The sequence below is a fragment of the Populus alba genome, chromosome 1 (genome assembly GCF_005239225.2).
Source record: "Populus alba chromosome 1, ASM523922v2, whole genome shotgun sequence".
Classification (NCBI taxonomy): Eukaryota; Viridiplantae; Streptophyta; class Magnoliopsida; order Malpighiales; family Salicaceae; genus Populus; species Populus alba.
In genome coordinates, this window is record NC_133284.1 from 25,787,172 (window position 1) to 25,852,779 (window position 65,608).

At 34.7% G+C, this 65,608-nt stretch overlaps 3 protein-coding genes across 6 annotated transcripts in view; 1 reads left to right on the forward strand and 2 right to left on the reverse strand.

The window, feature by feature from the left end:
- The window catches only part of LOC118046985 (early nodulin-like protein 20), an 850-nt gene extending 316 nt beyond the window's left edge, over positions 1–534 (reverse strand). The window contains exons 1-2 of the mRNA XM_035056106.2: positions 405–534; positions 1–25 (exon numbers count right to left, since the gene is read on the reverse strand). The exon at positions 1–25 is cut by the window's left edge and continues 316 nt beyond it. Coding sequence (XP_034911997.2) covers positions 1–25; positions 405–534 — 155 coding nt within the window. The remainder of the gene's footprint in view (positions 26–404) is intronic.
- A 29,397-nt stretch (positions 535–29,931) lies between these two features.
- On the reverse strand, positions 29,932–40,762 carry LOC118046973 (la-related protein 1A). Of its 3 annotated transcripts, XM_035056084.2 has the most exons (15): positions 40,305–40,760; positions 39,547–39,618; positions 38,209–38,746; positions 37,827–37,989; positions 37,229–37,319; positions 36,979–37,050; positions 35,850–36,334; positions 33,857–33,926; positions 33,112–33,216; positions 32,706–32,992; positions 32,306–32,449; positions 32,157–32,220; positions 31,549–31,694; positions 31,242–31,346; positions 29,932–30,534 (listed from the first exon to the last, which is right to left on the reverse strand). In XM_035056084.2, the coding sequence occupies exons 1-15, from the start codon at positions 40,563–40,565 to the stop codon at positions 30,396–30,398; spliced, it is 2,742 nt and encodes a 913-aa protein (XP_034911975.1). In that variant the 5' UTR covers positions 40,566–40,760; the 3' UTR covers positions 29,932–30,395. The 3 variants fall into 3 exon arrangements, 2 of the variants coding, with proteins under 2 accessions (XP_034911975.1, XP_034911976.1); XM_035056085.2 differs by lacking the exon at positions 39,547–39,618 and having other exon boundaries at positions 40,305–40,758; XR_004687270.2 differs by lacking the exon at positions 31,549–31,694 and having other exon boundaries at positions 30,396–30,534; positions 40,305–40,762.
- A 12,745-nt stretch (positions 40,763–53,507) lies between these two features.
- Positions 53,508–59,790, forward strand: LOC118046976 (pentatricopeptide repeat-containing protein At3g59040). 2 transcript variants are annotated; one of them, XM_035056093.2, is made up of 8 exons: positions 53,508–53,730; positions 54,306–54,618; positions 55,205–55,495; positions 56,450–56,698; positions 57,340–57,464; positions 58,056–58,154; positions 58,589–59,285; positions 59,526–59,790. In XM_035056093.2, exons 1-7 carry the CDS (start codon positions 53,675–53,677, stop codon positions 59,247–59,249), a joined length of 1,794 nt encoding a protein of 597 aa, XP_034911984.1. In that variant the 5' UTR covers positions 53,508–53,674; the 3' UTR covers positions 59,250–59,285; positions 59,526–59,790. The 2 variants fall into 2 exon arrangements, with proteins under 2 accessions (XP_034911984.1, XP_034911982.1); XM_035056091.2 differs by lacking the exon at positions 59,526–59,790 and having other exon boundaries at positions 58,589–59,473.
- Positions 59,791–65,608: the final 5,818 nt, after the last annotated feature.

Sequence of the window (65,608 nt, forward strand, 5' to 3'; positions counted from 1 at the left end):
TAAAGTTTCTTGTCGAATCCAAAATCTTAGAAAGAAAAAGAGAAACATGTAAGAAGAAAATATACACTAACACACACAAAATATTGAAATTAAATGTGTAATCATATCATCAAAATCTTCATTAAGCACACAGTACATCATTAACATTTATACAAATGAAATTCTTAGCATAACAATGGTTATAGATTAACCTAAAAAAGGAGCAATGGTTATGGATCTTTTCAATTTAAAGAAGAACCCTACAAGTTGCATGCTAGTTTTTAATCTAAGAATTTGATTTGCATATCCCGATTGAAGGATAGGATGAAAATAAAAATAAAAATCAAGAAAGAACATCTACACGCAAATACATGGAAGGGTTTAGCAAAGCATGATAGTAGAGGAAAATAAAAAATGGAACTTACAGAGCCAGTCTCCCGCATGGATGTTTTGACGTGCAGACCATTCAGAGAAGTTAACGTTAGGTCTCCATGTTTCTTTCCCTCCTCCTACATAAACAAGTGAAGCATTCACCATACGCACTGTGACAACCATCGTCATCAGCACTACTAACATTTTCCTTAAACTTTCCATTTCCTTGCTTTGTTTTTATTTTTTTGTTTTAGGGTTTTGCAAAACTATGAAGTTGTAGATGGCCTTTTGTATCCCATGGATGTGTGTGTACGTGCATGTATCTATTTATGGAGATAATTAATTTGAAGAGGTAATCAGGGCAGAAATGTAGCGCTAAAACAAAAGGAAAGTGACAAAAACCAAGGGAATTAAATCTTTGGGATGAGCTAATTAACCATTCGGGTCAAAGGAATCGTGAAAAATATTGATGATTAATGCTATATCTTTACGAGTTTCCTAAGAAAATATTGATCACCATGACAGAGGTTTGAATAAATTAGTGGTGGTTTGATGCTAAGTTTTCTCTAAGCTACCATCTTGCTTGGTCTAACTAATATTTATGGAATATTATTTCATTAAATCACATCAATTAATTAAGTTATTTATGGAATATTATTGATCCTTGATATGAATCTAGAAGCTTTGTCATTTTCTTTTTATTACCCGAGATAGATTAATATAGGCACAGTAGAGAAGAGGGATGTTGATTATAATTGACATGGTAAAAGTACACAAGTGCAAGGACAAACAGAGAGCGGGCTACAAGGCCTCCCAAGAAAACCAGAACCATGCTTCACAAGAAGCTTTCTTGCTTGAAGGGAATGGTCTAACAAATAAGAGGCTCAAACGCGAAAGAATATTTGTGAGAGGTGAGATAAGATTTCTTAGGATTACGGCTCAAATTCTATCTCACACAGATTTGCAGATATCACCCTTTCCATCCCCAGAAGTTTTGAAGATCTTCAATTTGATTATTGAGTCTCTGAATTTTTCATAATAGTTAAGCATTTTGATCCTTCAAAAACATCACATTATATATGTTTCAACTGACATTCAAGGGGAGAAGCTTCGTGGGACATGGCACCCCAGAAGTTTTGAAGATCTTCAATTTGATTATTGAGTCTGTGGATTTTTCATAATATTTAAGCATTTTGATCCTTCAAAAACATCACATTATATATGTTTCAACTGACATTCAAGGGGAGAAGATTCGTGGGACATGGCACATCACAAGTTTTGAAGATCTTCAATTTGATTCTTGAGTCTCTGAATTTTTCATAATAGTTAAGCATTTTGATCCTTCAAAAACATCACATTCTCTTCTTGATCATTTTTAAGTATACTCATTTTAAATTTCATCCTAATAGCTGATACCCCTTTCAAGAAATCCCAGTTCCACCCTTGCTGACAGTCATGCATAAATGCCTGTACAGGGCTTATTTGATTCACATCGAAGGATGTGAATCCAAGTTCCTCATCGTAAAGAAAGAAGGAAAGAAAAACATAGAGAAACCAACTATACATGTCTATTTCAAAACAAATCAGAGATCATACAGAGCTTCATGTAATCGTGCGATTTATTTGACCTGATCAACTCCTATTTCCAACTGTACAAATGATCTACTGGAAGCAACTCAGATTAAATTGGACAACAGGTCAGAAATTGCTACATATAGCTAAGAATCCTGTCAGCCATGGTAAAACAAAGCTCGTCAATGTGAAGTTTCACTTGGTTAGAGAAGCCGAATAGCCAAGGCAGTCAGTCCAGTCCACTGAGAGTCAGAAAAACAGCTAGCTGACATCTTCACCAGGCACAATCCCACAGGCAGATTTGAAGTTCTTAGAGCAACTACTTAAAACCTGTTGCTAGGTATTCTCATCAAGCATATATATATCATGTAATCTCTTGTGGATCAACACATGTATGCGTTGTATGATTTTAAACTTGTATCTTTCAGTAGAATATGGTAGGATAGGAAAGAAAGCTACCGAATGGAATTGTTATAATAATATATTTAAACAAAGCTGGCGTGAAAAGTAACTTGATTTAATGCGAGACCTTTAGAGGCTCATAGCCGATCAGTTTCTAGCTTACATGTTACACACGATCGAAAGGGACGATTGCCTACAATAAGGTCTTGATGGGTTGGTAAGGTTAAAGGGCAAATTGCAAGAGAGCCTGGTGTTAGACGCAACAGAACAGTAAGATGAGCATCGAATTCTACTTGTACTTCATGTTTTAACTGGAATTTTGCTGCTTCAAGTAATAGACTTGCTTGTCCATGCATATATCAGGGCATCGCACCATCATTGCAGGCAAGGTGAGAACGAGCTAAAGAAACATCCAGAAATAGTGGATAGGTTGCTCGGGGAAGAATAACACAGCTTCGAGGACTTCCTAGCTGAGATGGTAGATGGAGATCCAGCAAAGCAAATCCATGGTTATACTTGCTGGATATGCATATTCTCAGTCGATGTTAGAGTTTGATATATAACTCATATATACAACCTTGTTGTGGCACATGCCTTCTCGAACAAAAACAAAAACAAAAACAAAAACAAAAACTAATCCATTCTCTCGAATAATTGGAATAAAACACTCAAATTAACAAACTCTATTCCATTCTTCCATGGAAAGGAATGTTACACTGATAATAATTATAATTAATAATATTACCATCTAGAAAACTCCATAGTCATCTCTAATAACACAACTAATTAATACTCTGTACCCATCCATAAGAGGCATTAAGTTATGTCGATCGGTTCTGTCGACAAGTCCTTTAAATCATCCGTGAGATTAATGATGCATTTGTGCACTAAGAACACAAATACGATGAATACGAGCATAGCTACTCCAGCCGCAATATAAAGCACAACGCCTCCCATCCTTCAATCTGCTCGCAAACTACAAAAAAACAAGAGACAGAGAGTTAGTTAGCTGAGCAGGTGATCGAGAGAGAGGAAATAATTCTGAATTGAAGAAAAACTTTTTTTCCAGGATGAAAATTAAATATTTAAAGAAGAACCATAGGCCATAGTGATCAAATTGGGTTTAGGCATGCAAAAGAGATACTTATCCTGGATTGCATGCATTCAAGCTTTGCTAGATATTAAAAACAGGAGAGAAGAGCTGAGCCAAAATTATTACCAATGCAGTGGAGAAATCGACTTGATCAACGTAAAAGTTTGCAAAAGAGTGTAACCCTTAATGCTATATTTATACTTAACCATAACCCACAGGACTGCCGGTACCATGTATATGAAATAGGTTAAAGAGTAATAAATGCAAGTAAACAGGAAAATTTTACTACGTATTATAAATGTATTAATTTTTTTTTCTTAAAAGACAAAACCACCTCTTCCTGTATAAAAAAGGTGGGATTTCCTGTTCTATTAATCAAATTCCAAGTAAAACTCCCTATTCTACTATATATGTATATGCATGTGCCTCCTGGAGAAATCTTTCCTATATATATATATATATATATTATATATTATAGTGGTGAGATTTCCTATATATTTATTCATTAATTCTACTATTTTTTCCTATAAAGAAGTACCGGCCCGGCCTATACATGGATTATGGTTAAGTATAGATATAGCGTTGATCGAGGGTCACAATTTTTGGTAAGCTTTTCACGTTGATCAAGTCGATTTCTCTGCTGCATTGTTTAAGGGTAGGTTTTGTCAACTGTCTGCTAATAATTTTGGCTTAGTCCTTAAGGGTAGCTTCTCTCCTATTTTTAATATTTAGCACAACATGAATGTATGCAATCCTGGATTAATCTCTCTTTTGCATGCCTATTTTTTGTTTTTGGTAGACTGCAAGCAGAAGATTGAAGGATGGGAGGCATGGTACCTTATGTTTCAGTTGGAGTGGCTGTCTTCGTGTTTATCATATTAGTTGTGTTCTTTGTGTACAAATGCATCATTAATCTCAAGGATAATTGAGGGCTTGTCGACAAAACTTGCGTGGCAACATGAGATGACTATCGTGTCAATACACTCAGCCAAAAATCCAGAATCCAAGAGAGTTTTTCTTTTTGAAAAAGAACTGTAGTACCCGACCACTGCACTCCTCACAAATCTACCTATACATTACAAGGAGTCTAACTCATTCTCTTAAAACCAGCATCTATTTATGATAAGATAGTTTTTATAGCTAATATTAAGAGTCCTAAATTGTATACATTCTTAAGATTATATATGGTAACACCTCCTCTTAAATTGATACTGGTAAGTCAACCAAAAAATAATGTCATCATCGAGTTATAGCTTTAGTGAAGACATTAGCTCAATATGTTAGGAAGAGATATCACCTGAATTTTCAAGGTATTGTCATGAATAAAATAACAATCAATCTCAATAAATTTGGTACATTCAAGAAAAATAAAATTGGTGGCAATCTGAATAGCATTAGTGTTATCAACATGAAATGGGGTAGAGGTGACCTAAGAAAACCTAAGCTCCTCGAGAAGACCGCACAACCATACAATTTTAGAACAAGCAATAAACATAGCATGACACTCGACCTCAATGGAGGATTTAGAAACATGATCTTGTTTCTTACATTTCCAAGAAATTAAAGCATCACCTAAAAACATACACTAACCTATAGTAGATTGACGTGTATCTGAACACCTAGTCCCATCAACATCACTATAGGCAACAAGTTGAAGAGAGGAGTCAGTAGGAAAGAACAACCCATGATTATGAGAACCTCGAAGATAACGGATGATGCGTTGAACTGCAACAAGATAGAGATGCAGAGGAGAAGACATAAACTAATTGACCTGAGGAACAACATATGATATATAAGGTCGAGTAGTGGTCAAGTAGATAAGACTTCCAACTAGGCTTCTATAGAGAGTAGGATCATCTAGCAGGTCCCCTTCATCTTTTTTGTATTTGACATTTAATTTCATAGGAGCATCAACAAAAAAAGTGTCCTCTAAACCAGCCAAAGTGATAAGATCTTGAATATACTTATGCTGGTTCATAAAAATACCATTGGGTCGATGATGAACTTCTAATCCTAGAAAGTATGTGAGCTGGTCAAGATCTTTCATATGGAAAGTTACATGTAATTGCTGTTGAAGTTTAGTAATCAAACCACAGTCAATGCCAGTAATGATAATGCCACCCACATAAACCAAGAGAAGGACTATGCGCAACGCAGATGTGTGGAAGAAGAGAGAAGGATTATACTGACTTTGTGTAAAACTAAAAGAAAAAAGTGTATTGGGAAACTTCTCAAACCAAGCCCGGGCCGCTTGTTTAAGCCCATACAAAGAACGTTTTATCTTACAGAAATTGTGAGGAGAAGAAGTAGTCATATTAGAGGGGAGCTTCATATAAATCTCTTTCTGGAGATTGCCATTAAGAAAGACGTTCTGCACATCTATTTGATGCAATTGTCATGATCATGAAGCGACAATAGCTAAGATGGTTCAAATTATGGTTATTTTGGTGACAAAAGAAAATGTCTCCTCATAGTCAACCATATATTCATGCTTGTTACCTAGAGCTACAAGGTGAGCTTTGTACTGTTCTAAAGATCCATCAGAACAAAGTTTTATAGAGAAGATCCTTTTACTCCCAATAGGTTTGACTGTAGGAGGACATGTGATAATATCCCAAGTGTGGCTCTTCTCAAGAGCTTGAAGTTCTGCTTACATTGCTTTTTGCCAACATTTATATTCCATGACCTGTTTGTAGCAAGAGGAAATGTAAATAGTGGATAAAGTACTGACAAGAGAAACATGAGAGAACAATCCATACCAATCAGGGGGTTGAGAAGGATGAGTAGATTGATGAAGAGTGGTGGAAGTAGGAGCAGGATCAGGCACCGAGTTAAGATCGGAAGGGGGCACAAGGGAAGTGAAATTAGTTTCATGTCGACAATGTCTTTCATACATAAAACCAGGTTTGAACCTTTTCGCAATGTTAGGGGATTAGAAAAACTAGGCAGAATAGGTAAATATGAAGATGGCAATTCAACATGAGATGAAAAGAAATAATTATTTTCAAAGAAAATCATATTCTTAGAAAACCGTATATGATAAACATGAGGATCATAACAAACATAACCCTTTTTAAGGATACCATCACCAAGAAAAACACACTCAACAGACTAAGCAGTAAGTTTATGTCGTTCATGAGCAGGGAGATGCATAAAACAAACATAACCAAATGTATAAAGATTAAAATATAAAGGAGAATAACCAAATGACTTAAAGAAAGGGGAGCATTATTTAACGTAGGAGAAGGTAAGCGATTGATTGAATGAATTGAAGTAGAAAGTGTTTCACACAAAAAACAAGGAGGAATAAATGATTCAAGTAAAAGAGTTCTTACTACATCAAGAAGGTGATGATTTTTCCTCTCAACTACACCGTTTTGCTGTGGTGTCAAAGGACAAGAACGCTGAGAGATGATCCCTTTGCTTTGAAGAAAGTCTTAAAACTCATTAGATATGTATTTGCCGCTAGAATCAAAGCATAAGACCTTGATGCTGACAGAGAATTGAGTTTCAAGAAGTGCAAAAAATCGCTTAAAAACTAAAAAAATTTCAGCCTTAGCCTAGAGGAAGTAAACCTAAATAAAGCGACTAAAGTCATAAATGAAAGTAACAAAGTATTTTTAATGAGTATGAGAAACAACAGATGCAATCCCTTAAACATCATAATGAATAATATCAAAACATCTGGAAGCACGAGATGCATGATGAGGGAAAGGTAGAACTTTACTTTTGCCAAGTTTGCATGATGTACAATTCAAAGAAAGATCAATAAAATAACATGCTTCATTTCCTAATGATTCAGAATTAATTAATGTGCAAAGTACATCTATGAATAATATCAAAACATTTGGAAGCGCAAGATGCATGATGAGGAAAAGGTAGAACTTTACTTTTGCCAAGTTTGCATGATGTATAATCAAAAGAAAGATCAAGAAAATAACATGCTTTATTTCCTAATTGTCACACCCCCACAAAAAATTTATAAAGGCACGACATCGGCTGGCGATTTTCGTTGTGTTCTAAGGATTTGGTTCTTTTGGAGTCGCCACCTAGTATTTGGTCACTAGAAACCCTAACTGGTCTTTCAGAGATTCTAAGGCAAGGGACTGGTTGCGTAAAGGGAAGGTACTAGCACCCCTAATACGCCCTACCTGAGGTAAGCTGCTTGGTGTTTGGTTTGCTCTATAGTCTATGGTGTTGGTGTTTTCTAATCCCGTCAACTCGTAAATCGCAAGGAAAAGAGAATAAAAAAAAACGAAGAAAATTTCACAATTCTTAAAAAAACAATTACTTTTCACGACTCGTAAACCGTGGAGAAAAAAAAAATAATTTTTGAAATGTTCTCGATCGCAACCAAAGCTTCTTTCAAACATGTGCGTTGATTTATTACTCCCGATAATATTTTGGATGTTCGTCCTTTTAAGGATTTCTTCATCCAACATTAGCGGTGAACAATAACCACAACTTCTCCTCCCAAAATAAGATTTTTATAGTTTTTGGAATATTGGCCAATACCCTTTGGAGTTTTACAAACAGGTTGTAAAATCCACAAATGCAAGAAAATGATTTGTGTTTAAGAAATCCATGCGAAAACACATTTTCAAAAAAACTTCCAATATATTTTTTTTTTTATATATAAAAAAGAACATTCAAAACATGTTAGTGTATTGGCCGTATGCAACACGCAAGAAAATATATTTTTTTTTTGACGAAATCGGGTATTTTTAATACTGAATTTGTATCTCCACAGCATAAAAATACAAAACTAATATTAAGTCATTTTTAAAAAGATGTACAAAAAAATCAATAATATTTTTAAGGAATTTTTAGAATTTTTTTTGAAAGCAAAAAAAAATTTTATCTTTGAAAAATTTCAGGTGTCTCGACTAAAATCAGATATTTCAAATACTGATTTTATACCTCCACAATATAAAAAAAATACAAAAACCCCCTTAAAAAATATATATATATGAAAGGAAAGTAACAACATTTTTTTTTAGATTTTTTTAGATTTTTTATAAATATTTTATATATATATATATAACATATACACATATATATTATAATTTATAATAATATATAATATATTATAGGGCTGGGCCGGCCCAAATGAATGGGCCAGGCTCAGCCTAAAAAAAGAGACGGGCCGATCTTGGCCCGAGAAACAAACGTGGGCCGATCTCGGCCCGAAAAACTCCTACGGTCTGGGCCAAGACCAGCCCAGACTTGCAAGGCTGGGCCAGCATCGGGCTGGCCCAGCAGCCCCAGGCCCAGCGGGGGAAGAATTAATTTTCTTCCTCCGCCTCCTGCATGCAGAATGCATGCAGGAGGCAAACTTGCAGAAGACACAAAAATGGGGGGAAGAAAATGTACCTGGCGTGGAGGAGGTGGTCGCTGGCGGTGGTGTGGCTCGTGCACGGTGGCTCCGGGCGGCGGCGCTGCGGCTGTTTCCAAGTGTTCGGTTCGCTCTCTCTCTCTCTCCTCTCTTTCTCCTCTCTCTCCCGATCCTCTCTCCCCCGATCCTCTCTCCCCTTTTTTTTTTTTTCGTTCTCAGTGGCTGTCGGTTCTTGGTTTGGTTTTGGGTTTTTTTTTTGGTTTCGGTTTCTTTCTTCTTGGTTTGTTTCTGCTCTTCTCTCTCTATTCGGGTCGTTCTCTCTCCTTCACTTCGGGTCCTCTTCTTTTCGGTTTTTCTTCTTTATTTATAGGGGCAGAACAGGTGGGAGACCATGGTTAGTGCGCCTTCAATCACGCAACGGCTGGTCGGCTCTTTCGGCGGTGGTGGGGGCGAGGAGAGAGACGCGGGAGAATTTTCGAAATTTTTGCCTTCGGTTCTGCTAAAACGGGGGAAAGGAAGAAGATGAACAGTGTCGTTCAAAACGACACCGTTCTGGTCTTTTTTTTTTTTTTTTTTTAATGAAACGGCGTCGTTTTGGGTAAAACGCGCCGTTTCATTTAAATGGCTAAACTTCAAATCAGTCCCTCAAATTCGGTCCCCGCCCCTCTTGTTGGCCGCCTTTTTCATTTTGGTCCTTGGCCTCTGATTTATGCAATTGAGCCCCTAATTGATCAATAAACTTCCAATTTCTTCAATTAAGCCCCTGAAACAATTCCAAACAGACCCCTCTATCTTTGCGCCTTCTCCAAATTGGTCCCTGGTTTTGAATTTTCTTAATTAAGTCCCTAATTGGCCCTTAAACTTCAATATTTATGCAATTAAGCCCCTGATTTGACTTAATAAATTCCTAAAAATCATAATTTGGCCCCAGAACTTTAATTTCTTCTAATTAAAGCCCAAATTGACTTAAAAATCAATTTTTTCTTGCAATCAAATCCTTTATAAATTCAAATAAAATCCAATTAAGTCCATAAACATCCAAATTTGGGCTTCTCCTCAAAATTCAAAATTTCCTTCTCAATAGGGCTCTCATCCTTCAAGAAAATACTGTCAAAAATCCAATCTTTGTATCTTTATACTCCTTGACCAGTTTTCTAACCATTTTCTGAGTGCTTCTGCCTTCCGTTATTTTTCTAGCCTCTTTTGGCTATTTATTTTATTTTTCATGGGGACCCAAAAATGGGTTACAACAGATGCCCCCTCTTTATAATACTTACGGAGCATGGATTTTGCGCAGTAAGTGTTATAAAGATAAACCCGAAACGGAACTCCCGAAACTGATCCGGTCAAAGCTTGATTGATCTGAAACTTTGTCCTTTATAACAATCCTCCTTAGCCCAAAAACTATGATCAAAACTTAGTCATCTCGAGATCCTTATCCAGCGATCCTCTGAATTCTTACATGGAAATCCATCCGAGATCCCATCTGGTGATCTCCTTTAACCTGGAATCCCAACCGGCGATTCCTTTACAAAAAAATGTGTGTATGGTCTCATTATGATGGGTGACCTGCCCGAGTGGAAAAGGGAAAAGAGTGGTCTCATTCTTTGGGTGACCTACCTAGGGGGAAGAATGGCCTCATTCTTATGGGTGACCTACCCATATAAAAAAATGGAGAAGGGTCTCATTGTATGGGTGACCTACCCAAGAAAAACGATGGTCTCATTGTATGGGTGACCTACCCAAGAAAAATGATGGTCTCATTGTATGGGTGACCTACCCAAGAAAAACGATGGTCTCATTGTATGGGTGACCTACCCAAGAAAAATGATGGTCTCATTGTATGGGTGACCTTCCCAGAAAAATGATGGTCTCATTGTATGGGTGACCTACCCAGAAAAATGATGGTCTCATTGTATGGGTGACGAACCCAAGAAAAGTGATGGTCTCATTGTATGGGTGACGAACCCGAGAAAAATGATGGTCTCATTGTATGGGTGACGAACCCAAGAAAAGTGATGGTCTCATTGTATGGGTGACCTACCCGAGAAAAATGATGGTCTCATTGTATGGGTGACGAACCCAAGAAAAATGATGGTCTCATTGTATGGGTGACGAACCCAAGAAAAGTGATGGTCTCATTGTATGGGTGACCTACCCGAGAAAAATGATGGTCTCATTGTATGGGTGACGAACCCAAGAAAAGTGATGGTCTCATTGTATGGGTGACCTACCCGAGAAAAATGATGGTCTCATTGTATGGGTGACGAACCCAAGAAAAATGATGGTCTCATTGTATGGGTGACGAACCCAAGAAAAATGATGGTCTCATTGTATGGGTGACCTACCCAGGGGGAAGAATTCTTAGTAAACTCCATGCTTTTTCTAAGAAATGGTTTCAATATGAGGTCCCTTCTGGCGACCTTCCTTGATGAATGTCGAAGTACGAGATCCCTTCTGGCGATCTCAAATAACTTGGAATCCCATCTGGCGATTCCTTAAATATGAGGTCCCTTCTGGCGACCTCCATCGAAATACGAGATCCCTTCTGGCGATCTCCTTTAGCCAAACAACTTGGAATCCTATCTGGCAATTCCTTTTATACCAAAGCTGAAATTTGAGGTCCCTTCTGGCGACCTCCATTGATGAATATCGAAAACGAGACCCCTTCTGGCGATCTCAAACAACTTGGAATCCCATCTGACGATTCCTTTTATACCAAAGCTGAAATTTGAGGTCCCTTCTGGCGACCTCCATTGATGAATATCGAAAACGAGACCCCTTCTGGCGATCTCAAACAACTTGGAATCCCATCTGACGATTCCTTTTATACCAAAGCTGAAATTTGAGGTCCCTTCTGGCGACCTCCATTGATGAATATCGAAAACGAGACCCCTTCTGGCGATCTCAAACAACTTGGAATCCCATCTGACAATTCCTTTTATTCAAAGCTGAAATATGAGGTCCCTTCTGGCGACCTCCATCGAAATACGAGATCCCTTCTGTCGATCTCAACAACTTGGAATCCCATTTGGTGATTCCTTTTTACCGAATGCTATCGATGTCGTTCTTCCTGCTGGCAGGGTTTGAAAACCATTATCTTCTCTTCTTGTTGTTCTAGAATCATCTCAATGATTCTTTCTTCGTCCATAATCTTGTTGGAATGCGCTAAGATCTCCTCCTGTAACGATCCAAAAAATATATATGCAATGATTTATGATTAGATGCAATGCATGCATTTATACCTGGTTTTGAAACATAGGTCCCAGCCTCTTCTTCTAGTTCATGAGACTCCCTCTTAACATGAACTTGCTTTTGAAGTCGTATGCTGGATTTATCTCTCGTGTTGCCTATCATATTCTTGGAGAAGAAGTCTTTGACTTTCTTCAAGTAGTCCTTTTCTCAAAATGTATGACTTGTATTTGCCTCTCTGTCATGCTTTTGTCAAATGCTTTAGCTTGGTTTTCGTAAAACTTTTCATAAAACATCTCGTCTTGCCCCCAGTGTAGGGGTGCGATCCTAGTCTAGGTTTTTATATAGAGAAGAAATTCATTTCGACTCAAAACAAAACCACCAACAAAAAAACTCATTAGATAGTGAAAGGACAATAAATTGTGTTTTTTTCAAAAATGCACATTGTTTAGGATTGATAAACTCTATTTTTGTCTTGAAAAAAAAAAAAATTTACAGGTGATGTATCAATTCATTATGTTATCCAGAGGTGAGGCTGTATTTCAAGGGTAGCATTTTATGATACTTTATTTGTAACCACTAAACCTTGTTTAAAAAGTGCATAATCTCATCATTTATTTAAAGAAAAGGTAGGCTTAAAGACAAACACAAAATCTGGCTGACAATATGAGCTTTGAATGCTCACTAGAGAAAATAAAAGCAAAGACAAAAGCAAATGACAAAAACATGCTAAGGCAAATAAAGTTGTTTTACATTTTGAAAACTACGAGAAGCTCCTGGGTCCACCCGTTCTGAAACTTCTTCTAGTGTGTGGAAAGTCAACCGAGGCAATGCTTCATCTTCCTTCCCCATTTGCGTTTCCTTGTCTTCTCCTTCGATCTCGCCTTCTTCATTATTGACGACTCTTGACCAAGGTTTTCCAACCTTTATCCCCTATCACTTTTGTCATGACCATGCAATGGATTTGAATTGATATTGGGTGTGTCTTCAAATGACACCCATCCTATCTTGATGAGCTTCAACAACTTGTTCTTGAAACCATAGCACGTTTCAAGGCAATGCCCGGGAATACCAGCATGGTACTCGCAAGTCAACTCGGGCTTATACCAGATGGGGAATGGTGGCTGTAGTGGTAATGTAAGGATAGGAGCTATTTGTCCAATGCTCAGTAGTTTGGCATATATGTCCTTCAAAGGCATGGGTAATGGCGGTAGTTGTTCTGAAACGTATCTTGGGTTTGGTCTTTGGTGGTTGTTTTGGGTGTTTGACTGGCCATTTGCTCGATTAGGGAAAAAAAGTTTGTTAAAGTTTATGTGGGCCACATGGGAGGTAGGTATTTGTGGGTTATATGAATCCGTTATCTTGTCATTGGACCCACCTTCGAAGTTGTTAACGGGACCCTTCAATTTTCTTCCGAAAAAACCTTTTGTCTCCAATGGCTCAATTATGCGTCCAGCTTTAATCCCTTGCTCTATTCTTTCCGTTATGCGTACAACATCATAGAAATGTTGAGAAGAGCTACCCATTAAATGCTCATAGTAGGGTGCCTTGAATGTATTGGCGAACAAAGCCACCATCTCCGTTTCTATCAAAGGGGGTTGCACATGCATGGCCTCGTCCCTCCATCTTTGCGCATAAGCCCTTACTGATTCTTGGCTTCTCTTTTCCATTGACATAAGGCTCGTTCGATCTGGAGCAATTTCCAAATTGAACTTGTATTGCTTAAGGAAAGCCTCAACTAAATCCTTCCATTTCTTGATCTTGGCATTATCCAGCCTCATGTACCAACTTAGCGCCGACCCCGATAGACTGTCTTGGAAAAAGTAGATCAGTAACTTATCGTCATGAATCACCTCAGCCATCTTATTGCAATAAGATCGAAGGTGAGTGTTTGGGCATTCCAACCCAGTGTACTTTATAAACTCCGGTATCCTAAATTTTTTTGGTACCGTGATGTTTGGTACCAAACATATTTCAGACGCTCGCATGGGGTCAAACCAGTCATTTCCCTCGACTGCTCTTAACCTTTCTTCCAAAGCTGATATCTTATCATCATTCATAAATCCGGTGGACCTATTATCGGAAGGCCCATCTGCTGTGACGTGAGCTTGAGGGGGCTGAATGGGAATGGCAGGTGCAAAGTGCTGCTCCATCATTGAATCTGCCCCCAAGTTCTGAGATACCCCCGGGACATGAACTGACTGTGCTCCTATAGGTGGTTGGGTAGACATTCCCTCCCCGTTCTTGGCTCTTAAAAGTTGCTCAAGCAGATTGGTCAATCGAGAAACTTCATTTTTCACAGATTCCAACTCGGTCTGGTAGTGCGACTCTAAGTGAGCTCTTTCTTCGTTTTCCATTCTTGATCTGGACCAGGTTTGGTGGACTCTGGATGTGGGACCTATGTTTCACGATCTGGAGATGCATGCATAGATGTATGAGAAAATGTATGATTGTGATGGATGCATGCATGTTTTATTGTGAACGAAAAAATAACCATCCCATTATAAGCATTCTCTTGTCACATTGCTTTGATAGAAGTTCTGCCTTTCGAGTCGTTTTGCTAGAATCATGTTCACCAAGAGACAGATTTTGCATAAGAAGATGGGTCAACGCCCTTTTCATTAATGCTTGGATAAAAAAAAATACAACATGCTAATCTCTTTCCTCCATAAACTCCTTAGCCAAAGGTAAGAAAGCAAAGTCGCGGTTCTCAATCTTCCCTAAAAAGGCATCGGTTTCGGCTAGGCTTCGGCGATAGCGAATGATGTCTCCTCCCACATTCCGTGCATTGATTCTAATAATTCGAGCATGTGCAGCAGCTTCATCCATTTGCTCATCGGTTTTGGTCATTTTTTCTATGAGCAACATGTTTGTTCTGTTCAAAGCAATGTTGTTGGCGTCGATTCGATCCTTGTGCTTTTCCGTTGCTACTAGCTTCTCGTCCAAATACTTCGACTTTTCGCGTTCTTTGTCGAGCTTTATCCTTGCAACTTTTATCTCACTCCTCTTGGCTGCTAACTCCGCTTTATCATCCTCGAATCCTCCCCTTTTGCTTTCCAACTCTGTATATTTCTTATTCAAATCCTTATACCTCCTAATCCTATCCATTAGTTCGAATTGCACTTGCACAAATTTTTCTTGGTAATATTTTGCACTTTCTTGGCAATCGCTAAAGTCCATCTCCATTGCTTCAAGTTCAGAACAACTTTGCATCCAATCCAAACTCAACCCTTTAAGCTCCTTCTCACTCCCTTCCCTAGCAATCTTCTCCTCAACCAACTTTAACTCAAGCTTGGTTATTTTCGCATCTCTAGACTGTATTTGCTCATCTAGAAATGTTCTTCTTTTATCCTCTTCTAGCATCATTCCTTCCAACATCGCCTTGTCCTTTCTGCTCTTGCTCAACTCTATTCTTAGTTTGTCCACTTGCCTTCTCAATTCACCGTTAACCCTCTTTCTTTTGAGGGGTTCCTCTATGGTTTGAGGAGATTTGACTTCTACTCGAGGCATGGCTGAAGCAGCTAAATCATCTTCAATATTAACCTTAATAGGCTCCTCTATAGCGCAAGGCATGGCTGAAGCAGCTGAGGCTCTCCATTTTACATATCCTTCGCTCACACTTGGATCTCTCAAACCTTCTATTTCCACCAACACTAGATGCTTCCAATCTTGTTTGATGATCTCCAAAACTTCTTTTGCTATGGGATCTTTGAACAGACCAAAGAATTGAGCAATTCCCATAGTTTTGGGAACAAACTGTATGCCCCCAAATTGTCTTACCACTAAAGTCGGAGCATAACTCACATAACCCGTAATCCCCACCAATGGTACCCAATGCCTTTGTCCACATCTCATTAGGACCTTCGTTGTTGTTACCCATGGTGCTCTCCATTTAAAATCGCTATTAGGTAATCCTTCCAATTTATCAACCCAACCCTGGTTGTCTAGATCTCCCCATTCTTCTTCTTCCACAATCTTTAGGGGTTTTTGAGTGAACCACCAAAAATTATTGAAGACAGGTTTCTTTGTTTCGATATGGCTCACCATCCAAATATACAACAATTGCGTGCAGCATCTCATTGCTCCTTTTCCAGCTTTTCTACAATGGTTAAGTGTCAAAAATGTTTCGGCTAAGATAGCAACCACTGGATTGATCTGTGTGTTCTCATACTCCACATAAGCAGCGGCGGCCTCCAAGCTTACTAAACCAGTCTGACTTGGGAACAACACAAGGCCAAATATACCTAAGGCAATCAATCTCTCTTTTTCTACTTCTGACTCCTTTTCCAACTCTAGCGTCCTCCATTTCAAACCGGTGCCATTCTTTTCCAGAAACTTTTCCAAGTTGGAGATTCTGAGCAGTTTTGCCAGCTCAGGGATGATCTTGTCGGATCTCAAAGGAGAATAAATCCGATACAGGTCATTCGGAAACTCGGTCAATAATCCATATTCCTCAATCGTGGGGCACAAGTCTATGCTTCCAAAGGAGAAACATCGGTATTCTGGATCCCAAAAATGAACTAAGGCTCGCACAGCTGGGCTTAAAACTTCTACCTTTGCGATTTCCATCAAACGTCCGTATTTCCTAAAAAATGCATCTTTATCCACATTCTGAAAATGAGTCGTTAACTTGTTCACCTCATTCAATATGCAATTCAGGTTCTTGATTGGCGACATCTTCTTAGCATCGCTTCTAAGGCAGTCTCCTTCAATCAATTGTGACAGTTCAGAATTCTTTCCATACTCTATGGAAGATTTGGTGATGGTCATTTCGTTCATAAATCCTGCAATTCAAAATGCATGGGGGGGTTAGTCTTGTTTCGATGCAAAAGATTTATATCGGAACATACACCCTAAGGATAGGTTCTAGTTCTTTTACGTGAGACATAGGGTAGGTTTACTACTAGGTCTCTAAAAGAGGGTCTCTTTCTGTTCCAGTGATCACCCTCGTAAAGGCGATATGGAGGTCCAGCAGATAGTGGGATGGCACGTGTACCAATCACTATCAGTCTAAACACTCAGCAAAGAGTTGGGGTTTACACAAACTTAAGCCTTGACTCAAGTCATAAGGCAAGCTGCTAGTCCCCCACTTAAACTTAGAGTTACATGTGTGTGCCCTCCAAAACATAATAATAATAATAAAGTGATGCATGACTATGGCATGTATGATAGAATGTAAAGATATATGCTAAAGCTTTTAAACAAAACATCATAAGAAAACAAAAACCAATAACATATAACATAAACAAACAAACAAATCAAGCTTAGTCCTAACATCCCCAGTGGAGTCGCCATTCTGTCACACCCCCACAAAAAATTTATAAAGGCACGACATTCGGCTGGCGATTTTTCGTTGTGTTCTAAGGATTTGGTTCTTTTGGAGTCACCACCTAGTATTTGGTCACTAGGAACCCTAACTGGTCTTTCAGAGATTCTAAGCAAGGGACTGGTTGCGTAAAGGGAAGGTACTAGCACCCCTAATACGCCCTACCTGAGGTAAGCTGCTTGGTGTTTTGGTTTGCTCTATAGTCTATGGTGTTGGTGTTTTCTAATCCCGTCAACTCGTAAATCGCAAGGAAAAGAGAATAAAAAAAAAACGAAGAAAATTTCACAATTCTTAAAAAAACAATTACTTTTCACGACTCGTAAACCGTGGAGAAAAAAAAATAATTTTTGAAATGTTCTCGATCGCAACCAAAGCTTCTTTCAAACATGTGCGTTGATTTTATTACTCCCGATAATATTTTGGATGTTCGTCCTTTTAAGGATTTCTTCATCCAACATTAGCGGTGAACAATAACCACAACTTCTCCTCCCAAAATAAGATTTTTATAGTTTTTGGAATATTGGCCAATACCCTTTGGAGTTTTACAAACAGGTTTGTAAAATCCACAAATGCAAGAAAATGATTTGTGTTTAAGAAAATCCATGCGAAAACACATTTTCAAAAAAAACTTCCAATATTTTTTTTTTATATATAAAAAGAACATTCAAAACATGTTAGTGTATTGGCCGTATGCAACACGCAAGAAAAAAATATTTTTTTTTTTTGACGAAATCGGGTATTTTTAATACTGAATTTGTATCTCCACAGCATAAAAATACAAACTAATATTAAGTCATTTTTAAAAAGATGTACAAAAAAATCAATAATATTTTTTAAGGAATTTTTAGAATTTTTTTTTGAAAGCAAAAAAAAAATTTTATCTTTGAAAAATTTTCAGGTGTCTCGAACTAAAATCAGATATTTCAAATACTGATTTTATACCTCCACAATATAAAAAAAATACAAAACCCCCTTAAAAAATATATATATATATGAAAGGAAAGTAACAACATTTTTTTTTTTAGATTTTTCAGATTTTTTTATAAATATTTTATATATATATATATATAACATATACACATATATATTATAATTTATAATAATAATATAATATATTATAGGGCTGGGCCAGCCCAAATGAATGGCCAGGCTCAGCCTAAAAAAAGAGACGGGCCGATCTCGGCCCGAATGACATTGGGCCGATCTCGGCCCGAGAAACAAACGTGGGCCGATCTCGGCCCGAAAAAACTCCTACGGTCTGGGCCAAAGACCAGCCCAGACTTGCAAGGCTGGGCCAGCATCGGGCTGGCCCAGCAGCCCCAGGCCCAGCGGGGGAAGAATTAATTTTCTTCCTCCGCCTCCTGCATGCAGAATGCATGCAGGAGGCAAACTTGCAGAAGACACAAAAATGGGGGGAAGAAAATGTACCTGGCGTGGAGGAGGTGGTCGCTGGCGGTGGTGTGGCTCGTGCACGGTGGCTCCGGGCGGCGGCGCTGCGGCTGTTTCCAAGTGTTCGGTTCGCTCTCTCTCTCTCTCCTCTCTTTCTCCTCTCTCTCCCGATCCTCTCTCCCCTTTTTTTTTTTTCGTTCTCAGTGGCTGTCGGTTCTTGGTTTGGTTTTGGGTTTTTTTTTTTGGTTTCGGTTTCTTTCTTCTTGGTTTGTTTCTGCTCTTCTCTCTCTATTCGGGTCGTTCTCTCTCCTTCACTTCGGGTCCTCTTCTTTTCGGTTTTTCTTCTTTATTTATAGGGGCAGAACAGGTGGGAGACCATGGTTAGTGCGCCTTCAATCACGCAACGGCTGGTCGGCTCTTTCGGCGGTGGTGGGGCGAGGAGAGAGAACGCGGGAGAATTTCGAAATTTTTTGCCTTCGGTTCTGCTAAAACGGGGGAAAGGAAGAAGAATGAACAGCTGTCGTTCAAAACGACAACCGTTCTGGTCTTTTTTTTTTTTTTTTTTAATGAAACGGCGTCGTTTTGGGTAAAACGCGCCGTTTCATTTAAATGGCTAAACTTCAAATCAGTCCCTCAAATTCGGTCCCCGCCCCTCTTGTTGGCCGCCTTTTTCATTTTGGTCCTTGGCCTCTGATTTATGCAATTGAGCCCCTAATTGATCAATAAACTTCCAATTTCTTCAATTAAGCCCCTGAAAACAATTCCAAACAGACCCCTCTATCTTTGCGCCTTCTCCAAAATTGGTCCCTGGTTTCGGATTTTTCTTAATTAAGTCCCTAATTGGCCCTTAAACTTCAATATTTATGCCAATTAAGCCCCTGATTTGACTTAATAAATTCCTAAAAATCATAATTTGGCCCCCAGAACTTTAATTTCTTCTAATTAAATCCCAAATTGACTTAAAAATCAATTTTTTCTTGCAATCAAATCCTTTATAAATTCAAATAAAAATCCAATTAAGTCCATAAACATCCAAATTTGGGCTTCTCCTCAAAATTCAAAATTTCCTTCTCAATAGGGCTCTCATCCTTCAAGAAAATACTGTCAAAAATCCAATCTTTGTATCTTTATACTCCTTGACCAGTTTTCTAACCATTTTCTGAGTGCTTCTGCCTTCCGTTATTTTTCTAGTCTCTTTTGGCTATTTATTTTATTTTTCATGGGGACCCAAAAATGGGTTACAACACTAATAATCAAGAATTAATCAATATGCAAAGTACATCAGAGTTTGGATGGCCTAGATGTTTATGCCACCTCTTATTTTCAAAACCAATAAAATTACATGCAAAGGAAAGTAAAAGAAAACTAGTCGAATGAGAAACATGAAGAAGAAAGATTCATCCCACTTTAAAGCCATTTGCGATCATCTTCCCTGATACTTGATCTTGTACAACACAACTGGAATGAGAGAAATGGACATCACAATTATTATCAACCAATTGACCAACATAAATAAGATTTGTGGAGAGGTCAGGAGAAAGATCACTAACAACACTGATAGGCAGAGAACTGCCATCAACAGTATTAATTTTCAGATTTCCATCATAATTTTTTACATTGGAAAGAGGAACAACAATATTGGTCATATAGTTAGAGGCACCGAAGTTCAAATACTATGGCTTAGAAGGAAATTTATGATTACATAAGAACCCAATAACAGAAATGATCATTTGTTGTACCATTTCATGAGTGAGTGTATTTAAGTTTGCTAAGCCTATAGAGCAGGAATAAAAACAACATGTAAGGCAACAGAACTAGAGGCACCAATGAAGGCATAATAAGTAGTTCCCTAGTTCCTTTCAGGTCGAATGGGACAAACAAAGATGATATGATTATGTTTCTTGCAGTAGTTGCAAGACTTCTTGGGGGGTAATCCAAAGCAATATGACCAAAAGCTATACAACTAAAGCATTGGACACCATGCATATCTCTTCCCTTATTCCTCCTTTCTTGCTTATTTTGTGTAATGTTTGAATAGTAAAGAGAATTGTAGCAAAAACATTAGCATAAACAATATCTGAATAATTAGCCCAAAGATTTTTCAAAAACTTGAAAAGTATTCCTCAATAGAGAGACTTCCCTATGTTATCTTGATTATAAACCTTATTTAGATAATTCCACATAAAAAAAAAAAGTTTTATAAGGCCTTAGATTGAGAACAAGGTGGGGTTCTACTGAGCTAAAGATCCAGGTCATAACCCGAGCATCTATAATTTCCCATCTAGACAAGGCATCGGGATCTGTAGGTGCAGGATTACTCCTATTAATATGCCCCCACAGTTCTTTTCCTTTAACGAATAATTGAAATTGAACTCCAAAGTAGAATAATTTCCCTATTAAGACGAACATGGAATGAGTCTAGCTTATCGAAATACATTATAAAGCTGGAAAGAGAAATAGTCCAATGGAAGATTACCACCAAAGATCTGAAACAAGATAATGTACCAGAAGCAAGATTTGAAACTTTTAAGAATAGCACTAGAAAAGCAAGATTTGAAATAGAGAAGAATGATTTTGAAACTGCCAAGAATATTGCCAAAGAAGCAAGATTTGAAACTGCCAAGAATAGCACCAGAAACACAAGATATGAAATAGAGAAGAATGATTCTAAAATTGCCGAGAATACTACCAAAGAAGCAAGACAGATTGTTAGCCAATAAGCAAATCTAAACCGAAAATCAGAAATGAAAAACACTGGAGTCCCTTCACTGTGAGCAACCCCTTTTTCAATTGTAAAAACAGTCACGACAAAGAAGCAAGATTGGAACATGTTAAGTACAAAAATCAAACCAGGAATAACACAAAGTTGCTGCAGGGAATCAAGATCCAAAAGCCACAACAAAAGCCAAAGGGAAGTTAGGACATGGGTAAGTAAGGATTCAGAATCGGCTCCACTACCGTGTCAATACACTCAGTTAAAAAACCAGAATCCAAGAGAGTTTTTCTTTTTGAAAAAGAATTGGAATACCCAACCCCTACACTCCCCACAAATCTACCTCTACATAGAAGGTTTTGCTATAACAAGGAGTCTAACCTCATTCCCTAAAAATAAATATTTTATATATGATAAGATAATCTTTAATAGACAATATTAAGAGTCCTAAATTGTATACATTTCTAAGATTAGGAGTTATCTATGGTAACAAATGGAGCTTTTGTTTGTTAATTTCTCCTAAATTTTATCAAGATTTGGTACCTGGATTTTCTAGTTACTAATATTATTATAATTATTATCTGTGTATCCTTCCTTTCCATGAAAGACTAAAATAAATTAGTTTGTTTGAGTGTTTTATTCCAATTATTATTTTGCAGTTTAATGTTGTCTTTGTTCAAGAAGGCATGTGCCACAACAAGGCTGCATGTCTTATATTAAACTCAAGCATTGACTGAGAGCATACATATCCAGTAAATATAACTATGGAGAGAATGGATATGTTGTGCTGGGTCTTCATCTATCATCTCACTCAAGATAGTCTTTTCTCAATTCATAAATTTGCAAGGATGGATGTCACCAGGGATGGCCATAATGGTAGGCTGATGATTGTCCTTCTTCATGGACTTTCTTTAGCTTGCAAAGTCCTCCAAGTTGTGTTATTCATCTTTGGGTGTTTCTTTAGTTCCTTGTCACCTAGACTGCAATGCTGGTGGAGAGCCCTAATATGCAAAGACAAGCAAGTAATTGTGTTTTCCTACCATAATTAAAAAAAGGAGTTTATTGTACATTCTATTTACTGTCTTGAACATGCCATACAAGTGCATGCCTTAAAAACAGGTTTGAAGCAGGCAGCCTAAAGCAAATATTAGAAATAGATGAAATAAACATTCAAAGAAAATATGCCTTACATAAGGTCTTCATCCCAGAACCTATTGCAAGGGAAGTTGTCTATGAGACCAGGTGCTCATTGATGTCAAGCACCATTCATATAGCCACCAGAGTCTTTCACATCAGATTTTCAGTCTGAAATGTTTACAGAATAAGCTTCAGGATCCCCTTCTAGTGGAGGTCAAGCATAAATAGGTGGAACAAAAGGTTGCATATGTCAACCCCCGAGCTAGCCAAATGAGTTAAACAACCAAAAAAGGTAGAGTGCTAGGCTCGTAAGCATAATAAAAGACAACAAAGCGGGATATCAGGGAAAGATGGTGGCATGCGTGGTTATTGGTACGAGAAGGGTGTAAATTGGAAATCATCTTACATTTTCCTAATCTAATATTGAAATCATAGACTCATTTTACATACAAGATTCAAATGGCCCTCATTAGTAGTCTTTGTCAGCCATTATTGAAGCAAGGATTTATCAGACTAAGCTCTAAAATGTGTTGGGGCATGAAATTCTCCAGATAAAAGGCCTTATTGTATCCTAACTCTTTGATGTACCATCATTTTCAAACTTATGTCGAGGATATGTTGTTATCCTACTCCTACTACATCCACGACGTCAACACTCATTACCTACACAACTAAGGCTATCTAATCCTTTAATCTCAAGAATTTCAATATAAGGAAGATGTCCTAGTGATAAAGAACCATGATAACTCACAGGAGCAATATTTTTCAGCCGGGAATAATTTTCAATGTGCAACTTGTAAGGCAAGGAAACACCATAACTGCATCTCCTCCACTTGCTCCTCCTCGAGGTGCCGTCCATTCAACTAGAGTCTCCATTCTCATGAGAGATAATCTTTATAATGCTTGAAACACTACTACCGGAATTGTCGTATCCCCATTACTTTCACCACCGCTATAAAATTCACTGCCCGTGTGATTCACACCATTCATTTCTTCCGTCTCAAGAATTTTAAGATATGGAAGATGTCCAAGTAAAGAGGGTTGTTGGCAATTGTTGTATTTTTCTAATTTTAGCTTCATCAAACTATTGAGTATAGGCATCAAAAGCCATAATAGGACCTTTTTGTCAGCATGGTCCTTTCTAGTAGAATCATTCGTTTTCATATACATATTTGTTATTTATGTCAAGAAAACAACTGTAAATATTTGTGTAATTATAGTGTAATTAGCTTTCTATAATTAGACCAAGATTATAGTTAATAGTAGCAGATTTTATGGAATGTAAATCAGAATTCTTTCTATTTAATGAAAGAGACTCTCATGAAAGGAGGTCATGTAGCCAAATTAACATGCTATCAGAGCTACACTTTTGAATCTGCATTCCATTGTCTTGCCTTAGTTTTTTCTTGGGTTTTCTTAATTGAGTTTTGGTCAGTCCTAGATACATAGGGCTCTTGTTTTTATTTATTTATTTTTATTTTCTTTGATTCTTGGTTGTCTTTTGGGTTTTGGATTTTCTTTGATTCCTCTTGTTTTGGTTTGTCAAGACAATGACATCAAACAATTCTGATTTGTTTAGTGTTTGATTCATTGGAAAGAATTATTCAGCCTGGGAATTTTAGTTTCAAGTATTTGTCATGTGGAAAGAATTGTGGGGTCATGTGGATGGCAGTGATCCAGCTCCTATCGATTCTACAAAGTTGCTTCAATGGAAGGTCAAGGATGCTCAGGTAATGTCTTGGATTTTAGGGTGTATTGATCCTCTTATTTTTCTTAATCTAAGGCCATATACAACAACAAAAACCATGTGGGAGTAGCTGAAGAAGGTTTGCTATCAAGACAACAATGCTAGACGTTTTCAATTAGAAAACGATATCTCTAATTATTCTTAATGCAATCTTTCCATTCATGATTATTATTCTGATTTTCAGAATTTATGGGTAGAATATACTGATATTATTTATGCCAAAATACCAGCCAAATCTCTCTCTGTTGTTCAACAAGTTCATGAGCAAAGCAAACGCGATCAATTTTTAATAAAATTATGATTTGAATTTTTGATTACTCACTCAAATTTAATGAACAAAGATCATTTTCCCTCTTTGGATGTTTGTTTTGGGGAATTATTGTGTGAAGAGTAGCGTCTCCTTACACAAGGCATTTTCAAGCAAGATAGTTCAGCTGTATTTGCTTTTGCAGCTTAGGAAAAAAGAAAAAAAGTTGGAATATGAGCAATATACAGTGCTATAGCTGCAAAGAATATAGATATTTTGCTAAAAATTATAGAAAGAAGTTTTGCAATTATTGCAAACAACAAGGCCATATTATCAAAGAGTGCTCAACTCATCCTCAAAACCGTAAAATAAATGCTTTTCAAACTGTGGTGTCCGACAACTCATCTACGACAACTGTATCCAGTACTCTTACTCCTGAAATGGTACAATAAATGGTTCTTATAGCCTTTTCAGCCTTGGGGCTACAAGGTAATTATTCCAATTCTCAATTTTGGCTTTCTGATTCTACTGCCTCAAATCATATGACCAACTCATTTAGTATGCTTAAAAATATGCGAGTATCATGGTTCATCACAAATTTAGGTTGCTAATGGTGGTCATATACCCATTACTAAGGTTGGAGATATCACTCCAACTTTCAAGAATGTTTTTGTATCACCAAAGTTGTTTACTAGTCTTATTTCAGTTGGTCAATTGGTGGATGATGATTGTGATGTACATTTTTCTCGTAATGGCTGTCTTGTGCAGGATCAGGTGTTGGGGAAGGTAATCGCGAAGGGGCCTAAAGCTGGAAGATTATTTCCACTTTGTTTTTCCATTCCTCGTTGTTTATCTTTTGCTTGTACTAGGGGTGTTCAAAAAAATCGAGTAACCAAAAAAACCGAGAAAACCGATGGAAAATTAACCGGAAAAACCGAACCAAGATGAAAAACCGATTGCTAAAACCAGAAATCTTTCCGGTTCGGTTCGGTTTCGGTTTTGCCACTAAAACCGGTGAACCGAATCGGTCCACCCATAAAATAAAGTTAAAAACAAACTAGTATAAATAATACAGTAAACCTAAACCTAAATGACATTACAATTTACTTCTGAAGCCACCGCCCACACCAAACCAATTCTTCTTCCTTTTCCCCTTCAGTTTTCATCCTCTCTGCCTCTTGCCCCTTTCATTTGTCTTTTCTCTAGCCGATCAATAAGTAAACAGCCCACACCTTTTGCCCCACTTTCATCTGTTTTTTTGAGATGTGACCAGGTTGTTGACCATGGAAGATGCGTACTATAAAGAGGAAATGGGAGTTGTAGTTAACAATATGCTTTCAGAGGCCCACATGCTGGGTGAAGGGTAAGTTTTATGTGATAATCTGTTTCAGATATACAATGATTTTTCCTCTATTGTTCTTTGTAAATTTCCAGAAGACAACCTTTCAACCATTTTTTCAATGATTTCTATTCCAAGCTTTAAAAGAAACTTTAATAGGGTTAATGCTATTGTCACGGTCTAATTCAGAATTGTTGGCGAAGTTGCTTCCACTGGAAAGCACCAGTGGATTTTGTCAGATGCTTTGTGTATCCCTTTTCTTCATCCAACACCCCGATCATTTGTATTGACTATTAATTCCCATTCGCAGAAAATTGCAGTAATCTCCGTGGAATCACAAGAATTAGTATAATTTGGATCCACCCAGAAAGTTACAGTATGCTTTAAATTTTAAAGAAGGCTAAGCCAATTTAAAAAAAACCAAAAAAAAAAAAACCAACTTCTAAATCGGATTTTTCCCTCAAAAACTGGATTTAACCGGACTGGTTTGGTGCGGTTTGAACCGGTTTCCGGTCCGGTTCGGTTAATTTTTAACAATAATATTGTAATTCGGTTCGATTGGGTTTTTGGGTCTAAACAGAACCGAACTGAACCGTGAACACCTCTAGCTTGTATGACTGTTTAAAATAAGAGTGAAGTATGGCACAAACGTTTAGGCCATCCAAATTTTGTTGTTTTCTCTCGATTGTTGAATTCTGGTTTGTTGGGAAATAAAAGTCAATTTTCTTCTCATGATGTTATTTTTAATTGTTCTACATGTAAATTAGGCAAGAGTAAAACTCTTCTTTTTCCTTTCTATGACAGTCTTGCTACAAAATGCTTTGATATTATTCATAGTGATGTTTGGGGTCCTACACCAATTATTTCTCATGCTCATTACAAGTACTTTATGATATTTATTAATGATTACAATCAGTTTACTTGGGTGTATTTACTTTGTTTCCAAATCTGACAGTCTTTTCTGTTTTCAAAGTCATTTTTTGCCTATGTTGAGACTCAATTTTCTACTGGTATTAAGGTATTAAGATCTGATTCGGGTGGGGAATATATGTCACATGAATTTCATGATTTTTGACAGCAGAAAGGTATTGTCTTGCATCGTTCCTGTCCATATACATCACAACAAAATAGGGTTATTGAGCATAAAAACCGTAATCTTTTGGATATCATTAGAACCTTATTGATTGAGTCTTCTGTACCATCTAAATTCTGGATTGAAGCCTTGTCTACTGCAGTTTATTTAATCAATCGATTGCCATCACAAGTGTTAAATTTTGATTCCCCATACTATCATCTACATCATAAGTCTCCTAGCTATCATGACTTGCATACTTTTGGTTATGTTTGCTTTGTTCATTTTGCCCTTCTAAGAACGACACAAATTTTCTGCTCAGTCTGGTAAATTGTCTTTTTAGGTTATAGTTTTCTCACAAAAAGTTTTTTGTTATGATCTAAGCTGTAGCAAATTTTGTATTTCTAGAAATGTTGTTTTCTTTTAAAATTAATATTTCTTCCTTACTCTTATTACATCTACCTTTGTTGCTCCTATTCTTCCTCATTTTAAGGACGTGTCATCTTTTGAGCGGTTCAAGCCTTTATTGCTTTCACATCTTCAGGACTTGATTGCCTTGGTTGGTCTTCAAGATTCTTCTCTAGTGGATACTCCTTTGGAGGTGAATGTTAAGTTTCGATGTGATGACGTGGATCTTCTACCTAATCCAACTTTATATCGTCAATTAGTTGACAGCTTGAATTATCTTACTATTACTCGGCTTGATATCTCTTTTACAGTTTAGCAAGTTAGTCAATTTATGTAATCTCCTCGTCATTTATATTTGGTAGCTATTTGTCGCATCATTCGATATCTACTTGGTTCTTCTAGCCGTGGCCTATTCTACCTTGCTGGCTCTGTTATTCGCCTTGTTGCTTTTAGTTATGCTGATTGGGCAGGTTGTCCTGATACGCGTCGCTCTATCATAGGTTGATGTATGTTTCTTGGTGATTCCTTGATATCTTGGAAGAGTAAGAAACAAGATCGTGTTTCCAAATCTTCGACTGAGTTTGAATATAGAGCCATGTTAGTTGCTTGCTATGAGGTTGTTTGGCTTCATGGATTGCTTGCAGAAATTGGATTTCCCCATACTACTCCTACTCTTTTTCATGCCGACAACACGAGTGCTATTCAGATTACTACTAATCCTATTTTTCATGAGCGTATCAAGCATATCAAAGTGGATTGTCATTCTATTCAAGAAGCCATGGATACTCATGTTATTTCTCTTTAACATATCTCCACCGACTTTCAAATAGTTGATGTGTTTACCAAATCAATGACTCGTCAACGCCATCAGTTTCTAGTTGGCAAATTGATGCTTTTTGAACACTCAACATCAATTTAAGAGGGGATGTTAGTATGGTCCTTTCCAGTGGAATCATTTGTTTCCATATACATATGTTATTTATGTCAAGAAAACAACTGTAAATATTTGTGTAATTATAGTGTAATTAGCTTTTTATAATTAGGCCGAGATTTTAGTTAATAGTAGCAAATTTTATGGAATGTAAATCAGAATTCTTCCTATTTAATGATAAGACTATCATAAAAAGAGGTCATTTAGCCAAATTGGCACTTCTTACCCTTACAACACACAATCCATGAACTTTTTATGTCTGGATGAGGCTGGAGGCCTTCCAACACACTCATCATTGGCGTTGCACTTTATTGTTTTTTTTTCCTCTACGTGAAATCCATTTCTATCCCAATTCGCAAATGTTTGCCATTCTATCTAGCTTTGCTTTCTCAGCTTCTTCTTTGTCTTTCACCGCCTCAAGATTGTGTACCTGCAACTCTCCTATACTAGTTAAGCACCCAAAATCAGCTGGCATATGGCCATCTTCACTAAACTAAAGATGCCTTAAGCTCACCAAATTTCTCATTGTTGTAGGAAGCTTTTCAAGTAACCAGCATCCACTGAATCTTAAAGTTTGCAAATGGTAAGAGTTTTGTGATGGATTCTGGAAATGCTTGGACTCCAGTCCTCGAGACATCAAGACATCCACTGAATCTCAAAAGTTTCAGCTTTCCAATTGAAGCCGGTAACTCCGTGATGTCAGAACCCTACAAGTTCAGAGTTCGCAAGCCTTCCGAGTTTCCAAGACTTGCTGAGGACATCAACCCTTGAGAATACCGCAGGCTGTTTTCTGGCACCAAAATCTAGAAATTCTGGTTCATCTCTGAAATAATAAATGAGATTTATAGATGACGAATATACAGGCCGATTCGTCTTCAGCTGAACCAACATCCAAAGTCAAAAGTGTCTGATTTTGAAACCAATAATGCAAGATCAGGCGTCTTGAAACCTGGTATATTCTCAAACTCGTCTCTTTGGACATCTTGGAGTGCAAGAGAGTCATTAAAAAACAAGTCACTTGCATCTTCCTTCCTTTCACAAAGTTCAGTTTTCCTGTAAGCTGAGGAAATCGGTTTACCAAACCTGCGCACCAGCTGCAAGAGTCCCTTCCCCCCTCTAAATAACAAGGTAAGCTTCATAGCTGCCACCTATACATCAAAGGGGCTTGGGGTTTTAGGTTTGGTTTCGAGACAAGGGATCGTCGTGGCAGGCTGGACAACAGAAGGCAGCCTTAGAAGCCAGAGGCTTGGAAAGCAAAAGAGCACTAGGCGTATTATCTTCTTCCTCCCGCCCTAGTAGTGGAGTAGTAGCACAAATTCCATACCATTTTTGAAAATCTTGAGAAAAACATCGAGGTAGAGATGACCAAGGCAAACACAGAAACTTAAATCTCAATGTAGGCAAGATTCGATCACCATAACTTGGTAGCATCACTGTTTTCTACTGACAGCCATTTTCCCTTCTCCTTTAAAAAGCTACATTTCACCTAACACCAAGGATATCTTGGTTTATTTGGGCAAGGATGGATACCGAGCAAGCAACACATCAGATCAGGACAACGACGACATCTCACTGTTACGGGTTTCAATGGCACAATAACTCATTGGAAACCATCATTCTAGTACCAAAAAACTACAGGCAATCACAAAAACTGACAGCATAAATTTCTACTAATCATTTGCCAGACAAGATAAATTTCCAATATCTTATTATTCTTCAATTTTCACAAGGTCACTAACGCAATTTCTACTGTTTTTGTTTTTGTTTTTTTTGTTTTTTTTTTTTTTGTTTTTTGTTTTTTTTTTTTTTTTCAGTTTTCCTTATGTACAAGTTACAACATTGGGGGAATATGAAGCGACAGAGAAAAAAGCACAAGCACCTCCTAAACTTGCAGACAACACCAAAAAGGATATACCCGGGAGCCAGAACCTCAAAAAAGAAAAAAGAAAAAGAAAAAGAAAAACAAAACAAAACCTCAGCAGTCAGCAGCCCTGAGAGGTGCAGATGATTCCCCCAGTATAAAATATACAAAAACCATATTTCCCCAGCAAGCAAACCAAACTCCTGCAGCTAACTTCAATATCCATCTTGTGACTGTCAAAATTGCGAGGATGTTACCAGGAAATGTTCATTGCAGCAGGCTAATGGCCGTCCTTCTTCATGGACCTCTCTTTGGCACGGAAGTCCTCCAAGCTACGGTATTCTTCTCTCAGTAACCTGTCCAATTCTGGATGTTTCTTTGGTTCTTTGTCACCTAGACCACAATAATAGTGGAAGGCCCTAATAGCAGAAAAGCAAGTCTATTAAAGCAAATACTTGTAGCAGCAAAATATACGAGTGGAAATACAAGCATCAAACTCAGAAGAGAATGCAATGCACAAGCTGTTTTTCTGTAATTGCGTTTTCCTTCCACAAGACTTGCAAGAGATGAGAATAGCATACAGCCATACATTCTGCCAATTGTCCTATATTCTACAAATCCAGGCAACTTTAATAAATAAATAGAGCATAGATAAGTTAAAAAACCAATGTTTGTCACTTGGTAATCTTTTATCCTATAGATGTTTCTATGTCTTGAAAAGGAGTCCAACCCATGCCCACCTCCAAATCCTCATCTCAGGAGTTAATTGCTGTTGTTATTGCTCTATTGGGTCAAACATCAGATTATGTTACAGCTTTGCGTTTAACTTTACCATCACAACAAGATTGTATTTTAGGCAATTTTCCCATTTAATCATGTAAGCAAAAAGTGGTCATTTTTAAGCCCATAAAGATCCAGCACAAAATTAAATTAATTTTCATATAATATTTGTTTCTTGCTTTCCTACATTAGCATATTCTACTGAGAGGTTAAGCTTAATCACAACCAGTGTATTTGTGAGATCCACAAAAAATAACATGATGTACAAGATATCCATGCCTTGTGAAGCAGGCAACCTAAAGCACATGCTGTCAGTCAGTTGAAAAGAATATTCAAATAGTATTACCAATATTTTTCGAGGCCATAAATGTTGCCTTTGCAATAGAAGTCAAGGGTGAGGTCTTCAAAGTCCTTGTACAGGTCATCTCTGAACTCCTTCTCCAAACCATAGCTGAAAATGAGAAACATAATTGACAGTAGCAAACAATTAAATAGTAGAATTCATGCCAGAACAAGCACAATTAGTACCTATTACTTTCCCTAAAGTAGGGAAAAGATATATTTGAAGAATGGTAATGGTTGAAAAGAGCAACAAATCTCGGATAGAAGCTCCAGTATTTGAAAATAACAAAAGTATAATTTATCAACAATACCTATAGAACCTGAAAAGGCACTCCATCCCATAATAGTAATTAGCAGAAGCATCTTCAAGAGCAAATTTTCGGAACTCATTATACATAGAAGGGACAAACATGTTTCTAAGGAAGTACGACCAAAACCTATACAGAGTGTTCATTTCCTGCATGGAAAATGATTTAAAAAAAAAATCACAATAATCAAATTACATAATGTTAAGCACACCATTCAAAAATTGGAAACAGGACAAGTAATCCAATTAGGAAAATTAAAAAAAGAAAAAGAAAATTGACTTCAAGACATGCCAAGATGGCTATCTATGTTAGTGATTAAAAAAAATCCCTTGGCTTACCCAAAAGATCCATAACCTTTAATATAAGAATTAACATTAACCAAATAGATCAACACCATGCAATCTAGTGCTTAGAGTATGTTCAACCTGGAAGTATAATTACTTAAATAATAGACAACAAAAATCAGCTAGTGGAATAAGAATGGATGAGATTTAGAAAAAGAAGGATAGGAAGGATCCAACTCCAGCACATCGCATAGTTCTCAAACTAATCTAAAATTATATTTCTCCTCTAGTCAATAAACATTTATATGAGAAATTTAAGAAACACACCTCACTGCAACCTATTCCCATCTTCTTTCTATCATTTAAGCACCGTTTACGATACTTCAGGTACCTAAAAGGGAAGAGAAACAAAACAGGTCAGCAACCTTTAGCTATGAATGCACATATCCCCCCTCCCAAAAATAAAAGACACGTACTTCTGCTGTTTAAAGCCATTTTCTTCTAAGAGTTGATGGCTGGGATGCTGAAATGGTGGAAATGAATTTGGCATGGAACCCACTGGTGGACTGCTGCCTGAGAGCATGCCATGTGGTGAAACACTCAGCTTTGAAGACCTGGGTCTGTGAAGTTAGGATTTAGATGGAAAATATTTAGTCAGGTGACATGGATAAACTTAGCATATTGCAAATAACATCCCAACTCATGAAATTAGTGATCAATGCCTTATTATTCTCTCATCAGAACCTAAAGAAAAATTCTAGAATAGTGCCACCATATATTAATAATGTAGCAAAAATAAATAAATAAATAAACAACAAGAATAAAAAATATGCAGAAAAGAAATAAGAGGCTTAGGCAAGGGCCAGAGTGACTGACCCATGATTTTCAGGAGGTGTAGAACTAAAGAAAAATCCAACTGAATTACTTGGTGGACTTTCTGATATGATTCCAAAATTATTACGACCAGTGCCATGATTCCTAAAGTTGCTGGAGAAGAATCGTTGTGTATGAGATGACTGCTGCTTGGGAAAACCTTTGTTTTGTTTCCTTGTGTGGTTGGAGCTTCCTGACTCTTCATGGACACAGATTGCAGTGGAATTTTCACCAGCCTTTGAATAGCTAGAACTATTCTTTCTACGATTAGATCGCCTTGTTTTTAGCTCCTGCCAGTAAAGAGTCACATTTAAGAATTTTTAGACAAACATTGAGGATTTACAAAGAAAGTGAAAGTGATGTATTGCAACTTAATTAATTAGAAAATGAGTATAACAGAAGCCTCAACCTGCTCATAGAAGTATAAACCATCATTTATTGCTGAAGCAAGCTCAGTTGAAATAGATTTTGATTTATCCCCAGATTTAATAGATTCTTCTCCTGGTCTACTATTCTGCATAGAAAAAGCCCACAAGTTATAAAAAAGTTACCAAATTTATGGTCTGACTCATGCTCATACATGCCTACATAATATATGCCACTCACATGAATACATACATGGAGGCTAAACTATAGCAAAAACCATCATGCAACAAATTGATAACTGAGAACGGAGAAAAAGTAAAAACTATCACTAAAATAAACCTAATTGACCAATATACATCATCATTTCAATTCAGTAATTCAGTTTGACCCAAATGATGCACATGAAGTGAAAAAGGTTGCTGATCACAAGGAGTTGAGATGCAGCTTTCAAACAACTACAACCAGTAAGAATCAAAACTGTGACAATATAATCCATAATTGATTAAAGAACAAAAAGGCATATGCATGGCATATAAAACTCTGAGACAGCAATCAGCTTCCTTTAAAAGAAAAAACACTTAGAAAAAACTCTAAGATGCAACAGAGCACTACAAAAACGGCCAAATTCTCATGTTATCACATTCATATAACTACACAGATATGTCTATAAGTTGCTATGGTCTATGCGGATATTGAACAGTAATAATAATAAAACAAGGAACAAAGATTGCTAAGCACATACAATTATTCTTTCCTAAGAATAAAAACTTGCCAGCAAACAGCTTTACCTGGGTGACAATTACAAGTCTTTGAACATCCTGATCATTGACCACCATCTCATCCTCTTCGTCATCCACCCTGGAAAAAAGAAAAGGCATGGTTTCAAATCATGTGATGTTTGAGGGATTTTGTTTCGTAATAGGAATTCTTGGTGCCTACAATATAGTGCCTTATTGCATGTATCAACAGATGTTTGATGGAAAAAAAAAAAAACCTTTCCTACCTATCCTTTCTCTTCATACGGTATCCTTTTATCCAACAATTGAAACTACCACGTTGTTTTTACTTGCATCTATAAATAAGGTCTGTGAGAGCTAAAAGAATGAAAGTTATTAACAGAACATTATTGTTCTAGTATGACAAAAGGAATTTTCTTCAAACTTCAAGACAGCCTCTGCATATATGCTCAAAGTAATGCAGGCCACATGACTGCCTGGAGAATCTCTTTATTGATATGTGGGAATCTGAGAATTTGACAGTCCAAGAACACATACTGACAGCTCAAATGGTACTCATCTTTAGCTTTTCTACCTCTTATATGGTATGAGAGGTCCAAGGTTCAAACAGTGAGGGAGGCATTGTCAAACAGAGGTGGGAGAAGACCGTGAGGGCCACAGAGGTGGGACCCAGAGGGGACAATGTCTAATATGTTCCAGGGGACTCCATGGACAGGGTCCTTGGAGCTGCACCACCTCAGATAAAAGGGGGACCCATGCACATGGAACTACATATAGTTTTTTTCAAAGGGAAGTTTTGAGTAAGATAGTTTAGCCTTGGTGCTTTGCAGTGAGACTAAGATGTGATACTAATTGGATTGTGAGATGCATCCCTCTTAGGTGCAGTACATCAAGACTCCTAGCAAGGCAATACTAAACTCATAAGAGTGGAACTGTGTGCTAGGTCTATTCTAGTTTCTTATGGGTGGTTGTAAGTTTTGTGCCTTTTGTCCGCTTTTAACCACTAGTTCCTCGTCTAGCCAATCAAGATCCAGGAACCAGCTATACACGTCCTCAAATTCGTGAACTTTCAATTTCCATACTTGATCACCACATTCATCAAATTTCACATGACATCTTTAGCAGTGTCAGTTCTTCCCATTATTTCTTCTACTCTGTTTTCAACTATGTAAAAAAATTGTTCCAAGTGTCTTGAGAAATAGGCAAATTTAGAATCAACATGGCAAGCTCCCAATCCTTATCCTACTTCAACGAAACTAGAAAATGGCTTTGAGAACTTATATTAACTTCACCAACAGCAGCCTGTGATCTCAATTTCCAGTACCTAAATCCCAAAAGCATATCAGACAAATTCGCTAAGCGACTAGATAGCAGGTGTAGAAACCATGTTGAACCCCATCAATCATGTCTGCCTGGAGAAACTTACTATGAGTGAACTAATGGACACCAAATGCATCCAACTTATGCAGCACATGAAATTGCAAGGATAAGGTGGCGTTTACTTTTAGAAACTAAATTTTCATTTCTTCTTTTCATCTTTCTATATTATTTCTCAAGAAAACATGTTCACCAACAATTAATTTTCCGAAGTAGAAAACAAGGATTGCATTCGGATTGTTTCTAAAATAAGGAATGATAGAGAGATTAAATGGCTGCTGAACCATATATGGCACTTGTTTTCTAAAGTGGAGAATGAGGAAAACAACATTTAGTAGTTTTCCAGTTTTCTAAGAAAACAGTAACTGCCAAACATCTATCCACAGTTTTCTATTGTCTCGACAATAATTTTTTAGAAAGCTGGAAAATTCTCCACATGTAAACATGACCTGAATTTTTTACTAGAGCCCAAATTGACATCCACAAAGCTGCCTGAAATAAAATATATGCATGTGAATGTAGCCTTAGGTCTTTAAATATCATAAAGAATATGTTGTATAGAGACCAGTAACTAGTCAACAATTCTTGTAAAACCAAACTTAGCAAGAAAAAAGTGATATAAAACCAAAGATGGAGAGAACCAAACAAATATAAGACCATGCAGTACCTTCTAACTGGAGAACAGCCATCATTCTTGAGTGATTTCTGCTCCAGCTCCAGCTCTTCATCAAGCATAAATGTGTTGGCAAAATCATTAGAAAAATCCGCAAGATTCTGTGCATCTTCCATGCCTTCAGTCACATGATAATTGAGTACTAAAGGCCTAAATCCTTGTGTATTGTTGGGATAGGGAGTGGTATAACAAGCACCAAGATCAGAATCCCCATCAAATCCAGGTTTTCCAGCTTTAAACAAGACAGAGTTCTCATCACCTTCCAGTTTACCAATATCTCCATTTGACAATTTCTTTGCTTCCTTGACTGGAGTGCAAGTAGATAATTCAGCACTTTCTTTGGAGAGACTGCTTGTGCTATCTTCTTCAGCATTCTTTCCAGGTTGGCCCTCGGAAGTCTGAGCTTTCAGTGACATTGCTTGCTGAGAAGAAGCAGGAATCCACTTTGACCAGTAATCACGTTTCCGAATCTTTTCACCCTGTTAATACAATGCCGACCACAATAGGAAGACTATTAGAGCAAAGAAACTAAGAATGAGACTTCATAAGTTGTCAATCTATCCCACAACTCTAGTTAAGCTGTCATAATTATAGATGGCCATAACATTAAGCACTTGAAACTTGTTCATTCGCTATCAGACTCAAGCATCTTAGGCTCCCAAGTTCAAGGTTATCAATGTGGCTCCACTCAATACTAAGCTATAATTAAACAAATACCACACAACATGCGCTCATTCACATAAACAGCTTTCATAACATTTGCCAAAACCCCATCACAAATTTGACTGAAACTGACACAACTAGGAAAAACTTTTAGATACATTTCAAAAGGGCTAAAACCAGATCCCAGGAAAACAGTAAAGAAACCTTTAGAAGGCCACAGAAGTCGAATTGATTAATCATGTAGTCAACATTTTTGGACCATCCAAAGATATCCATCCTTTGAACAATTTAAACAGCTTTTGTCTGGTATGTCAATAAAAAATTAACAGGGAAGAAAATATCCATTTATATGAAATATGAAACACAATCTTGATTGATATACTACAGATCTTATCGCAAAATTCCAGATCCATCCCATCCAGCATGAAACATAAAGTCAATTGGTGAAGAGTATTCAGACCTGCACTTCTATTGAGCCAGAACTCTGCAGCGCATCAAGGATCAATGATATGTCTGTAGTCATTTTCTTAACCTGTGATACAAAATATCACATGCATGAATAAAATAAATTTTCCTTCAACTCTAGATACAAAGGAAGTGGATATGTTGAGTAATATAGCATAATACTTTACATGCAATATTGAATGAAATAAGATTCCCATTTCACACAGCGCTACACATATAAATACCATATAGAATTAAAAAAATACCCTTTTAAATTCAGCAATCGTGGATATGGGAACCCATCCCTGGTCATCCATCAAGGATATTAGATAACGGTCATTCAGCAGATTTTCATCACTGCATAAAGATGTGAAACAGTCAACAAACAATCAAGTTATTGCATGCACAACACAAATTGACCAACTTTTTGTAGCCAGTTCACTATAAGAAGTTCCAAGGGCATATTTTGGTGTTTCCATAGAAAGGCTCGGTTACTACTGCTCAGCATACAAGTGTATGGAAGGACATACAACATTGGCATCCAATGATAATGGTAATAATTATTAAGCCGTAAAAGGACATAATTTTAGGAGTAATTTGTGGTCAGTTGGACTCATATATCCCATATGAACATATCTTTGACGGTCCAGTTTAGGCTAAAGCATCTCTATATAACAAGCAGATCCGCATTCCTTCATAATTGTGTGCACAACAGACAAAATTAATGATGCTGATGCTTCAATAATAAGAAAAGTAGGATGAAGGTCAGTTTCAGCCTCAGAATCCAATTGTGGCAATTTTAACCAGTTAAGTATGTCTGGAGTGAGAGAATCCAGAAGTAAGTCACTTTTTAACATTGCTTACCTGAAATAATACTCTATCTGTCTTATTATGCTAGCCCTCAAAGTTTGTATCTCTTGAGGAAGCATAGGAGCCCCTGGATTGATTGGATATGGAACAAAACGGGGAGGATGAGGTCCCCTAAGAGAGCCTGGAGGTGCAACAGGAATGTAGCATATAGGTGGTCCTGTATCACACATAGAGATCATCTTAGACAGCACATAATTTGACAACAAAAGAGTTAAAAACCCACGGTGAAAAAATGAACTGTACAAGAACAAGATATATCATCTATGCAGAACAGAAAAGCATGTATTACATAAATGAAAGTGAATGTCAAGGTGCGAAAAAACATCTAGCACTAATATCTAGAGTAAAAGCACTTGCATTAAATTAAAACAATTACCAGGGTATGTTGGACCGACCATGAACCCTGGAGGTGAAGCAAAAAAAGGAGGCCTTATCAAATGCCTTGGTCCCATACCCTGTTGCAACACGATGTTATCTCTGGGCCCAAATGCCCGTTGATGATGCCATAATTGATTCAAATGGCCACCAGATTCTTGCCCATTCGGCCTTCGATTTGGAAAGTTAACAGCATAAGCATTGGGATCCCCTCTTGGTGGAGGGTGGACATTAACAGGTGGAACAAAAGGTTGCATAGGGGATGCATCTGATCCAGACTTTACCAAATGATTTTCAACAGGGGGAAAAGGTGGCGGCCCAGGTTGATATGCAAAACCAGAAACAGCAATGTGTGGTGGAGGTACTATAGCAGGGTAAACTGGCGGAATGTGTGGTTGCTGATAAGGGAATGGTGCAGGGAAAGGTGGTGCCCCATTAGGATTGCGCTTAGATCCTGATTTTTGATGTCTTGATGGTGAGTGCTTATTTGAAGAAATTGTGTTTCCAGATCCATGTGATCTCTGCTGCCCAGCCAACCCCTGGACAAACCATAAATAAGGCAAAATGATATTTCACACCCAAATTAAGCACACTAAATAATGTGTTCCCAGAAAGAGAACAATTGACATAAGATGTGAAATAAAATAAACTTCACAAACAAGATGCAGGAAGGGAAAGGATTGATCTTTGAAACTCCATTTTGGTAACAACCATAAAACTTGATGCATTCATGTGTTTGATCCCAAGGCATAGCCAGCTTTCTAACTGTGCTTTTGCAAGCCTAAAAAGATTCCAAGGGAACATCAGAAACCCTGTTTCAGGTCTTATGGAATCATAAAGATATCTGACTATATATTAGATTTATGGAACTCTAGCTCTACTAATTACTTCATAACACCAAACATAATGCATCTTACAGAAAAAAAAGAAAAAAAAGAGGCAAAACACGTGATAATTTTCCAATTTGTTACGTCCCAACACCAAACATAAAACTGCAGTTCATAATTTAGATGGCGTTTCATCTCTAAAATTAGCTACTTAGTTTTTTTCTCAAGACACCAGGTTTTCAAATCCAAATTCTGCAAAACTGAACTTTCTCTTGTTCTCCATTTTTCTTTCTGATGTCAGGATAGAGAAAAGATGGTTTTCAACATTTGTTTCTCTCAATATATATGCTTGTCAATTTATTTTAATTCCAGCAAATCATGTTCCACTTCAGCAAGTAAACACATGATCCTCTCCCGCGAAGAAATATATTGGAAAATGGTGGTAAAAATGCAAATGAACATCATAACCTTCTTTCCACCAAATCAAATTACTATACACCAAAACAAAATACCTCAACACTGACAGCATCAAGGATGCCACTTTGTAAAGTACTTATCAATAGTCCATTCTCAGCACACTGCCACTATTTAATATAGAGATAGCATACATTAATATACAATGCTTTCCTGAAACATTTTGATTACCAATGTTAAATTTACTTCTTTTTAAAGCATGATGCGATTTATTTATTTATGGACAAAAGTGACATCAAATACACATGCATACACAAATAAATTAAAAACAAACCGAAAATCAATGACCCCTCAAGGGTTTTCGTTATTTGTCCATATCTCTCTCAATCCTAAATAAAAAAAATCCAATTAGAATCTGCACAAAAAACCAAAAACATCTTTATATCTTTATTCAAACTAGTTCGAAAGTTCACACTTTTCTCTTAACCTACAGATCTCAATATCATTGATTGATGCCATCTCATGAGATTCTCTTATCCTAAAGCATTTCTACACAAGCTTAACTTATCTCCATAATTTAAAATCCTAATTCTCACTATAATTTTGCAAAATTGACACGAATATCTTACATGAGTTTAAGAGCTTCTTTATTTAATATTAATTTATCAATCCACAGCAAGCTTAAAAGCATTTTAGCACATAATTATAAATTCATTTTCACTCAATTAAAAAAAAAATCAACACTCTTAATAACTTTTTTTCCAATACTTTATTTCTTTCCCTGAAATCAATAAATTAACATTAAATTCACTCATATATTTAACATAATAAATAAATAAATAATAACTAGAAATACCCGAGGCGAAGCTTCCGGTGGCGCAGCCGTATCACCACCAGCAGCCACCGTTACTGTCGGCGGCGGCGGCGGCTTAGAAGCAGAATCAGTGGGTTTCGACCGTTGTTGTTGTTGCTGTTGTTGTTGAGCGTCAGACAAAGCAGGCCAAGACTCGGCGGTGCCCATCACCGGAGCATCAGCGACCACCGGGGTCTTCCACGGCGACTTCGGCCCAACCATACTACTACCCTTTTGATCATCTCCCCTCTCATTCTCCGCCATCACCGCAACACTACTCTCTCTCGCGCGCGCGCGCGCGATCACAGTGATTAAAATCCCTAATTAAAGAGCGTAATGTACAGTGGCAAAATTATAAATTTTGAGAGAATGAGGGGTGAAAAGGGAAGGGGAGGACGAAAGCGAGGGAGTGGAAAGGGAAAAGGGAAAGGGTGGAGAAGACAGGAGCTGTGAGCGTGTGCTGTGTTGTGATTGTATTTTTTTATACAGTGGAGTGGAGAGAGTAAGAAAGAGGAGGCCTTTTATGGCTGTTTCCAGGGTTTTTTGGGGGCGTGTGTCGGAGTGGAGGGAGAGTGGAGCGTGTGCATAGCAATAATTTGGGGTTTGTTGTCTTTTTGCTAAAACGGAACTGTTTGTCGAGTGGCAAGGGAAAGAAAGGGACAGTAAACTGTGTAAAACCCTAATGTAGACAGTTGGAAATGGGCTGAGATGGCTGGGCTATCTGAGTTAGGTTGGGCTGAGATGATCTAGGTTTTAGGATCCTCTATTGCAAGCATAAATGGGCTCTGTAAGCCTGCCAATACAATTTGAAGCCCAAATAACATGCACACACATGGTAGGGAATGTAAATGAGTTTTTTTTTTTTCCTCGTTAATTTCATTTTACCTTCCCAATTGTTGGGATTATTAATTTCAACAAAAAAAAAAATGTTATTTATCAATTACCTTATTAACATTGCATCAAATTTATGAATTTTTGCAATAAGTAAAATGTAATTTAATTAGATACAAAAAAGTTTTAGATAAAATTTATGATATGGATATCTTTAATAAAAATCATATCCATTAGAAAAATAAAACAAAACCTATAAGAGATCAAAAGAATACTAATGTCAGCTTCATATGAGAGAGAGTAAAAAAACAAAGCAATCCTTGTAATTTTTGCCAGAAGATAAGCTATTGGCATTTTAAACCTTTATTACTTCTAAAAATGTTGATATTAGTTTTTTTTTTTTTTTTACAATATTTTGGAATTGAATTTTCATGTCTTTGAACCCATGTTGTGGTGTGTGTGACAATAGCGAAGCCAGAGTTTTTTCAATGAGGAGGCAAATTATTAACAAATACTAAATTATATAGATATGCATTAGAAATCAATTCAAAGCATATATACTAATTCATATCAAGTAAAATTAATTTAAAAATACTTTCAAAATGAAAAAACTTACATTATAATTGTTCTCTTCGATTTTTTATATTTTGAAACTGCTTCATAATAGCTTTATTATCAATTTTATCAAAGATATCTTTCTCTATGTGTACAATCAAACTATCATTCATCCACTTATCTTCCATCCTATTCCACAATCTACTCTTGACAATATGCATAGCAGAAAAAACTCCCTCCACTGTAGCAGTTGCAACTGGTAGAAGTAATGATAATTTGATAAGCATATATACTAATGGAAATAACAAATTCTTCTTTGTTTTTACCATTTTCTCTGCAAGATTAGCAATACCTTCAATACTAGAGAACTCATCATCACCACGTAGATCAATAATATACATATCAAGTTGGTCACCAAGTACTATAAGATCCACTATAGAGAATTCACTGGGATAAAAAAGAGCAAGACGGATAAGCTTTTCTTTATTGAAAGCAAAGAAAGAGTCACCTGGGTTTAAACATGCCACACAAAGAAGTAACTCTGTACTCGTCTCAGTAAAACAAACATCCAACTCAGTAAGTTGCATGTCAATGATATTGTTAAACAATTCATAACAGAAATGGTGTAGGTTTGTAATCCCTTGAGATTTTCACCTTGAACGCCCACGAATCTTGTACTCATCATCCATGTTTAGAATATCAATATCATGTTTGATGCGAAAAGATGACACTTCTTCCAGTAAGGATTCTCAATCATTCTCTCTCATCATTTTGAATCGTTCTTTTGATGTTTTCAATAAACTCATAGCATTTTCTATATCTTGATCTTTTCTTTGTAATGCTTGTGAGAACTCATTAGTAACTGCTAGTATCCTTCTCAAACAATGAAGCATGAATACAAAATTAAATGATTCCATAATATTTGTTAAAATGACTGCTTATGTTCTTTGTTCTGAGTTCATCCCATCCTCCCTTATAATCTCAAGCACATCAAGAACTGATGAAAACATTATAAGTAGATGAATAATTGTAACATAATGGGAGCCCTAACGGGTGTCACCATACCTTCTAAAAGAAGTTTCTTGATTCAAGTCTCGCCCATTAGAAATTTCTCCATTTTCAAGTCCTTCAATAATTCTAGCATATTGTTTTTCTCTAATCACCTTCATCTTTTTGCATGATGCTCCAACTATGTTTATAATGCTAGAAATAAAATTGAAGACATCTCCAACTTCATTATGCTTCTTTATAACAACCACAATAGTCAATTGAAGTCTATGAGCAAAACAATGTACATAATATGCATTTGGATTGCTATTTAGAATAAGTGCTTTCAAGCCATTGAATTCACCTCATATGTTACTAGCTCTATCATATCCCTGACCACGCAATCTTGATATGCTTAGCCGATGTTTAGAAAACAAAGCTTCAATAGCTGCTCTGAGTGAACTAGCAGTTGTATCTTGCACATGTTGAATGCCCAGAAAACATTCAATTATATGTCCATTGTTGTCTACATATCGCAGAACAATGGCCATTTGTTCCTTGATTAATATGTCACGTGACTCATCAATTAAAATTGAAAATAATGAGTCACTTAGATCTTTGATAATCATATTTGTAATCTCCTCTGCAACAACTTGAGTAATGTCTTTTTGAATAACTGGAGAAGTCAATTTGTTATGTCTAGGAGCTTCACTGAAAGTAACTCCTTTAATAGCTTCATTATTTCTGGAAAGAAAATGCAAGAGCTCTAGATAATTTCCTTGGTTGCTTGAACATTCACATTCATCATGGCCACGAAATGGAAGTCCTTGGTGCAACAAAAAACGAGCACACTCTATTGAAGCATTCAATCGAGTTCGATAATCACTTTGACTCTTTATTGTTTGCTTAGATAACAAAGTCATGATATTTTGTTTTTCATTCATCAAATTCTCACATTTTATTCGAGCTGCATTGTGACTACTATTAGACTTTCCAATATGAAGATCAAATCTTTCCTTCTTTTTCCAATTTAAAAACCCATCACCCACAAACGAATCAACACCCCCTTTTAACTTGAAGAGATAACAATACAAGCAAAAGGCAACATCTTTGGCTATGCTGTACTCTAACCATGTTAGGTATGCACCAAACCAAGCCGGATTAAAGCGTCGTAATGTTGATATATTCCCAAATTGTTTTTGAGGAAAATCACAGTGTGAAGGTTGACAAGGACCTTTTTATAGATAAGCTCTTTGGATTGCATCCCTATCATTTATAGGGTATTCATAAATTGGTCTTCTTAAGCCAGGGTCAACAAGGAGAGTGTCGGGGTTGATTTCAATATGACTTTTCTTTAAACTTGATGGAGTTACATGACTTAAAGCTTTGATTGACTCTTCATCCTCAAGAGATTTACGCTTGAAATACTTGTCTAGTGACATGTTAATTTAATATGAACCTACTGGATTTTTTTTTATCATCATTAGTGTCTACATAATAATTAACACAACTACATAATAATTCACTATTAAATAAAAATCAGTTGAGTTACACAATAATTCTAAATCTTCCATATGAAATTCATAGCAAAATACATATCAATTCATCAAAATCAAAACCTATTTCAATTCATATCTATATACATATAATAAATATGTTGATTAAATTATACGTAATTATTTCTAGATATTTAATTGAGGAGCAATGCCTAGTGTATGTGTAAGAGAAATAATTTTTGAAAAACATGCTTTCTATTTGATATTTTACTTACAAACAAGTCATACGAAAATATTAAATTTTAATAAACTACTCTGCCAATGTAAGAGATGTCAAGAATAGTGGTTTTGCATGAATATTAATTTATTCCTTTATAATAAGAAAAGAAATATTTAATTGATTAAATTAGTATATTTAAACATTTATTTTGAACATATTTATATCAAAACCTATAAATTATCATAAACCCTAATATTTTTAATAATTAATTATAAAAGAATAAAATTAAAATTAAACAATGAAATAAATAGAAAAAATAAAGAAAATTTACCTAAAATATAAAGCAAAAGGAAAAAAAGATTAATTGCTTACCTATACTTGATGAGAAATTTGCATACGAGAGAGGCAGAGAACAACAGCTCATAAAAAAAACAAAGCGGCAGAGCAACTCATGAAAAGAACAACGCGGTAAAAGTAGGGAACAAAAAATACTCTTTGATAGCTAGGGATTCCATATTTTATAGCCGGTATCATCAATTTAATATGGAAACAAAAGGGAAAAAGGAAAAAAGTTGTGCAATGAGCTGTGTATATATATTATATTATAAGTCAACAATTATAAACAATGACAGCTTTCCTTTTTCCTTCCCTGCAGTAACAATTCCCTAAACTAATATATTAATATTTTTTAAAAAATAAAGTTAAGGGGGCAATTGCCCCTTTTTGTCCCCACGTGGCTCCGCCACTGGTGTGTCACAATCCATCAAGTTCAAAGAGTGGTAATTTTCATGAATTAAGACTATATTCTTCATATAAAATTGCTAAAATATTATTAAGTTTTTAATAATATTCAAACTAATGTATTTACAAGTAATATGTGTGTGTAATAATAATAAAAAAAAGATATACAAGTTATTGGTGTTGTTACACCTGAGAATAATCTTAAGATCTACTCACAGGTTTCCAGGCGATATATATAATTTTTAAAACAAAATATAAAACACAAGGCTTATAAATTAATGATGTGAATGAAGAAGCAAGTCTAAAATTGATAGAATCTTTTATCAAACATATAGCATATTTAAGTTTACATAAATTTAAACAGAATTTAAATAGAAGATATATTAAAGGTAAGATTTAAAGGAAACTTATTTAAAATTTGTATTGAAATAATATAGGAGATATTGGTTATAAAGGTTTGAATCCAAGAAATATGGATTTCCTTATAGGATAAGATATGATTATACATAAGGTTATAGATAATATTTGAATATATCACAAGAGGATAAATAGTCGATGTCTTTTACTAAGAAACTTTTCTATCAACTTCTGCCTTCAAAAGCTTAGGAGGAGTCTCTTTATATAGGGCAAAACAAGATTGTCTTCTTTGATAATTTTGTAAAGCATATGATTTGTTTTTTTGAAAGTTGAAAAGTTATTTTCCAATTAGAAAGTTATTTGTCATTTATGAAAGTAGGGGATCAACTTTTTAAAATGTTAAAATGATAGCTAGTTGTTTTAACCATTTGTGCCGACATGAGAAGATAGGCTTGATAATTTGCAGGATTTTAACTTTTAAAATGGGCCAAAATATTTTTGGACCTCTGAATTTTTTTTTTTTTATAGAGACAATGACTATCTAAGATTTTTGTATAGGATGAAGGATACCACACTAGTCATCTTCATTGTCATCTGTTAAGCCGATTATAAATCCTAAGGATGATAAAGATGGAGAAGAATCGTTGTTTTTTATGCTTTGCCGGAGTTGCTTCATATTTTGAAATACTCTTCCTTATATTATGCCGAGGAAAAAATAGCAAAAGCATGAGATCTATGTGTTGGGAATTTGGACTGAGGATTTGAGTATAAAATTAGAGCATTTTGTTGTTGTTGCAACCATTCCATAACAACAAGTTTAAAACTTTTAGTTTCTACTGTAAAAGAGCTCCACCACTTTACTTTGTATCTTTTAATGAGAATTTGATACCCATATTGAGTGTTGTAGTCAAAATGTCAAGAACAGACCCAATGGATAAAGAATTTGGAATAGAAAAAAAAAGAATTAGTGAGAATTTTTCCTTAATTTATAAGGGTTTGAAATTTTGTTTGAAGTAAATGTAATTATTTTCAACTAAAGGATGATGTTTCATTACTTCATAAGTATAACCAAACTAATCCTACCATTGAAGAAACTAGATAGGTAAATTTAAAGTCTTGATGAAATTATTAGAATAGAATAACCAAGAGTGGCTATCCTTAGAATTTTGAAGGGAAAAGGTGTTGAACCATACTTATTGATAATCCTAATAAGAATAAGAATGAGAAATGAAATACCAAGTTTGATATGGTAACTGATTGAAAATTACATTGTTTGGTGAATGGGTTGTTTCTAATCAGAAGTATGAATGATATTTTGAATGATGCATGAAGAATAGACGTATTGCGAATGATTTTGTTGAAGTTTGAAATGTTTGAATGTAATGTAAGTTGTTATCTCAAGTATTGTTATATAGTAGAGCTAGGGTTTGGATAAATCCCAAAGTTTAAAATACTAGTTTGGAGGGAAGGCTTTTGTAACTGCAATGGAAAGGTCAAGATGGAAAAATCCATTTTCAATAGTTAAAATATTTTGAAATTTTTGTTTTTCAATGTAATCAGATTTTTCTTTTGAAAGCTTTTGAGATAGTTCAAATATAGAATTTAGATTAAAATAAAATGAGGGTTTTTATAAGGAAGAACTTGCTTCTGTTTTGAAAATTGGTTCAAGAGTTTCACCTACCTGAGAAGGCTAGTGATGATTTATTATTGGTAGTTTGTAAGGCTAGAAGCAATTCTAGCAAATTGGATATGGATTCTACCCAAATTTTATACATATAAGGAGTGTTATGCTTCCTCGTCTTTAATTACTGCTTCATGTTAGGATTTAATTAGTTTTGCAAAAGAAATGGTTGAGGAAAAGGGTTTTGTGATTTTTGAGATTTTGAAAATTTAGACTTTGTCTCTATATTTGGATTTGGGAGGCATTGTGACCTGTTTTAGAGGAATTATCTAATTAGAAAATCACGAATGAAATTTATATCTCCTTTTATATATTCTATATCAAAATAAAAAAAAATACTTAATATAGCTTGCTATCGGGAAAATAATCTATTTTAAAGCAATATTTTGACCATTTTTCTGTAAAATTTCTTTAATAAATTTGCAATCAATACATAAAAGAAATTTTTTATTTAATAAATCATTTTGAGATTTTGTAATGCATAACACAATGGAAAGAATTTTTTTTTATAATAGAATAGTTTTTTTTGACAATCATTACAATGTGCACATGTAAATTGAAGAATTTGTTCTTTGTTTTTTTGTACTTGTTTAAGAATACTCTTGTACATTAATTTAGAAAATTTGTCTCAACTATTTTAGGAACTAAGAGATTGACAATATGTAAACAAAGAATTTCCTGGATTTATTTTTTAATCTGTCAAACAATTCTAGTATGTTCATCAGACTATGAAACAAAGTTCTTTCTCAACCTATTATTAAAGAGTTTTTATATTCTACTCACATTAGAAGAAAAAGTTTAGAACATAATTAAAACTTTCTAAAAACCTTTGTAATTGAGTTTTTTCTAGAACTTTATCAGGAAATTTAGTAGCAAATGTTAAGGATCTCTCAATAGGTATAATTGTTCATTAGGAGGTATAATGACCAAGAAAACAAATACTAGTTTGGAAAAGAGAAATCTTTTCTTTTGAAACAACTAAACCATTTTTCTTTGCAACATAGAAGAATGTCTATAAATTTTTGAAATGTTGTTCTATTGAATCTGAAAACATAAAAATATCATCAATGTATATTATGCAGAATTTTGAATATATATTAAAAGTATCATTCATGATTTTTTGATATTCAGAAGGAGCATTTCTCTAATCCAAACGACATGACATTCTACTCATATTAACCAAATAAGATTGTAAATGCAATTTTGTAATGATCTTTTGAATGAATTTGAATTTTTCAAAATCCTGATTTCATATAAAACTTTGAAAATATGAATGCAAAATGTAATTTTTATAAAAAATATTTTTTTGTTTGGGATTGAATATTTAATTCATTTCAAAGCTTTGTTCAAATATTTATAATTTATAACAAGCCAAGGTTTTTAATTTAAAGGTTCAATTTTAGAACTTTTATTAACATAAAAAACTACACATAACCAAAATGAACTTGATTTTTGTATAAAACCTTTAGACTCTAAATCTTTGATTTCGAGTCAACAATGTTGTTCTAATTCAACATTCACTTGAATAGGTCTTGCTTTTGTAGGAATTTTTTTTCATTAAAATTATCATTATAAGGAAGATCAACAACATGTTTTCTCTTCCAAAAGGCATTTGGTAAATTAGAACAAATCTTTTTTCTATCTTGCTTTGAAATTCTAAAATTCTTTTTGGTAAAATAAGATTTTATAATTGTTTCTTTTTTTTAAAAAAAAAAATACAACTTGTTTAAAATGTATGAGATGATATTGCTTTCCTCAAATCAATGTATTGATGTGATGGGTATGAATAAAACATGCCTTGTTTAAATTTAAATTCCTAGTCTTTGGCTTTTCTAAGAAAGGAAAAACAAGTTTCAAACCATTGATTTTTGAAATAATACTTTCATGATCAATTTTGCAAGGAGTAATCATGTCAATAAAAGGAGTGCCAAGAATAACAATATGATTTTTGTCATTAGTAGCAAAAAAATTAGATAAAACCAATCATTAAAAACTGATGCTTGAGTTTTGTATTTAATAACTAATTTAGTATTATTTGTTGTATAAATTTATTAAAAATCATCATTGTAAAATTTTTTTTGGGACTATTCCTTCTTTAATGCAATTCAAATATGCATTTGTATCAAACAATGCAATAATGTCTTTTTTAAAATCATTTGAAAAGATTATTGTAATTTTTATAATATGTTTTTTTAAAGTAATTTGAGTTAAAACATGTAGAAAATTTGCAAGACCGTGCTCAATATTTGATGATGCATGATCCAATGTATAATTCTTTAGGGTTTAGTCTTTTGATTTTGGTTCAGAATCGGACTAGTTAATGGCAATAATGACATAGTTATTTGGTAAGGTCATAGTTATTTAATCTGGTTAATGACAATAATGACTATATTTGAACAAACTATAGTGTCTCTAGCTAACTAAAAGAACTCATAAGTTTAGTTATATATATAATTAAGGATTATTAAGTCTTTTGATAGCTTTAAGAATAAATTTTTCATCTTGGTTTAAGACATTTATTTGTTTTGAAGTGTTATAGTTTGATGTGTCTAGGTCAGAACTGGATATTGTTAACTCATTTATTTGGAAGGGTTTTTCAAAAATGTCTGACGAGCTGGATTTAGTCTTGGATGTTTCAACCAAAATGTTTTGGATATGATGGATAACTTATTTTTCTAATTGTAGTTTATATAGCTTTGTATTGATTCGATAAAATTTAGAGGTATGACTTTTCTTGCCATATGTGTAACATGTAATGTTTTAAAGATCAAATTTAGGCTTGAGTTTTTGTTTTGATTGAAAATGTTTTATGGGTTTTGTAGTGGTTTTTTTTGTAGTAGGGTTAAGTTTTAGTATAGAAATATTTTGTGTTTATGAATTGATCTTTTATTAAGTGGTTTGTTGGGCTTTGAGGTGGTAAATTTGGAGCATGAACCACTATAAGTTGGTTTTGGTAAGGATAGGTCAAATTATTGACAAAAACTTCATAGTTCTTATCTAGTTCTTCTCATTTCCCACTTCGGTTGTTTTTGAAGTTTAAGGTCTTGGCAAATCTTAAGATTTTTTTTAGGTAAAACTAATAAGCTCACCATATGGTACCTAGTCATAAAGGATTGTTTTGGAGACATAAATATCTTTGATTTTATTCATGACTCTTTCTCCCACAAGGGTCGACAAACCAACAATGAATTTTTCTTTCTAGAAAGGTTGGTTTGAATCTTCTTGGATCATACCCGCAACTCCGTGAGTGAAAGCCTCTCCCTCACTTCTCGATTTTGCTAACTGTTATTGCTACTTTTATTCCCCTTCCTTTCATTTACTCTCTTAGAATGGCCTTTATTAATCAGTCAAAAGATAGTAAAAAAAAGTTAAGTCGCGGGTCAAAGGTTTGGACCAATTGCAATTTATCAACATTCAAGATTGAGTGGCCTGGGAAAAGAAATGCTTATCTTAGGGCTAATAGGAAATCCTGAACACCATCGATTCATCCTCTTTTTCCAAGGATTTCATCTTACACCCATAGGCATATGACTTGGCGGGCCTTCCTTTTCCGTCAGAGAAGAATCTTTTTATCTTTCATTACAGAACGTTTCGCATTGATTCCCAGTCTTATTTTATTAATAGCCATGATTGTTTCGACCCTTCTTCCAGAAGCATGGATTCACCAATGAACGACCTTCTTCAACCAATAGTAAAAAGACAATAAAAGGGTGTAAGAAGACAAAAGGCCAACAGTCCAAAAACAAGGGAGTAAAAAAAGTCTTTTTGTACCATTGAAAATCATTGAGTTTTTCACATCTAATATGAAAAAAAGTTCAAAATTTTTATCTTTAACATGGCTAAGATCTCCTATAAAATATAGAAAAATGGTTAAAATGAGGGTTAAAACTGCATCTTAGATGTTATTTCCATTATGTATTTGGTCTTTAGTCATTTGGATGGAGTTAAGGATTTCAAGGTGTTGGGTTTCAGTAACATGATAATCACATCATCCTTTTAACTGGAAAAAAAAAAAAAAACCAGCTATAAAGAGTTCAACTATAGCTTTATTTGAAGTTCCAGTTTAGGTTTTGTAGGCATTGACAACTATGATCATTTGTTGTAAGGTGTTTAGGATATTGTATTTGGACATTCCATCTACGTTCCATTCATAGAGAAAAGTTGTATTGAATCTGTGTTGGTTTATGACAACTAGTTCATTATAGAGGGATATATTAGGAGCAATGGTTGTTTTAGGAATATGATTTCTCTAAACAAGTTTATTAATTTCAGAAGTTTCTTTTTGTAAGGCTTTTTTATTAGTGGTTTGGGTTTGATAATTCTAAATAACGTTTAAGTGGGTTACAAAGATTTAAGGATTATTTGGGAGTCAAGAGCAATCAAGGTGGAGGCCGAAACTTTAAGGTGGTTAAGATAATCTTTAATGACTTTAAAAAAGTCATTTTTGTTGTTTTGAAATTAAGTTTGGCTAGTTCTTGTAATTTGGTATAGTTTGAATATCGAGTTTTTTAAGTTCTGGTCTAAAGGTTTTGTAGTTTTAACTAGAGAAACAATAATTTTTTGGATTTGTTTCTTTATTTTAGGCTGTTGTTTTCATATGGTATTAAGGTTGTTATTGGTGAAGTTGTTTTGCTGGATAATGTGTTTGGTGTTTGTAGTGATGTCTTTACTTGGGTTTTTACAAGGGGCAACATCTACAATCTAGCTATTATAAGGTTTCTCAAGGGTGTATGTTCAGACTCAATAAAAGTACAACTAGTAAGTTTTGAAACATGAGTTTTATTTCTAGATGTTTAAGGATATGTATGCTTTGAAAATAGATATATAATATGGTATTCAAATACATAAAATGATTTGAACCAATTAAGAACAAAATTTATATTTTATATAATGCAACAAAATTATAATATTTTTTTATATTTCATATCTTTCTTTCATGAATTTTTTAAAAAAACTAAGATCTCTTTTCAGAGTTATAGATACTATAAAAATCATCAATAAAATATATTTTTATGATAAATTTTATTTCAAGAATATTCAGCTCATTTTATATGTTTTTTGTTACAGATAATAATGTTGGAAAGGTTGGTGGAGAAAGTTGGTTGGTGTTTGTATATAATGGTTTGGGTATATTTGTGGTATAATCAACATTTTAAAAATTGATGCTACAAATATTAAAGGTTATTTTTTAAATGAGTTTATGTGGTAAGATATATTTATAACCAAGAGAATTTCATAAATTCTTCCAAGATTTATTATACTGGATATAAAAGATTCATATGAGAATCTAGAATTGGTTTAATGTATATAGAATGATAGCTTAACTTTACCATCATCACCATTATTGGTTATTTATTTGAGTTTTGCGTACCCACACACACATAAAAACAAATTTATCTATCATTGGTTCACTAGCCATCTACCATTGAGTCTAAATCTATAAAATATTAGATATTTTTAATGTGTGAATGAATTATCTTTGTAAAAAGAAGAGGAAACAAATTATGTTAATTATTAGAAACACACCTATTAAGCTTAGCTCGACTTGATGGGTTAACTTAGGATCTAACTAACTTGATTTCTAACCTGGGCAGGATATAAATAAAGCCAATCTAGAATTGATTTAATAGACCCAATGAGTTATTTCATGCCTCTGATAAGAATCTAGTTTAAGTTTTTTATAAAATGATTTTATTAAAAAAAAATTAAAACATATTGATTAGGTGACTTGTAGAATAACAATGAGTACTCGAGGGTCGGATTTCTTATTACTCGTATCATATTCATTATATATTAGATAAGAAATTTAGATATTTATATATTAAATTTTGAATATTGATATGAATATTTATTATCTATTATTATTTATTTAAAAATTATTAAATAATAATATTATACAAGAAATTTGGATATCTGTAAATTATCCATTGAGTTTTGAGTATCATGAATATTCATTATTTATTATTAAATAAAAAATAAAATAGTTAATTAATTTATTTAAAGTGTGTATATATATATATATATATTGTATGATAAAATGATAATATTATACAATGAGATATGTATATTATAATGTATTAAAAAAATCTAAATATTCTATAAATATATCTATATGATATAAATATATATATTTTAAGGTTAGGTTTTTATGGATTTTATTTCAAGTTTGATAATATACGTAACCTACCTTTTATTTATTTAGTAAAATAACTATAAAAAAATTCTTATATATTATCTGAGTATCCATTAAATTCCAATTAAATTATTGATTTGGGATAACTTTTGACTTAGCTGGATTTAACATCTTTAATTATAAATAGAAGAAACAAAAATTAATGAGTATTATCGGAAAGAAAAGAGTAAAGAAGCGCTTGCAAATACACTACTCGGCACTCTGCATAAAGATAATTTATAGATAGAGTGGAAAGATAGAAGAAGAAGAAGAAGAAGAAGAGCCGTGCAAGTACCCAGCTGGCTTGACATTAAATATTTCTGCATAGAAGAAATGGCTCCAGCCCTATCTCTTAGGCCCTGTATCTCTGCTTCTTCTAGTAATTGGAGGTCTGTTCTCCTTCTCCCTCTCTCCCTACCTCAATTTTGTGTCCTTCTAGTCTTATCTTCAGCAAGAAAGAAAGAAATGCTTTGTTTTTGTTTTGAAACTGACCCTTTTGGATTTAACGCAGAAAGAAAGTGCTCGTTCAATTTTCAGGTGGTTTATAAAGAAATGAGTGAAAAGTTTGAATTTTTTGAATTCTTAGCTTGTGAGAGTTTCTTTCCACTGAAAATAAAGAAAGTTTTACCTCAAAAGTAGCGTTTTTGAAGTGGGAATCAGATTATTCTGCATCTTATCACATGCCATATCGTGGTCCGGTCATGTGATGATTTGTGTGTTTGTCATTGCAAATGGTGTCTCCTTATATGCTATCGGGTTGCTTCTTGTTAGTTGTATCAACGAATTCTATTGCTTAAAATAATTTCTGAGCTGAGTGGTGCTTCTTTGCTTGTTATTTCTTAAGAAACTGGACTACAGCAATTTGTTTTTTCAAACATGAAAAGCACCATATTGGGTCTATTTTTTCGAGGTTTGTTTTGATAGTAGAGAGATAACAGTGCTTGTATATTGCTTTATGTTTCAGCCAGCCAAAAATGCATGCTAATCCTTTCGTCGCAAACATTAAAATCCATCGAAGATTGGAAGTAGTGTCTATGGGTATGTTGTCTCCTAGAAAGTTTTTGCAAAAAAGAAGGAAAGTGGAAGTATTTAAAGATGCGTCCGATGAAGCTGATCAGAAGAATTGGAGGAGACTGATGAAGCAAATCGAGGATTCAGGTTCTGCAGTTTCTGTGCTTAGAAGGGAGAGAATCAAGAAAGATGGTCTTCCTAGAGACCTGGTTTTGGGCACATTAGTTAGGTTTAAGCAGCTAAAGAAATGGGATCTTGTTAGTGAGGTATGCAATAAAGGAGCTAGTGCTTTTTTGTGTAAATTGTTGAGATAATTATTAGCAGTATAAACTCAAGAGAGGAAAAGTTAAAAGATTTTGACCATTTATAAAGTGAAGTTCAGATTATGAATTCTAGGCACAAGAAGTTGTGACTGAGTTACAGTACCTTTCAGGGTTTAGTGCTCGATCACTTCCTGAGGATAATAGATTGTATTCATATCATAGGATGGATTGAAAAATCCCTCTCATAAAGATTGGGATGTATGAGAACCACTGGTTCTTAAAGGCATAACCTATGTATTGTTTCAATTGATCATCTCGACTGTTTTATTATTTCAGAAGGAAAAATATGGTTATGCTTGTTTATCAAACCTAGGGTGTCAGCATTTTTGTTTTAAGGAACCTTGTGTCTATTAGGTAGCATTTTTTTCTTTTAGGAACTGGGGTATATAAGAGGTGGCTCATTGATTTAATTTCTCCTTTTCTATGACAAAAAAATTAAGTAGCTGTCCCGAACTCATTCCTGCTAGTGTTTCTATGATTTGGATGTTTAGACTGTGTGTTTTGCATGCTAATCTACTTTATCTGCTAGATTTTAGAATGGCTTCAGTCACAGCATTGGTGGGACTTCAACGAAATGGATTTCCTTATGCTTATCACTGCTTATGGAAAGCTAGGGGATTTCAATGGGGCTGAAATGGTTTTGAGATCTATGAATGGGAATGGTTATGTGCCAAATGTTGTATCACACACTGCACTTATGGAGGCATATGGAAGAGGAGGCCGATATAACAATGCTGAAGCCATCTTTCGGAGGATGCAGACCTCAGGCCCTGAGCCCTCTGCTTTGACGTATCAAATAATACTAAAAACATTTGTTGAGGTACGCTTACCTTTCTAATAACACAGAGTAATATGCATGTATGTATGTTCATCTTTGTTTGCATTTGTGTTTTTACTTGACTTGTTTGTGAGTTTGATTTCAAACTCAGATTTTGTGATCCATATTCTAATGAACTCATTAAAATACTAAGCTATGTACCTATCTTATGAGACAATGACAAAGGAAATTGCAATGTCCCTAGAAATTTGGGCTAGGTTGACAGCTGAAGTATTTAATTTCTCCCTGGCATGGTTGGAACCTTTGAATCATGAAATAGGCGCAGAACTAAAGAGAGTTCAAAAACTTGCATTTATTGTTTCACATTTGCTATTAAAATTTAGTCTGCAGCTTAAAGTAGGATTAAAATGTGATAGTTATGTTTTGCTTATGGGTCCACTGTGTGAATGAGTGTCTATATCACTATGTTTCAGAGGTTCCATGTCATCACATTCACATCAAATTCAAGGAAAAGACAAGTTTTATGTGTGTGTGAATGAGTGCATGCTTGATTTATGTATCTGTTTCAGAGGTTTCCTTGTGTTGTGATCTGAAGCAAATATAGGAAAAACTCATTCAAATGGACTCTTACTGAAATACTATGAATTCTACTTAGATATCGACTGTGATCTGTGTGTCTATGCATGTAGAACCAGCTGGAGGTTTTCTGCATCGCTTTTCATGATTGTAAATGTGGGATTTTATATGTAATTCAATGAAAGCACTTTTCTTGGAGTAATTGTTTTATTTACATCTCTTGTCAGATTATTACCCATTTAAGGTAGAGTACCTTCGGATTTTTTGGTTTAAGGCATATGGGATGCAAATGACTTGACATGCTACTATCCGTAATTGTTTTCCTTGGGGTATCCTTTTTATGGGCCTTAAATTGCAAAGTGGATACTTTTGTTTGATACATCTTTCAGTTTAGTGATTTTCTTTGGGATTTTACTCCAGGGAAACAAATTTAAGGAAGCTGAAGAAGTTTTTGAGACTCTTCTCAATAAAGAAAAATCACCTTTGGAACCAGATCAAAAAATGTTCCATATGATGATATATATGCAGAAAAAGGCTGGGAATTATGAAAAGGCTCGTAAAGTATTTGCACTGATGGCTGAGCGAGGAGTTCCGCAATCCACTGTTACTTATAACAGTCTAATGTCATTTGAAACTAATTATAAGGAGGTTTCGAAGATCTATGACCAGGTAATATTCGAGGAATTAGCTAATCTATATTTCATATTCTTGGATTCAGAAAAAAGAGACATATTTTGACCATGCAAGTCAATATTCAATTACATCCAATGATACCAATACTCTTGAGACACTGTTCAGTAGCGAGAGGGTGAACAATTTTTTAGTATGCTAGTATAGAAGTAAACAGGAAAAAAAAGGGGGGTTTCTTTAGACTTCGTATATAATATGCATGCTTGCTAGTGGCCTTCTTCCTGGGGCCAAGACAGATGGTCATTTTCAATCGGTCTGAGGGAATTTTTCTGGGATGCAGAACTTTGGAAGTGCTAATTGTGTTTTTTTTTAATATCAGGATGTAATAAGATACGTGGTACATATGTGGTAGGGAATGGATGAATTTTTTTTTAATATCGGCATCATACATCAAGTTGATTGTGATGAATATTTTACCATGCAATTTGAGTGAAGAACTTAATTGGTTGTGCATGGATGCTACTACCCACCTTTTTAGACATGCCCAGATAGTCTTATAAGGTTTCTGTGGTGATTAAGGATTTGATTTATCTATTATTCAGTATTTCCATTTTGTCTTTCCTTTTATTCTCCTGTTGTAATAAACTTACCAGATTTTGAAGTAAATTGCATAATTCTAGATGCAAAGATCTGGCCTTCGACCTGATGTAGTGAGCTATGCATTGCTCATTAAAGCTTATGGGAGAGCTCGAAGGGAAGAAGAAGCTTTAGCTGTTTTTGAAGAGATGCTGGATGCTGGTGTCAGGTGAGTAGAAACAAGTTTTATTTTCTGTAATGATGCTAGACAGTTAGCGCATGGTTTGAGTTCTATCATGATAATTGTGTTAACCCCCCCCCCCATCTCCTGCCAAAATGTATACACAATTGCATGTACATAATTATCAAAAATAAATTAAAGAAACTCAAGTCCTCGAAAAAGAATTCTCATTATTAGTCAAGTTTTCAACATGATTCATAGAAGTTTTCAAGTACTTATGGTTTAAACAGGTTGAAGATGTGTTGCATTAGGGTGAAACTTTCCCTTAAACATTAGATATGATGCCAATGTAACACAAGCATTAACTATCATCTAGTGAACTCTGACCAGGAAGAAAAACTGATCAAAAGACCTTCCATTAGTCCAATACATCTTATTGTATGCAGGATAAACCTTTTGTCAGCATCATGTTTTAGATTGAAGTTTTTTCAGGTTTTCATATTTCTGTTTCAGATTTTCTGCTTACTGCAGCAAGACAAGTCTGGAGCTCATTGTTCATCAGCTAGATAATGCTGTAAATTTAATAGTGTAGCATATTGTTAATTGTGGGAGTTACCATACTGTTGTGCTATCTTGTAGGCCAAGCCATAAAGCTTATAACATCTTGCTCGATGCATTTGCTATCTCTGGAATGGTGGAGCAAGCTCGGGTGGTTTTCAAGAGCATGAGAAGAGACAGGTAATGTGTCCCAATCTGAAACAAGCATAGTTCAATTCTCAAAATCATGTTACTGATGGAGTTCTGTTTAAGCAATCCACGTGTATGTTTGTTTACGAGGTGCACCTCGTAATTAAATAGGGCCTACATAACATATCAATTGATCTTGGGGTGGCATACCATATTTTCTCTTTTCTTTTATGTATCCCATATGTACACACTTTGAGTATCTTGGAATACAGCCACAAATTGCAAGGTTACATTCTTATATTTTGGTCCATAAGGATACCACTCTACAAGTTTAATCACTGTAATAGACCAATCACATGCATATACAAACAGATTATAGAAAGTGAGTCCAGCCACACACATTGCAAGTACTTCTGTTTGTGCAAGTTGTATGTTAGTAAAACTTTTTATTGAACACGGCATACTTCTGTCTATATGTAATGCAGATGCACCCCAGATCTTTGCTCTTATACAACGATGTTATCAGCATATGTGAATGCTTCTGATATGGAGGGTGCTGAAAATTTCTTCAAAAGACTAAGACAAGATGGTCTTAAACCCAATGTCGTCACTTATGGGGCACTGATCAAAGGGCATGCCAAGGTAAATAATCTTGAAAAGATGATGGAAATATATGAAGAAATGCAGTTAAACGGTATCAAAGCAAACCAGACAATTCTCACTACAATAATGGACGCATATGGTAAGAACAAGGATTTTGGCAGTGCTGTTATTTGGTACAAGGAAATGGAGCATCATGGGGTCCCTCCTGACCAGAAGGCACAGAACATTCTTCTATCTCTGGCCAAGACAGAGGATGAACTAAAGGAAGCCAGTCAACTTGCAGGATATCCAGATGATTGTGGTATACAAAGCATTAATGGGGCTTCTAGGTTTGCAGATGAGGATGGAAGTGATGACGAAACAGATGATGAGGATGACTATGAAGAAGCTGACAAGAATGATGACGAGGATGATTTTGATGGAGTGGATGATACAGCAAAGACAGTTTCATACAGTAAAGAGTGCGAAGACTTGATATTTCTTGATGGGGATAATCAACATAACTTGGAAGCACTACATGCTCTTACTGTCATTGATTTGTAAATTCGTGGACAGTTTTCGGCTGTGAAATATGTTTAGGTAACATAATCAGCTAGAGTTGCTTCATGGCAAATCAATTTTTTTGTGTATTTTATTCTTATGAAATCTTTTTCTTTTTTATTACATATATATATAACAGTGTATGAGAGAACTTCAACCGTGTAGGGTGGGAAGGGAAATCTTTCTGATAGAGCCCAAAATTCATGAAGTTTCCTTTAACACTTGAATTTGCTGTTTTTCTTCTTGTTAATGGAACCATGACGTCCCATCTCTCTACAGGTTAGTTTGCGTTTAGGACACCAGTTGTCAAAACCTTACAAAGGGCTGCAAGTTGAAGAACATGTCACAGAAACGCTTGAAGCTGCTGTGGATGAGCTGAGGGAGGCACAAAGTTGATATTTTTACTCGGTACTAGTTTGTGTATTGTCTGGTGACCGCACAGCACCATGTAACACCGGGCCATCAAACAAATCTTTTGTTAAAATAATCAGTGATTTGAAGATTTTCTATCAATAAAAGAACAGCATTTGAATTACACAAAAAGACGGCCATATTCCATGTTAACTGATTATTTTTTTTATGAAAAAAAAGTAATTAGATATTGATTTAAAGTAAAAGTTAAATTTCCTATCTCCTCCTTTATGGTTTATATGAATTGTGAAGGGGTTTTTTTTCCCAGAGAGTATATTTTTTTATTATTATTGTATAATTAAGTAAAAATATATACTTTTAAAAAATAAAATTATTAAACTTAAGTGGAGTCCATCATCCAAATCATGAATTTGATGAGTTAAGCCATAAAACTCATGTCAATCTAATATATTGACGTCTTAATATTAAAAAAAAAGAAGTCATATTGACTATTTTTTTTATTAAATCCAAACCATGTTTTTACCAATTGTCTGTATTATTTTTGGATACACCAAGCCAACCGAGTCATATTAAAGCAACTTTCATATGATTTAGTTTTAAACTCGAATTAGATAAGGAGTCGGGATGAGAAATTTTAAAGTTGATATGTTGAGCTGAGTTTAATAATAATGTCAAATAATTTCAATGACTTAAATATTTTTTTTACATTTAAAAAAATCTTGATTAAATTCATAGTGTAGCGCGACCATCTCGCAAATTTACCGTCGACCTAGACTTGTTGACAATGTAGATTAGAAAAGTAAAATTTTGATTTGGCCATTCTCAAGAAAAACAATTGGCTTGACTATTAAAGGTAACATGGTACTTTCATTTTCTTTTACAAAATTAAATGACTAACTTATCTTTTAAAGAAAAAAATATTAATTTGGCATTTAAAGGTTGTTTCAACCTTTTCTTTTAAAGATCATAATAAATTAATTAATTAATTTATAAAATTATATTTTTTAATTAGTGTCCAAAGTCTTTTTTATATTTTCATTACATTTTTTTTTGTTATAATCAAATTGACCGGGGATATATTGAAATCTTAATAAATATAAAACATTAATTTCAAATGAAAAGTTGTCGGCTATGAAATAGCCTACGCTATTCAGATGAAGGTTATAGTTTTAGTTGGTGGATAAGCGATAGCATTCACGATGGTTTTTGAATTTGGATGCACACATGTGCTCAACGAACCTCTGGTTTAACGTTAGCGACCTTTTTTTTTTCTTTTTTTTTCTTTTTGTTCTCTTCATATTTTGCACCTTACCCTCTAAATTTTTACAACAACTTTTACTTTTTTTTCTTTTAGATTTGGTTTTTGTTTTTTTTTTATTATCTTTTATTTAAAAAAAACAATTTATAAAAGTGAAATGTTTTTTCAATTTTATCCTCTAATTTTTCATCTGTCAAATTTGATCTTTATTTTTTTAATTGTAATTTGCTTTGTTTTTAATCATTTTCATAATTGAATTTGTTTTTTAGTTTCATCCCTTAACATTTTATTTTGTTTTTTTTATGTCAATTTTGATCCTTATTGTTTTAATTACTATTTGTTTTGTTTTGAATCTTTTTTTATTGAAACTTTATTTTTCAATTTTATCATTTAGTATTTTGTTGATCGAGGATTTGACTTCATAATTTTTTCAAGTTTTTTTTTTATGGGTAATTATGATCTTAAAACTTAAGTCATGAATTTAAAAGGTTAGCACGAGATAACTTATGACTTTTTTAAAACTCTTTTTTACAATTGAATTCTTTCTTTCAATTTTATTTTTCAATATTAAATTTATTGCAAATTAAACTTCATTATTTTTTTTCTTTCTTCTTTCTATTGAGTTATTCTAATTTCATGTGCCGAGTTATGGAATTGACAAATTAACTTAAGTTAACTTGTATTAATTTTGTTTTATATGATTTATTTATTATTATTATCTATTTTTTATCATATTATTAAATTAATTGAATAATAAAGTTGACAACTCTCCGATTTTGTTGTACTTATTTAAAAACATTATCATTATCTAAATATTTTTTATATTTAAAAAATTTGATATGACACATGTCGTGAAGTCCCAACCCTATAATCGCCTGAAAAGAAACAAAAATTTTAAAAAAATCATTTTTTTGAACCGACTTATAATTCATTAATTCCCAGGAAGACACGGATGCCGAATGTCTCCTTCCTATATAAATACGCAAGATCCGACCCTATCTCCAAACTCAAGCATCCCTCTCTCCCTCTTCTCTTCTCCGACGACAAAATACGATGGCTAAATTTCCAGTGCCATGCAAAGATAGAAGAACTCAGAAGATGATCATGAGCTTCTCAGAGCTAGAAATAGACTTGGCTTGGCTACTAGTACAGATGAGCAACAGGGATGACAAGCTGATCAAGGTCAAAAACAGCAAGAAAGACGAAGCAGAACGAAGATCATATCAGGGTGATGCAAGCAATCACCATTCACTTTTTTATACCATCTCTGAAGAAGAAGACGAAGAAGAGATTTATCCCAAGAGAAAGAACAAGAGGTTTAGGTCAATAGATCATATCTACAAGGTTACAGGACCAGTGCTGCAGGATTTTGTCTACAGCAAGAAGAAGAGATCACTTTCCTGTTGATTATGGTAGATTGCTTCTCCTAATTTCTTGTGTCAATGTTCTAAATAGAACCCTAAATTCTGTGGGTTCTAGCTGGATCCTCGCATGGAGTTCGAAGATTAAGCAATGAAACAGATTTTAGATTTGACAATTGACAATGTTTCCTTTTTCAGAAGACTAAAATCAAGAATGTTTTGGTTCTACACTGGAAAATGGCCTTGCGTGTTCCTGTAGGCTTTAGGTCCGCTTTCGATAACTTTTTTTTTTTTAATCTGCTTTTATGATAATTAAAGTAAATATTAGTTAAAAATCCGAAATATTTCGAACTTTTTTTTTAATTTCTCTATTGCATAATTTTTTATATTAAAAAATTAATTTGATTGGTTAAAATCAATAAAATTATTATAGGAGAATATTTCATCTTGGATTCATAGTATGTTGCACAAGCTTTTTTTATTAAATAAATGTTTATTTTATATTCACCTTTTCAGCATTTTTTATAACAAATATTTCGAAATTCATCAGTGATTGTAAGGATACACAATTACACATCATCCAGAATAATTTAAAAATAATTTATTTATTTTTCATGAAAATAGGAATTAATTTTGGAGGATTAAAAAAACAAATACAAATTAAAAATATTAAAAACACAAAAAATAAAAAAAAAAAAAATTGGGTCCGGCCACTGCCCACTTGTTTGCGCCTAGGCCAGTGAAGCTTAGCCTAGGTGTCTCAAAATTATTATTATTATTATTTTAAAAAAGAAAGTGCAGCCTACTGCCCACTTGTCTGCGCCTAGGCCAGTGAAGCTTAGCCTAGGTGTCTCAAAATTATTATTATATTTTTTAAAAAAGGAAAGAAAGTGCAGACTACGTTTTGCCTGTCGCTCGCGACAACACTTCTAGCAACTCCACCATCATCGAAAAATCAAGGCCATTCTGTTCTGGCCTTCAAAACCCAAGTTTTGCACAAGATTTACCAAAATGCATTAAAATTATTAGCCTTTTCTTATTATTATTATTATTATTATTATTATTATTATTATTATTATTATCGTCTAGATATCCTCGTATCTTTTTAAAAATTAAAACTAATTTTATTCGGGGTTTGTGACTATTCCTATCAATACATATAATTTCTAAGAATCAAACTTGTGTTCTCACCCTTACAAGGATATAACAATACCTTAACAACTAGACCAACACTTCATTGATTAAAATTATTAGTCTTGAAATATTTATTTTCAACCTTAAAAAAAATCTTAATCAACCAAAATAAATAACAAAAATAATGAAATAAAATCAGAAACCTGCTCTCTAGTCTACTTTTTAACTCTATTAGAATTGATAAAAACAAAAACAGATTTTCATCCAATTTCATGATTTTTTTGGTTAAAATATGAGCAGTAAATTTTATATATATATATATATATATATATATATATATATATAGACTAAAATATAAAAGAAATGAAGTATAGAAACCAAGTAAATAATTTAAAATATAAGGAACTAATTTAAAATGAATTGTTTGAATATAGTAAAACACAATTTTATTTTAACATATTAGTTAATAATTCATCATTCCTTCTTTAAAAAAAGTTATTTAAGTGTTGGTTATGATCTATGTTTAATATCATAATTATTTATTTAGTATCAAAATATAAAATCTTTATTATATATCTTAGAAGGCGAGCCTGATTGTTAAGTGTCATAACCCAATTTTTGACCATTTTATTTTTTATTATTTTATTTATTGAAAAGGATAAAAAATTGATGAAAAAATAATAATGATGATGAGAAAACAAGTAAAATAAAATAAATGAAGAATGAATTAATATTTGGGTTAAGGGCATCATGGTTAGAAGTTTTGGGGTTTAATCAAACTTTAGAATTAATCCAATCAAGGGCTTAATGGAAGAATTGATAAGTTTTGAGACTTAATTGAGCTTGGAATTAAATTAATTAATCCAATTAAAGGTTTAATTGGAGAATTGATAAGTTTTGAGACTTAATTAAGCTTGAAAATTAATTTAATTAATCCAATCAAGGGTTTAATTGGAGAATTGATAAGTTTTTGGACTTAATTGGCTTGAAATTAATTTAATTAATGAAACCCGGGGACTTAATTGAAGAAATATCAAAGTTTGGGGTTTAATTGTGGTCTAAATTGCAAACATTAAAATCAAGGACCAGCTTAAAAATGGCGCGGAAATGCAAGGATCCAATTAAAGTTTATCCAGGGGCTTATTTACAAAAATTTCAAAACTTCAAGGACCAGATCATAAATAGCATTTGATGGGAAAACAGAGCCGTTTCTTGGACAAAACTGTTCACTGTCTTCTTCCTCCGTTTCATCGGTTTCCAGCCAACGCTTAAGTTCCAGCATTGAAGGCACTTAAAGGGCCGGTTACAGGGCATTTAGGAGGCTGGCCGTTACCACCAATTTTGGCCTTATAAAAGGAGAAGGAGTCGCAGCCAACAGGAGGAGGAATTTTCTTGGGACTGAAAAGAAAACAATAAAACCACCGAGGAAAGCAGAGGAAAAGAAACCCAGAAAACAGAAAACAAATACACAGAGCAAAAACACAACACGAAACCAAAAGGCAGATTTGAAGGGAGAATCCAGCACCATCTTCATTTTTTTTATCGCAAGGACTGAGAAGCAGGGAAAACCAAAGGAAGAAGTTCAAAACGGAAAGACAAAGGAAGCAAAAAGGAAAACGCAAGCAAGAGACACAGAGACCAACATTAACATCTCCATCGTCTTCATCGCCTCCAGCAACGTTTGCAGATCAGGTAAGTTATTTTTCTTCTCCCGCTTTGCTTCATTCTCCAAACAGGCAAATAGTGAGCACATTGCACTGTTCAAGTGAAGTTTAATTCACTTGAACAGTGAGCAACACGCGTGAATTAGCTCACGCGTGTTGCTTTGCCCAGCCGGGCTGGCTCGGCTTAGCCCAGCAACATGTGCTGGGCCCGACCCGGCCCAAAAAAATAAATAAATAATAAAAAACAGAAAAATAAAAAAAATAAAAAATGTGTATGCATGAGTAAAATTAATGTAAATTTATTGGTTTATTCACTGACGCCAGAGTCAGGAATAAAAATACCGGTTTAAATTTATATTATTTTTATTCGTTGTATTTTATTTTATTTGGCTAGAAAAATAGAAAATATTTGCATTCGTAAAAAATAAATTTATTATTATTTATTTATTCACTGGCGCCAGAGTCGGGAATAAAATAAAAATATTGATTTAATTTATTTTATAGCTACGTAATATTTACCAACGCCAGAGTTGGAAATATTCGTAGTTGAATATTCACTGGCGCCAGAGTCAG

Bases quoted from the DNA above. Each gene is read 5' to 3' on its own strand.
- LOC118046973 (XM_035056084.2), bottom strand. From the start codon at position 40,565: ATGGCGGAGAATGAGAGGGGAGATGATCAAAAGGGTAGTAGTATGGTT. The intron at 39,619-40,304 runs GTATTTCTAGTT...TATATTAAATAG, and splicing joins CACCGGAAGCTTCGCCTCGG to TGGCAGTGTGCTGAGAATGG. The intron at 31,347-31,548 runs GTATTGTTGATA...TCTCATTTTCAG, and splicing joins TGCCTTTTCAGGTTCTATAG to CTATGGTTTGGAGAAGGAGT.
- LOC118046976 (XM_035056093.2), top strand. From the start codon at position 53,675: ATGGCTCCAGCCCTATCTCTTAGGCCCTGTATCTCTGCTTCTTCTAGT. The intron at 53,731-54,305 runs GTCTGTTCTCCT...TTTATGTTTCAG, and splicing joins GCTTCTTCTAGTAATTGGAG to CCAGCCAAAAATGCATGCTA. The intron at 56,699-57,339 runs GTAATATTCGAG...GCATAATTCTAG, and splicing joins TTTCGAAGATCTATGACCAG to ATGCAAAGATCTGGCCTTCG.